The 72,089-nt window shown below is 42.7% G+C and overlaps 4 protein-coding genes across 6 annotated transcripts in view; all 4 read right to left on the minus strand.

Moving 5' to 3' along the window:
- Positions 1-3,404: 3,404 nt before the first annotated feature.
- On the minus strand, positions 3,405-14,415 carry LOC109896085 (rho GTPase-activating protein 25-like). Of its 2 annotated transcripts, none has more exons than XM_020490313.2 (11): positions 13,965-14,415; positions 9,198-9,400; positions 8,896-8,983; positions 8,596-8,709; positions 7,933-8,140; positions 7,222-7,354; positions 6,711-6,784; positions 6,366-6,487; positions 5,877-6,034; positions 5,044-5,618; positions 3,405-4,782 (listed from the first exon to the last, which is right to left on the minus strand). In XM_020490313.2, the coding sequence occupies exons 1-11, from the start codon at positions 14,026-14,028 to the stop codon at positions 4,581-4,583; spliced, it is 1,941 nt and encodes a 646-aa protein (XP_020345902.1). In that variant the 5' UTR covers positions 14,029-14,415; the 3' UTR covers positions 3,405-4,580. The 2 variants fall into 2 exon arrangements, with proteins under 2 accessions (XP_020345902.1, XP_031685639.1); XM_031829779.1 differs by having other exon boundaries at positions 5,030-5,618; positions 13,965-14,385.
- Positions 14,416-14,684: 269 nt separating this feature from the next.
- On the minus strand, positions 14,685-43,593 carry LOC109895141 (phosphatidate cytidylyltransferase 2-like). The gene is made up of 13 exons (XM_020488800.2): positions 43,042-43,593; positions 37,886-38,022; positions 37,337-37,433; positions 36,638-36,735; positions 36,065-36,204; positions 33,635-33,693; positions 32,814-32,896; positions 32,192-32,279; positions 31,992-32,060; positions 31,745-31,897; positions 20,692-20,811; positions 20,405-20,508; positions 14,685-20,011 (listed from the first exon to the last, which is right to left on the minus strand). The coding sequence occupies exons 1-13, from the start codon at positions 43,102-43,104 to the stop codon at positions 19,888-19,890; spliced, it is 1,335 nt and encodes a 444-aa protein (XP_020344389.1). The 5' UTR covers positions 43,105-43,593; the 3' UTR covers positions 14,685-19,887.
- Positions 43,594-52,202: 8,609 nt separating this feature from the next.
- neff1 (neuronal intermediate filament family member 1) lies at positions 52,203-60,846 on the minus strand. The gene is made up of 4 exons (XM_020490312.2): positions 58,285-60,846; positions 55,801-56,124; positions 55,424-55,548; positions 52,203-55,004 (listed from the first exon to the last, which is right to left on the minus strand). Exons 1-4 carry the CDS (start codon positions 59,026-59,028, stop codon positions 54,620-54,622), a joined length of 1,578 nt encoding a protein of 525 aa, XP_020345901.1. The 5' UTR covers positions 59,029-60,846; the 3' UTR covers positions 52,203-54,619.
- Positions 60,847-65,298: 4,452 nt separating this feature from the next.
- The window catches only part of LOC109895139 (max dimerization protein 1-like), a 35,561-nt gene continuing 28,770 nt past the window's right edge, over positions 65,299-72,089 (minus strand). For both annotated transcript variants that reach the window (XM_031829782.1, XM_020488799.2), the window contains exons 5-6: positions 69,191-69,350; positions 65,299-68,886 (exon numbers count right to left, since the gene is read on the minus strand). In XM_031829782.1, coding sequence (XP_031685642.1) covers positions 68,681-68,886; positions 69,191-69,350 — 366 coding nt within the window. In that variant the 3' untranslated portion in view covers positions 65,299-68,680. The remainder of the gene's footprint in view (positions 68,887-69,190; positions 69,351-72,089) is intronic.

Raw genomic sequence — 72,089 nt, forward strand, 5'->3', positions numbered from 1 at the left:
TTTCCACATTTTGCTACGTTACAGCTTTATTCCAAAATTGATTCAATTGTTTTTTCCCCTGATCAATCTACACACAATACCCCATGATGACGAAGCAAAAAATGGTTTTTGAAAATAAAAAACAGAAATTCCTTATTTACATAAGTATTCACACCCTTTGTTATGAGACTCGAAATTGAGCTCAGGTGCATCCGTTTTCCATTGATCATCCTTGAAATTCTTCTACAACTTGATTTGAGTCCACTTGTGGCAAATTAAATTAATTGTACATTATTTGAAAAGGCACACCTGTCTATATAAGGTCCCACAGCGGACAGTGCATGTCAGAGCAAAAACCAAGTCATGAAGACGAAGGAATTGTCTGTAGCGCTCAGAGACAGGATAATGTCGAGACACAGACCGGGGGAAGGGTGCCAAAAAAGGGCTGCAGGATTGAAGGTCCCCAAGAACACAATGGCCTCCATCATTCTTAAATGGAAGAAGTTAGGAACCACCAAGACTCTTCCGAGAGCTGGCCACCCGGCCAAACTGAGCAATCGGGGGAGAAGGGCCTTGGTCAGAGCTCTAGAGTTACTCTGTGGAGATGGGAGAACCTTCCAGAAGGACAACCGTCTCTGCAGCACTCCACCAATCAGGCCTTTATGGTAGAGTGTCCAAACGGAAGTCACAATGGAAACAAGATGCACCTGATCTCAATTTCGAGTCTCATAGCAAAGGGAAGAATACTTATGTAGATAAGGTATTTCTGTTTTTGCTTTGTCATTATGAGGTATTATGTGTAGATTGGTGAGGAAAACATTTATTTAATCAATTTTAGAATAAGGCTGTAACGTAACAAAATGTGGAAAAATTCAAGGGGTCTGAATACTTTCCCGAAGGCACTGTAGTCTGACCAGGTGAATCTGGGTGAAAGATATGATCCCTTATTGATGTCACCTTTTAAATCCACTTCATTCAGTGTAGATGAAGGGGAGGAGACAGGTTAAAGAAGGATTTTTAAGCCTTGAGAAAATTGAGACATGGATTGTGTAGGTGTGCCGTTCAGCGGGTGAATGGGCAAGACAAAAGATTTAAGTTCCTTTGAGGAGGTATGGTAGTACGTGCCAGCTGCACTTGTTTAAGTGTGTCAAGAACTGCAACGCTGCTGGGGTTTTCACGCTCAATAGTTTCCCATGTGTATCAAGAATGGTCCACCACCCAAAGGACATCAAGCCAACTTGAAACCACTGTGGGAAGCATTGGAGTCAACATGGGCCAGCATCCCTGTGGAACGCTTTCAACACTTTTTAGAGTCAACATGGGCCAGCATCCCTGTGGAACGCTTTCAACACTTTGTAGAGTCAACATGGGCCAGCATCCCTGTGGAACGCTTTCAACACTTTGTAGAGTCAACATGGACCAGCATCCCTGTGGAACGCTTTCAACACTTTGTAGAGTCAACATGGGCCAGCATCCCTGTGGAACGCTTTCAACACTTTGTAGAGTCAACATCGACCAGCATCCCTGTGGAACGCTTTCAACACTTTGTAGAGTCAACATGGGCCAGCATCCCTGTGGAACGCTTTCAACACTTTGTAGAGTCAACATGGGCCAGCATCCCTGTGGAACGCTTTCAACACTTTGTAGAGTCAACATGGGCCAGCTACTAATGTTTTGTACACTGAGTGTATAGCATTTTGCAAAGAAACATGATTATTTGTCTATGTGAAATGAAACCATCAAGTGATAGATTTTATACAAATACGTCTGTAATTGAACAACCCCATGCCATGATCAGATAGTGAAAAAACACACCGATCTATTTCATAATTCCTTTAACCAATAACAGCTAATTTACCTATATTTCAGAAAATGTATATATAGCGTTGTTGTTTCCCCGTCTGTTGTGGAAACAGAGTAGACTACACAACAAAACACAACTTTCCCGTAATCCACTCATTACCTAATTGAGTTTGGATGTTTGCAACACTTAATGTAAGTACACTTCCTCTTTTAGTAGGCTAACATGTTGCAGAAGTCACAGCAGTTTTGGAAATGGGTTATCTCTGTCTGGATGTCTGATTAAGAGGCCTCACTGCCTATTAAATGCACAGCAGGCAGGACTTACAATTACTTCCAATGTGCCCTGTGCTGTTCCCTCACACGTCCCTCAGTTCAGTGGTTCTGAGGTCCTGAGTTTAGCTTTAGTCCAGATTCCACAGCCCAGAGTGGAGTGCAGGAGAGAGAGGGCTTTGCATGGGCAGACTGGTCTCCAAGCATTCCACTGTGATTGGGGAGACAGCATGGAGTCAAAGGTCAAACTAGAACTGCAACCTGGATGACTCAAGTTAGAACACTTCCCCACTGACCAGTGACCAGATGAGTAATCTACACTGAGTGCCCACTGTCTCTACCTCTCAATCAATCAATTAATCAAATGTATTTATAAAGCCCTTTTTACCTTCTCTCTCCGTCGATGACTGATTCCAAACGCTGTGATTCCAAACACTCAATACCTCATCACAACACTTCGTCTTCTCAGATTTGCCTTAAAGGCTAGACTGTGAGATGAATTTATGCCACCATTAGCTGCAGATCCTAAATTTAGACGTATCATTTAACTACACTTTCAAACTCTGTATGGATGCTACTGCTTGGTTCAACCACAATTCAGGGGTCCTCATTCCTGAGCTTCTGACTATGACCTGCAAAGATACACTCTTGATAGTGAGGAGAGGAGAACATGGGAAGGAACAGGCTCTTCCTTCTCCTGTTACTCATCCTCCAGGGTGACAGTTGACAGAGGTGCTTATCTCCCCTGCAGTCCCATTTATGCAGTCCCTTCTCTCTTCCTTCCCCTGTTACTCATCCTCCAGGGTGACAGTTGACAGAGGTGCTTATCTCCCCTGCAGTCCCATTTATGCAGTCCCTTCTCTCTTCCTTCCCCTGTTACTCATCCTCCAGGGTGACAGTTGACAGAGGTGCTTATCTCCCCTGCAGTCCCATTTATGCAGTCCCTTCTCCCTTCCTTCTCCTGTCATTGCTGAAGAATGCTTGATAACACCCCTGCCCCACTCTCTCTCTTTCACTCTATCACGGCCTTTCTCACAAACACACAAGCACGAACAAACGTGCTCCCACACACACAAATGAACAAACAAATGTGCACACACACACATGCACACACTTCCCAGCAGCCATTTCTCCCCTGGCCTTACACACGTTATCTACACTGACACACTATCTTTCCTCTGACCCCGTCAGAGTGAGTGACGACATTCACTTTGCCCCTCATTCATCCTTTCTATCTCTCTCTCTAGCACTCACTCTATGAAACATGATTATTATAGTAACACTTATTGCCAATCCCTCTTAAAAGGTTATAGTTCAACCCTGTAAGTCATAATAATGACAAACGGTGCAGATTATTGATCAGCAATGTCGACTTATTCTGTTCCTCCTTTATTAATGTCTGGTCAAACAAAATATTAACAGGATTCAAACCTTAACAATTGAGCCGACATGCACAGCGTTCACCGTGAATATGATCTCCGCGAATGTAGGTCAAATTCATTTCATTAAAAACTGCAAAGTTGGCTTCCAGCGCGCTGCGCTGGGAATTGAATCCTGGCCGAAATACTTATACAGACCATTATAGTCCAATTGTCCTGGACATTCTCTTAACCTGGACATTATGCGCAACCTGCTATTTCATGTACATGCTCTAATCATCTGAGAATATATATGTAACGGAGCCGGCATGGTCAACAACTATCAGCACTGTATAGGATACTGCACATCACATCCATACTACATAATCAGCTACACCGAGCAAAGGCCATTCATATACAGTCACAGTATTCCTTATTTTGTGTTTATAAAATGTGAAGTGTAGTCAACACAATGGCTACACTTGACTAAAGAGTTTACCCACTGGTTTTCTCAACAAACCAACTTACAACCTACAGATATAGGATCTTAATTTGATCACCCTGTTCTTGCAGGACAGTTCATGCACAGCAGGAAATGCAAACGTATAGTGTATTCAAGGTTTAAAAAGGCTTCTAAAGTTTGTAATGTGTACTTGAAAAGGTCAGACTTGACTTGCCCTAACGAAAAATGTATCACCCCCTATAAAAATGTCCATTAATTATAATCCACACAATAATTCACATTTCCTGTTAATGCAGGATTATTTTCCCACTGTAGGAATATTGTCAAATTAAGATTCTGCATCTGTAGCAACATGTTCCAGGTCCCAGCCAGAGTTACAGCTCTGGCCAAGACACTGACTCTCTACCTGTCGTAGAACAGCAGGTGGCCTATAGTCAGCATGAGGCTGTGATGTCCACTGTGATGGGCTTTCTTCTCTGTGTTGGAGATCTCTATATTGAGGGATCTCTATGTTATGTTACAGTTTAGAGATATCTATGTTAAAAATCTATATACTTTATTGTGGGATCTCTTTGATAACTTAAGGCTATAGGCAGTTCTATGTTCTAGGTAGGCTTCATGGTTCCCTGGTGGGGAGCTATTGGATCTAGGTTGGACCTGTGGTTTTAGGTTGGCCCCTTCGTGCTTCTAAGTTGGCCCTCATGGTTCTAAGTTGGCCCTTGTGGTTCTCTGCTGAGGAACTGCTGTATCTCTTGGTCCAGCTCCTGGTTACGTCTCTGGGCCTCGTCTCGTCTGTGTTCCGCGTTCCTCAGCCGGATCTCCAGAGCAGACACACAGCGCTTCTCTGCGTCCAGGGCTGACTGCAGTTCTGCTACTGTGGCACTCAGCTCTTTGTTCCTCTGCTGAAGGCTGCATGAGAGGGGAGAGGAAAGATATTATTTATGAATGCAGAGTAAAGTATGTATTGGTCAGTGTATGTGTGTGAGTGTGTGTGTGTATGTGTGTGTGTGTGCGTGCATTTATGTAATAATCTTACTAGTGTTGACATTTTGTCCTTTCCAATAAGATAGTGTCTGTGTCTCAAATAGCACCCAATTCCCTACAGTACATCATGTAAGGCATAGGGTGCCATTTAGGATGCAGACAGTATTCTTACCCCATTATACAGACCTAGTACTGAGGTGCTCTGAGTTTCCCTGGCTGTCCTCCTGTCGGTCAGCCTTGCTGTCTGGTTGGAGGGCTGAAGATGGAACCACAGCTGTACTGGCCTCTGTCTTCTTCTCAGGGGTCGTGGACTGAGGCTTTTGCTGGGGGTCATTGCTGGGTTTGGAAGAGATGGCTGTGATGTCATCATAGGTGACTGTGATGTCACTTCCTCTCCTGGCCATCCCTCTGTCCTCCCAGTCCTTTTGGGCACCTCCGAACAGAGACGTCTTCTGCAGGTCCAGGATCTTAAAGATGTCCTCTGAGAGAGTCTTCTCTCCATTCTCCTCACTGCTCTCCTGGATGCGGCTCCAGCGGTTCATGGCCTCCAGCTTGCGGGCCCTCCCACTCCCAGGGACAGGGCAGTTCAATGTAGGCAGGGTCTGGGTGCGTTTGCGGGGGCTTCCAGACAAGGGGTCCAAGTCTGAGGATGAGAAAGGGTAGTGGGGCTGCTGGGGGATGGAGATGGTAACTGGCTCGGCCCCCAGGGTGTCTGTGTCTTCCTCCTCCTCCTCTGGAGACTCTGACTGAAAGCCCTCACACTGCAGGGACATAGAGGATGTGGAATATAGTATAGACCACAAAACTAGAATGAGAGAATATATTTATATTGTTTAGCTCTATGCAATGCTTACTGGTATAATGTATCATAATATATTACTCACATTACCACATTCACAGTATGAAACAATAGGAGAGCCTCTTTAAGGTTACATCCTAAATTGTGCCCTATTCCCTTTATAGTGCACTACTTTCGATTAGGTCCATATGGGCTATGTTTGAAAATGTTATGTTGTTACCTCAGCAGACTCCCAGCCCACAAAGCTGCGTGGAGCACTGTTCTTCTTGCTCTCACTCTTCTTGCTGGGGGGTGAAGGAGCCACATCTTTAGACGGAGGAAACAGAGCCTCATGCTGTCTGATCATCACTGTCATCAACTTCTGGATCTGAGGAGTCCCTGGAGAAGACAGACAAGTATACAGTCTGTTAACACACAAACACTTCTGAAAGGTAAACATATAGTGAGGATAAAGAAACCATTTGTTGATATAAAATCAAATCAAGTTGTATTTGTCACATGAGCCGAATAAAACAGGTGTAAACCTTACCGTGAAATGCTTACTTACAAGCCCTTAATCAAACAGTGCATCATGGTTTGTATTTATTGTAGGTCAGTAAGGTCAGTTGGTCATGGCATCAAGCAGCAGCAGTATGTGATAAATACAAGTAGAATAAAACACTACCCTGTTACAGTATACACTAAGAGGATCCTGACAGTCTGGTCTCACCCGTCATCATAGTGATGGGGTCCTCGATCTGGGGCTTGAGCAGATTGATCCCAATGACCGTGGCCAGGTTTTCAACACTCATCTTGTTCACCTTGGAGTTTTGCTGCACCTCAAATAAGAACCTGCAAAGAGAGGTTATGCAGCAAAGTCAGTCACACCAAAAATATGTACTAATCAAACAACAAATGCTGTATGAGCAAGCTATAGATTAAATATTACAGTGTAGTTATCAAATTGCTTTTCAAATGTTTTGCAAGGAGCTTCAAACTACAGGTTCCTTGAATTGTAATTTAATCAATTACCCCCTGATCCCCCTGATCTTTGGTTGTGTGACTGTAAGCTCACCTGCACATGTAGCTGAGGAGGTTATAGTTGGGTCTAGGAAGGAGGGTGATCTGCTTCTCCAGTCTTTCACGACCCTGAGCAAAGAGAGAGTTAGTAAGGCAAAACATTGATTCAGTTGGCCTACATAGGCTGCGTTTAAACAGGCAGCCCAATTCTGATATATTTTTCACAAATTGGTCTTTTGACCAATCAGATGAGCTCTGAAAAAGATGTGACCTGAAAAGATATGGTGTGATTGGTCAAAATAACAATTATTGGAAAAAAGATATGAATTGGGCTGTCTAAACGCAGCCATATAGTAATTGTGGCACAGTTGACAGAAATAGAGCTAAATGACTAATTGTAGCCAAGAGAAAATGTTGATTTGTAAGAATATTGGCTAAAGAATTTGTTTGTATTTATTCCTTTACAAGTTGATAGAAACGGTCCTAAATCACAAATTGTAGTGCAAAGGGTTTATTTATGACAATATTTGCCTAAGGTCTTCATTTAAGTAAATATGAGTTCCTACTGCAGCACTGTTGGGGTCCAGCATGGGGCTGCAGTCTAGGAAGTCTTGGTACTGTGTCCAAGGAACCACTGGCTCAGGCAGATCCCTTAGGTACAACTTCAACAACGACGCTACTGTGTGGACATCTGTGTCACTGCAGGGCACAAATCAGTCAAACAGTGCATCCTGTACACAGGCTATACAAGTGCAGCCACACACACTACTGCACATACACATGCACGCACACGCACACACACACACACACACACACACACACACACACACACACACACACACACACACACACACACACACACACACACACACACACACACACACACACACACATACAGTCGTGCTGAGTGTATTGCTATTTTGTGTTGAATCCAGCTACAAAACAGTTTGTCCCCGTTTTCATTCATTTTGTCAATAGAGAGTTAAGCGTGAGCAGAAGGTTCTTATAAGACTGTTCACTGTGATGTTGACTAACGTTGCACTCCTCTTCTCTGTCAAGTTGGACAGGATGTGGTGTAAGCCACAGAGCACCGAGAGCAGAAGAAGTGTATCAGGCTTCTCTGCACTATCATGCTGACTGCATCTCTCTCATGTCTCTATGCAACCTTTAGAGACAGTACCCCATCTGCAATGATAATTGGTTCATTTGAGTTTGTATAAAAAGGGTGTAATAGTTATCTGTTTGTATGTTGGGGCCCTAGCTCTGAGGCATCTCACCTTGGGAAGGAAGGTCTCTCTCCGGCGTTGAAAGCGTCCCTGAACTGTTTGACGGTGTTGTCTTGTCCCGGTAGTCTAAAGATGCCCTCCTCACTCAGTCCATGTTCTCTGATGAATTCAGCACACTTCTGCACCAGGACGGGCACCATGTGGGAGCCAAACCGCTGCTCATAGGTCACAGTATCACCCAGGCTCTTGCCAAATATCGCTGAGGGGGTAAGAGAGCAGTTAGAGTAAGTCACACATTTTTTGTGGTTGAAATACTATCAACTTTTATGATGCTGATAAAGATAGCATCTCTATCTAACTGCCTATTCGCATTATCTCAATCTGGAGAATCAAAAACACAGTTTCTCAAGTTGTGGGTCGAGGCTCGAGACCCACTGGTCTGGTGGGTAGCGGTGGCAGGCTCCTCATGCTTTGCGAACATGTAGGCCTACTGACCCGTGGCTAGAAACATTTGTATGGTTTATGTCATGGGCCCGAAGACAACTCCAAAAAGAGTTCTCGAACCAAAAGTCAAGGAAATAAGTTCAGATGTTACACTAGACCATGTGATCCAACCAGGAAAAATATATCCTAGCTATACGTTGTTTTTCCTGGTCAAGTACCTTGGTCAGGGAAATCTCCTGTCTCTAAATATGTTCAGCAAGCTATCTGTACCTCCACTAGAGGGTGCTCCAACCACCCTGCGCAGCGTGCGGACCCACTCATCCATCTCACTGTGGGAGTTGGCCATGAGAATGTAGGGGCACCGCTCCCGATCACCACTGCTGCCTGGAATTCACAGAGATACAGAGAGGGTATGACCCTCCAACACACTGGGATACATCATACATAGATGGGTCTTTAGAGAGAGAGAGAGAGTGAGAGATGGTGAGACAGAGGGACAGAGAGAGGGTGAAAGAGAGATAGAGAGATCAAGGGGAAAAGGGAAAGAGAGAGACAGAGACAGAGACTTACGCGGCATGATCTCAAACAGGAATTTCCCTGGGTCGTCTTGGTTCAGTGGGAGCTCATTTACTTTGCTGAACCTCAGTTGGATCACTCCCTAGGGACAGAGGGGCAGACAGGCACTGACATCTTAGTAAATAACACATATATGCTACAGGAAACACAGGAAATGACTTCAATAAAGATGGAAACATGCTAACTGAATATTGACAGCAGTAGTGTTGTTTGGATGCTTAAAGGTCCCTGAGTTTTTCCTAACGATATGACCTGTTCAGGAAACGCCATTGGATAGCTAGTTCTCCCTCTCTCACCTGGACACTCCCCTCCTTTTCGTCTTTATGGTAGGTCAGTGTGCTCCCTCTCAGGACAAAGTAACGCTGCTGCCAGTTCTTCACGATGGACCTCTGTTTCCTCAGCCAGCCGGCCTTCAGTGGCCTCTCCATGGAGGTGGTGGTGGAGCCGGGCGAGCCTGACCCAGGTCTGCCCTCTCCAGGCATCACACTCTTAGACCGCGCTGCAGCAGAGTGGGAACAAACACACAGTCTTAAGAGACTCTTTACTAAACACAGGCAGGATGTCAACAAGGCTCTCAACATCCGTCAAGTCAGGTCTTCCTCTTTTATTGATTTGAATATGCATCAATCTGACATTTGCAGTAGATAGAAGTCAGTGTGTGTGGCTGTGTGCAGGGCTGCAGGCTGAAACTTGACAAGTGTATTTTTGTCCTCCTTGTGTGTGGTGGCCTGGCAGGATACAGCTGCCTCAATCTGACCTGCTATTGTAAATTATAGCTGTGATTGTTCAGTGGATGGAAAGTAGCAAACAACAAATACACTGGGCCTTCAACAGTAAAGTGCACTAGAGGAAAGAGCAAATCAGGAACAATAATACAGTATGGTCTCAACTCAGCCTGGTCTCATAGACTAGACGTAATATAGTACATTTTCAAATGAGTATGATATGTTATGTTTGGTATGGTTACATAGCACAGATGGTTACTGAAGGAGGGTGGTTGATCAGGGTGGATGGGTAGGCGTATAACCTGAACATCTGGCAAACCAAAAGTTGCTAACGTTAGCCTGCTAGCTTTTGCAAATTCGCAACATATATTATATATAAAATAATATGAATTGAAATTCATAACACATCATACGAAATGGGTGATGAACATCCACAAATTAATACATACCATATGAAACAAGGTTGAGTCATTTGTCCATGTTTGGGTTTTTAGACCCTTTACTAAAAGGCCATCCATTGCTCAGAAACATCCTGAGTGTCTTAGTCGTCTGTGTTTGATATCAGAGGAGAACATGAGAGAGAGAAAAATAATCGTATGAAGAAAGGATGGAAATGGAGGTAAAGTTGCAGGCTACGTGTCACACCAATAACGTTTGCCTGCCAGAGTGCTTTGCGAACCGAGTGCAAACTTATTTTATATTTAAAATCCCACGAAAATGTCAGCAAACTGCTGAAAGATCAGCAGATGAACTGGAGATCCACATTCAGTGGGATGTATGCTCTTCTGATTTCATTGCTTCCGTTTTAGTTGGAAAGCTAAGAGTTAATACTGAAGAGAAAAGAATATCCAATCAGGAATTTTCTTTGGTGGCCTCTGGGGAGAAAAATCTAGCTAGTTCAGTCACCCACTGGCTAGGCTTTCAGAAGCTGTAGAGAAGGACTCTGCCATTCAATTGTATTAGACAATGGAATAAACCAATCACATTTAGACTTGGAAAGGGTGGTGTCGTTTAAAATAAAAAAGGCCTTCTGGAAGGCCTAGACATGTCACTATTGACTGGGAGCCAATAGTGAGCAGTAGCCTAGTTTTCCCATGCTTTTGTTTGACAATGGGGTGGCTGTAGCAGGTGTTATCGAGGAGGATGTCTTGGCTAATATGTTGGCATTGCCCTTATCAAGGCTAACTTTCTATGAGAAGTTAAATGTTGTGCAGAGGGTGTGGCCAACACCAGCACTGCCCTGATTGGTACATTGTGGAAAGAGCTTTGAAAGGCATTTTCAAGCTAACAATTATGAGCGCTATGCATGGATGACCGGGTGTGAGTAAACCAGGAAACTGTTCTGCTGGGATTGTCTACTCTTCAGAACCAACAAAACATCAACCTGGGCCAGTACTGGTTTCAAAGACCTACCCAGTTTTACGAAGTCAACTCTGCACCACCAAGACTCAACTTCACACCTGCAAGCTACGGTGAGTTCAAAAACATTTGGGGGCACAAGTGTAGACATTCAGCTTAACAAACAGCTGCGTAGAGACTCTTTCTCACAACGATGAAGTCAGGCCGAACAGGGAGATTCTGGCCAAAGTAGGCTACGTGGCACAGGATGGAGAGAGAAAGCGACGGACGGAGTGACACAGACGGTGGCACCATAGGTTGCCGGAGAGATTAGACTGATTGCAATCGATAGCTACTGCATCATCACTGGATTGGAGAAACACTTCGAAGGCCCCTACCTAGAAGTCAGATCCTTTGGTCAAAAGGCTCTGAATGAACCTTGGCTCTCACACAGGGATGTATGAGACACAACACCCTCTGGAAAGATGGACACAGATCTTTGAGGAACTTGTCAACTAGACAGAGGACCTCCTAGACCCAATAGACCCATTGAACCAGAAATAAATGTTCAAATTCTCCATCAAGCCCAGCTGTTTTACGTCAAGTTGAATAATGTTAAATGAGTGAGACTTGATTGAACTGTGCAGCACTCACAGGATTATGAAGTTCCAAATGATCTCAATGACGTTCTGAAGAAAAAGTGAATGTTGAACCCTAGTTAAATAAAGGTCAAATTAAAAAATTAAAACCCTAGATACCAAGGATGCATCCCAAATGACACCCTATTCCCTATGGGGCACTACTTTTCACCAGAGCCCTATGGGCCCTGGTCAAAAGTAACGCACTGAATAGGGTAACAACTTTAGCAGTTCAAATGACAGAACACACTTGCCCCAGTCAGCTGTGTAACTGTACATTTCAATTATGTGTATATATTTCGTATGCCTAGCTATGGAATGCCATTGACTTTCATACTTTCATAGTGTACTGGTATAAGGAAAAATACAGTAGTGATGTAGAGAAGTACAACAGGCCTTCTCACATGGTCTCTCTCTTTCTCTCTCACACACGCACACGCACACATGCACACGCACACACATACACACACACACACACACACTAGTAGTGTGCAGGTCAGCTGCTTGTTCACCCACACCCGCCCGCAATTGCTGATAACCCATCTGCAAACGCCCCACTATATGTGATAAAGTGAAATTCTGAGGCCCACACCTGATCCTAACCCGTTAATATAGAAACTGTTCTCTAGGTCACAGTCAGAGACGGCAGAAACATTTTTGGACAGGGGGTCCAGATTCTTTGTTGTTGCCTGATTTAGATGTGTTTCTGCTTATAATTTCCAACATTTTGTTAGGCTATTTGTTAGTCAACTTGCCTATAATTAGATACATGCAGCTTCTCTTCTGTCATACAGTATGTTTCCCTATAAGCCTGAATAAACACTTGCTCACCAGAATAATGTCATAAATCGGTAGAATAAATTACTCACTCACTCACTCACTCTTAACCCATAGATGTGGTAAACAGGTCAATCGAACTCGACCAAAACAATGGATTTGCCAAGGAAACGCATGGGGGAAAGGTCCGTGGAGAATATATCCAGTCTCCTCATTGCCTCCCAGCCAAATTGGCCAACATTTAGGCTGTTTATATGTGTATTTCACACTATGTTGAGGTAAAAATCGGTGTATAATGCTTATATGGATGTCAACACCAGCACATGTTTATGTCATCGTTACCAATCAATTGCATTGACCACCACCGATTTCTGTATGCTAGCTATGCTAACCAGCTTATACGAACAGGGGTTAGCATTAGGCAGTCACTGCTTCTAAACCTGAAAAGGGACAAGTTCTACATGTTATAAAGTGAAAACAGCCAAATATATCCAAATCAGACTTAAGTAACCACATTGTGGGCCTGTTACGATGCATAAATCATGACAGATTTGACGAATATCTATTTTGTTAAATCCGATTTGTTGAATGAGTGCCAACTGGTCATTGTCTACGTTCCATTGACTCCTTTACCACATCTATCGGCCCAAAGCCCAAATCAGTTTTTTAGACTACTTTCATTCATCTGCCTTTACAGTCCCTCACATATGGAAATGTTACACATTTTCTTCTACAAATAGTACAAGAAGCATTTTAATACAAAGTTGCCTTCATGTCTCCATTTGACATATGTTCTATAGATATGACAACATGTTGGGATTATCTGTAGTATCTAAGTGTGTCGGAATTCAAATGAGAAAAAGATGAGTATGGCCCCTCCAACATTAGTCCACTGGTTTAATTAACTGTCCAGTTATAGTCCCTTATTAATATAAAATAAGGATTCAGGAATGTGGTATGGTGTGTAGTCAGTTATTACTGAAGCATGACACTTGATATGCATTAAAAAAAGACAGTGAATTTAGTTACTGTATTTTTTTTTATAGGATACTGTTTTAACCCACTTCATAATATCATAATTTACTCAATAAATGATTGCCAATTTATTACATTATGCTTATTATATGATGCTGAGGTGCACCCAGGATAGCCTACTAAAACTGTAAATACAAGTATCCAAGTATTTTCACTGACTCATGTTGATGACAACTGCAATATTCCACGGATAGTTATAGCATGAATTAATTTGCATGGTTATGTACTGTACTTCTGTATTCACATGGTCTCATGCACTGTTATAGGTGCACCGCCCCACCTGTAATCAGGTGTACGATCCTGCTGGAAGCCAAGGCCGTGGACCACAAACACTGCTAAACACACTAATTATAACCAAGTCTGAGAATAACATTGCCACAGTCAACCTCATGTTACACCCACAGGTCCAGTCTCTTTACCTAGAGGCCTGTGTTACACACACATTTGTACACTAGTGTACAATGCAACTGATCATAGAACAAACCTACTTACACAAATGCAATGACACCTAAGAATAGCTTTATGTTCAGTTTAACAACCAGTAACTTACCTATTTTGGCGGTTTCAGCTTTGAGGGTGCTGAAGTCCCAGTTCCGAGGTAGCTTGAGAGACATTCTCCCTCCTTCATAGGAAAGGTCAGTGTCTCACTTCACAACACAAATGCTCACACGTACTCACATACACACAGCACACACACATCCATTAAGGGTTTTGTTGTAAATCTCCTGTCTGCCAGTCACACTAAAACTGTTCTGTATCTGACTTCCTACTTCCTGTATAGATATTAATCTCTTTTTTTTTTTCAAAACATTAAAACACATTGTTTCTTGTCCCTTTCTACTTCTCTGTAGATACATGTTCTGCTATTGGAATGGTCCACTGTATGTTCTCCTATCTCCATGTAGGTAATAGCATTAGGTGCTCCATGATGGAAGGTTTCAAATGATCTAAAATTCAAAAGTGTCACTAAACCATTGGTCTCCTTGCGTTCTCTCTCAGGGGAAGTGGGTTCGTTTCATGGTTGCAGTCTCTTCAAACTGTGGCAATGATGCTTACAGGCAACATACAGCCAATGAGTTCAAAGACACACATTTACCTTTTTCCTTTTATTGTCATCTAACATATGAACAAGATATTTACTGAAAGACCAAGCACATTTTTCTGACATTATCAAAAAAAAATCCTAAAACAAATACAATTTAACACAAATCATTGCACAATATACGATAATAAACAGAAATCCTAAAATATCAATATATATCAGAGCAAAAGCAAACCAACCAGAGTAGACCCAGAGGAGAAGCGTATGCTTGAACAGCCAAACATAGCAGATCTCCATACATTCCATAATGTCCTGGATAACTTGATAAGATTCCTAACATATTTAAATAGAACTGTGTAATAGGACATTTCACAGGGGTAGCCTACTCTGCAGAAAATATGTCTGCTCAATATTATGATTAACCTATTGGTGAGGGAAATTCTCATTTCTGTAAGAGCAAATTGCTGAGGAATAATGATCCCCATTTCCCCCATAAGATGTTTCAAGTTAACCTTAGGAGATGGAATGTTGTCGAACAGCAGTGATGCAGAAGGAATAATCTTGCTGCATTTACATGTAAGTGCAATACTGGCAGAGGCTCAATTTAATAGACCAAGGAAGATAACACAAAAAATGAGCTATTTTAAACTTTAGCACACTCAAGTGGCAGCTATCCATAATACTGACATGGAACTGGCACAATACTGTTATTACCGCCAATGAAATCCAAGGAAAATGTACCACCATTCTCACTGGTTGGTTTCCAATATTCCACTTGTTGGCTTCTGACAACTTCTATCAAAGCCTCTATCATCTACACAGCATGATACATTACAATAGGTTCCCTCTCTTGAATGCAGCACAAAGTTACCACAGATAGTTTCCATAGACGACATCAGCCAATATCTGGAAATTCAAAACTAGCTAATGCACCTGATACCACAGCAATAAGAGATAAAATAGTGACAAACACATTAAATATGTCCTATATTGCCTGAATATTTCTCTGAACTTTAGCTAAGTAAATCTGTGAGTTATGTAATGTAAAAACTGAAGGATATATAGATAATATAATTTCCAAAACAGCAAGATTAGTATGATATAATAATATAATATTGAAAATCAAAGGTAAGTTTAATACCAGTATAGTATACAAGTCAACATAGTAATACAAATAAGCAAGGTAAGTTAAAGACTGACAGGATCTCAAATAATTATCACAAAACAAAATCTAGGAAAAATGTGCTTATGGAAGTAGGCATTTCAAAGAGTAGAGCTGCATGGTTTTTGGACTGTATAGAGGTTTCACTCTTATGTGGCCTTCCATATTAGGGTCATGTCTAGACAAGATACAGCTTTTGTCCCAAATTGTTTTGTTGTTGTTGTTGCTAATCGTAACCCTACACTTTTCCTAACCTTAACCTGCTAAATGATTTATCCTAATCTGCTGGGTAAATTCTTCTAACCTGCTACGAGGTCAATTTTGACAAAAGCTGTATTCTATCTTGACAAAACCCCATCTTAGTGGAGCTACATGACATGGATGGTGAGGATGTGAAGCACAGAGATGATGATAGTGGAGGTGCAGATCACCCAATCCCAAACATACCGCTATGGCTTTTTAGTGAACAGATTTCATATGAACTCTCCTCACTGTAAGTATTAGACCCTGCATGGACATTTCATATCCTACATATTGCTTTGTCTTTTTCTGTTACAGAATAGAATCACAGAATAAATGTGTTAGCGATGATACTTAATCCTACATTAAAAATGTTATTGGCAGAAACTGAGGTATCTTTTCATTATTGGGGTGGCAGGTAGCCTAGTGGTTAGAGCGTTGGACTTGTAACCAAAAGGTTGCAAGATCAAATCCCTGAGCTGACAAGTTAAAAATATGTCGTTCTGCCCCTGGACAAGGCAGTTAACCCACTGTTCCTAGGCTGTCATTGAAAATAAGAATTTGTTCTTAACTGACTTGCCTAGCAAAATAAAAATCTGTGTAGCTAATTATTGTTCAAGATCCAGTTGCATGAACCTTTGATTTCAAGCATTTAACTACACCTGCAAAAACATCTGCTAAATATGTGTATGCAAACAATAACATTTGATTTGGATTGATTAAGTAAGACATAGGCTACTCCAAAAATCTAATTTCAATAATGTACCACGTTGAACATTTATCCGTCTATGAATGGCAGTGGATTCTTTACATATACAATTTGATCCCAATCTGGAGTTACAGTAGACGTATGGCATCAATGGATGATTGAGGTGATCGATTGTAAAGTAAATCAGTATTGGGTCGTACTATATGTGATTAGGCAGAGTGAAAGAGGTGAGTTTGTAAAATATTTCAGATTTGGGCCCTATGTGATCAGGCAGAGTGCTGAGATAATCTGTATGTGGGTCAGTCACAGTTTACCACAGGCCCATCTCTTTAATTAAACACATCAATCCCTCAAATTTCCCTAAGTCATATACAGATGACCCTCTGGAGCCACATTCATAAAGCATCTAAGAGTAGGAGTGCTGATCCAGGATCAGCTCCTCCCTGTCCATATAATGTATATCCACTATGCTCTTAAAGGCTAAACTGATCCTAGATCACTTATACTGAGGCCCTGGTTTCCCCAATGTCATATCCTTACACTCAGATTGGTCTATAGATTGGTCCCTGTAAATGAACATGACAAAACTGAGATCAACCAAGGACAAGAGTTTAACCATTTATGTTGGATGTGACCACAAATTGAAAGTCACTTGGTGATCTCACAATGGCAACAAGAGGAAAAACATCAACAGCATTAAAAGTAGCTCAACAAAATCTGTGAGATTGTCAGTGATTTTGGTATTGTGTATTACTACTGGCTTATTATGAGCCGTCCTCCCCTCAGCAGCCTCCCGTTACTGATTGTTCGCAACCCACAGGGATGTGTAACGACGGCAACTATCTGTGAGCTTGGTTGCATCCTAAATGGCACTCTATTCCCTTTATAGTGCACTACTTTTGACCAGGGCACATAGTGCTCTAGTCTCAAGTAATACACTACACTGAGTATACTAAACATTAGGAACACCTTCCTAATATTGAGTCGTATCCTTCACTACAGTCCCATAGCTTTGGACACTGAACAGACAGCATGATCCCTTCACCCCACCATCCTGGTGTTTTCTATACAACACTCTAACAGTTGAACAAATCTGCCTCTTAGGAGCAGTTTACAAACATATATTATACCAGCAGGGCAGGGAACAAAATAGATAACGCCTGGTGGCCATTTGTAACTATCTATTCATCCATTACAATAGCTGATGTAAACAACATGGATGGATTGTGTCCCATCTCACATTCCTATGAGAACCTCAACAGTGGCAGTCAGAGCCAGAAATAAAGAGGGCATATAATGTATAGCATTTATAGAGATCTATATATAAACAGTGTACCAGTCAAAAGTTTGGACACACCTACTCATTCCAGGGTTTTTCTTCATTTTTTGGGATGAGTTGGACCACAGTGTGAAGGAAAAGCAGCCAACAAGTGCTCAGCATATGTGGGAACTCCTTCAAGACTTGGAAAAGCATTCCTCATGAAGCTGGTTGAGAGAATGCCAAGAGTGTGCAAAGCTGTCAAGGCAAAGGGTGGCTACTTTGAAGAATTTGCTTAACACTTTTTGGGTTACTACATGTTTCCATATGTGTTATTTCATCGTTTTGATGTCCTCACTATTATTCTACAATCTAGAAAATAGGAAAATGAAGGAAAAATCCTTGAATGAGTAAGTGTCCAAACTTTTGACTGGTCCTGTATATAAAACTCTGGTGGCTGTCATCCAGCGTGAACTGAAAGGACCCTTCACACATCGTCATCTCTGATAACGGAACTTGATAGGAAAATAAATAACCACAGCTGAAACCCTGATGTCCAACTCCCACACCAATAGGAGATCACAATCGTTTTAAATTAAGTTTAACATTCAGGCAGACCATTATGTAGTAGAATATTACATGGCAATTAAATATATTGTAAAATACATTCCTATACTATTCCTTTTGTCATTTTACACTTTCAAACATGTATTCTATTGCTCCTAGGGAATGTTTTACCCTTAACCTCCATTTTGTAGCAATAATGATAGTCAATAATCCTGTCAAATCCAGTGGTGTTTTGCTCCCAATTTAGACAGTCCACTTCCTAGAACGGTGTGGCTGGGTGTGAATGAAGCTACAGGTGAAGCATGAGTGTCTACAATGGCACCCTGTTCCCTACATCAGGGTTCCCCAACTGGCGGCTCGCTAGCCGAATTTGTCCCATGGGGGACATTTTTTGGGGAGAGGGGGGGAATAAGACTAAAAACACCAGCAAATCAGTGATTTTAATTTTGGAAATATGTGATCTTATACAAATGTAAGCAAGGTTTTAAATTATTATGTTTTAGTCAAATATTATATCTGCTTGGGCTTCTTGCAGTCTACAAATGATTTGTAATTATCTTCCGGTCCCCTGAACAGCCACGCCTGAATCTTGTTGATGATGCCTGGGCACATAGTGCACTACTTCTGACCAGAGCCCTATGTAGGAAATAGTGTACCATTTGGGACGCACACCATGGTAACAGAGACAGAAACACACCGATATGCAGCATGACGTGCCAAAAGCAGAGTGAACTTCTACCGGGTAAAATTCACATTGACTATACAAAACAGGGATACAATGGAAGATTTCAATGTAAAAACTCAACCACACATATTATATAATAGGTGGGGCGGCAGGGTAGTCTAGTGTTTAGAGCATTGGACTAGTAACCAAAAGGTTGCAAGATCGAATCCCCGAGCTGACAAGGTAAAAATCTGTCATTCTGCCACTGAACAAGGCAGTTAACCCACTGTTCCTAGGCAGTCATTGAAAATAAGAATTTGTTCTTAACTGACTTGCCTAGTTAAATAAAAGGTAAAATAAAAAAATTATAAATACAAACAATTATTACGATGAAAGAAGCAAATAAAATTGTGGCAGATGAAGAGGACGATACAGTGTGACTATTTTGAGCAGTGCATTAAAACACAAATAAAATATATGTACCATAAAATATTCACACACATGTATACCTGACCTCATTGTGGTACACAGATCAAGTGGCATCACTGTGTTGTAGATACTATAGCTGACATAAATTTACTCACAAATACAACCTGAAACACTGACAAAGGAAAACAGTTTAGGACACACTTTCTTTCATACTATATACACTCCCTCCCTCTGTCACACAGAAAATTGAATAACCCAAAGAATTGAGTTACTTTCTCAGATGTGTTCTTGCTCATACGAGCACCACACTTCTTCTCCCACACCTCCAGGGCTTTCTGGTGCCAGGCGCTGCCCTCCTCTCTGTGTGCCCAGTAGGGTGACCTGGGGCTGGCCGTGAGGGCCCTAGGCTACATCCTCCAGCAGACCCCTCTCTATCAAGTGGCTCTTTAAGGAGTTGAAGATGTTGAGCTGCTGGTCCAAGCGCAGGGCTAAAAGCTGCTGGACCACCTTGGCAGGGTTAGGGCCCCTGGAGAGAGATTACACAATGGATTACAGATATACATACAGTGTGACATTTTGACAGCACAAATACGCCATTAGTCAATTTGCTTGAGGCTGTACCTCATGTCTTTATGCAATAGGTAGAACATTGCTGCCGTTTGAGCCCATGGGACAGAGAAGATTACTAACTGAGTCGCTCTGGATAAGATTGTCTGCTAAATGACTAGAATAACATTCAAAAAAGAAAAAAATGAATCACATACTGTAAAAGCCTTCAAGAATCACTTCCTCTTTAGTAATGCATTATTTTCATCAATCAACACACTGTCAGCCAAAAGCAGTTAAGACTGTGGCTCCTCTCTCTCTATGCACCACTGGCTACTCTCTTTATAAACAACGGGGTGTTATAGAACGTTACCTGATGAAGCTGGCGATGTAGACATTAACGAACGTGGCCATGAGGTACTGGCAGTCGAAGCGGTCCATGATGCCACCGTGACCGGGGATGGTGTTGGCAAAGTCCTGGAACAATAACAAAAATAGAAATCTTGTGTTTCTCTCCGTGGGCTGATATTTCTGTTCCACGGGACTGCCGAGCAGCTTTGAGTGAACATTGATCAGGAGCACTGCCAACTGAGAGGCCACTCAATTCTAGTGAGTCCACCAGGTCCAGTGATAACAGGAGTCTCTTCTCCTCATACCCACCTTGATCTTAAAGGCCCTCTTGAAGCCGCTGGCAAAGAAGCCTCCGAAGGGTCCCATGAGGGAGGCAAAGGCAGACAGGGAGATGCTGTGAATCTGGAATGGGTAGAGGCGCACTGTGGGCTGGAGAGAGAGAGGACAAGAGGGAGAGAGAGAAGGGGAAGAGGGAGAAAGAGAGGATGACTACAGTCTCACATACGGTCAAACAGTTTCTTAACAAAGAGGAGAAACAATGACAAAAGGATTTAGGATATCAAAGCAGACTTCCAGACATAGACCAGCCAGGTCAGAAACAGAGACCAGCCAGCCAGCGGTCAGAAACAGAGACCAGCCAGCCAGAGATCAGAAACCAGCCAGCCAGCCAGAGATCACAAACAGAGACCAGCCAGCCAGAGATCAGAAACAGGGAAAGATGAACGGAGCAAAGTACAGAGTGATCCTTGATGAAAAGTGCTCAGGACCTCAGACTGGGGCGAAGGTTCATCTTCCAACAGGACAACGACCCTAAGCACACAGCCAAGACAACTCAGGAGTGACTTCGGGACATATCTCAGAATGTCCTTGAGCCAGAGCCCGGACTTGAACCCGATCGTGCTGAGGAGTATTTCCGTCTGTAATAAAGCCATTTTGTGGGGGAAAACTCCTGTTGATTGGCTGGGCCTGGCTCCCCAGTGGGTGCACCCCTGCCCAGTCATGTGAAATCCATCAATTGGGCCTAATTAATATATTTCAATTGACTGATTTCCTTATATCAACCGTAACTCAGTAAAATCTGACATTTTAGCATGTTGTGTATTTATATTTTTGTGTGAGTGACACCCCATATCACTATGGAAACAAAACAAAACACTTGACTTTTGATATGAAAAGCCACTTAAATGTATATATTTTTTTTTTAAACAGATTTTTTGGGATTGTCTGCATTTTGAAAATGCAGATTTCTGAAAGCTAATGCGACCCATGTAATAACATAATAAAAATGTCATTTTGACACACCGAGCCCGGGTGTGTCCCAGGATAAATTCACCTTTCCCCCATTCAAGGAGAACTCTCTCCATGCAGACACACTGTTGGATTTTGGTTGTGGCAGTTTTGTTTGTTTGCTTTGGCACCTTTCAACACCCCTCCTAATCACATCTACGCACGCAACCACTCACACTGACTACATATACCATTGTTAATTGTATATAGATTACTACCGTTAATAAATATATTTTTGTTATTCCTTGATCTCTAGGTTGTCTCCCATGTAGTTACGGGCTTCAAGCCGGTACGTGACAAGTGGGGGCTCGTCCGGGACCATAAGGTTGGTTCCTAGAGATTTTGGTAGATATTATTTTGTTTCATTATGATGGGTTAATGCTTTATTGGAATGCGCTTTAGTTGGTATTCACGGCATATTCTTAAAAGTGTTTTGTATAGTGCCTTAGATACGTATCAGTGATTTTGGTTGTTTGGTGATGTCATCAATGTGTTGCCTGTAAAAGTATTCCAGTAGGACTGATACTAGTGTCGTTAGGCTAACTGGTATGAGTATTGTTTTGGAGAAAATGTGGAATTATTGTTTGATAACCTCTGTAGGTAGGTGCTTTGTTTGCATCAGTTACAGCTTTTTTGAGTTGTAATGTTTGTTAGGCCCAGTTTTGGTTGCCTTTGTTTGTTTTGGTAAACTTGCCACTGTGGTGGATAGTCGGTTGTGTGCTGCGTTGAAGAAAGTAACATTGGTCAGTTTCCAGGCCCCTACCTCGGCTGGAAACTCTTGCTCTACTCGCTGTTGGGACATCGGTCTCAGGTGTATACAATCTGCTGTGTACCTCAGTGGGAGATTTGGGTAGGGTAGTGTCATTTGCTACCCGGAGCTATAACCTTTATTATCAAATCAATTTTATTTGTAAGAATAACTGTTAGAATTATGTACTAAAGAACAGCTGTTGAAGATTGTTGATCATTACCAGGTTGAAATTAATGAAAGTCCCAAAAATTCTGTTAGGTTGATATTGAAGGCCAATCTGATGGAGAGTGGTATACTAGAAGTTACCACTGGGGCAACCTCTGCCGAGGACTCGCCACCTCCCCAGACGTCTCCCCGTTTTGCTACAATGGCCGTTCCGTTTGTTAGCCCTAGTAGTCTTTATTTTGAACAACAGAATGAACTGCTTCTGTTACAACTAGAGCATGATCGTGTTAAACTGGAGCATGTTATTATTTATCAGCTGATTAATGAGCCAACCAGGGTCTGTCCTTCTACCCAAACCATCATTGACCTTGTGTTGGTGTTGGATAGATCAAGGATATCAAACAGTAGGGGCTCAGTCTGATCTTTGCAGTGTGAAAATCATAATTCCATTATTTTCTGTAGTAGGAAGGTTCAGAAAACAGTTTGGCATAAATTAATAAAAATTAGGGCTATGAATAATTATAGTGCATATATTTTTGTTAATTGTTTGAGCAAATTGGACTAGTCTTCTGTATTGAAATGCAATGAGGTGGAAAATACCTGGGGCCATTTTAAATCATTGTTTTTACATGCTAGATAAGCAGGCTCCAGTAAAAAAAAAAAAAGGATACAATTGAGGAAAGAACTGAACCATGGATAAATGATAACATTTTAAAGGCAATTAAGCTAAATTCCAGGGCAGAAGATATATTTATAGACTATAAGAAATTAAGTCAACAGGATGATACAGAAGGCCAAGGAATAATATTTTATGACAAAATAGTTGAAAATAGGAAAAATCCTAGTAAATTATGGAAGTGTCTGAAGCTGTTAGGTTATAGTAACAGATGAAAGACCAACGCTCTCAATCTTAGCTTGGACATTGGAGGAAAGGTTACATCAGACAAGACCATGGTTGCAGACAGTCTGAATAGCTATTTTACAACTATAGCTAATACATCAGTTAGCAAGTTACCTAGTCAAATCAGGTTGCTATGGGGAGAGTCATGTACAGCAGTTTTACTCACAGCAGGGGATTCAAGTAGATGATTTTTCATTTGAAAAGGTGTCCGAGTCAACTGTGCTAGAGAGGCAGAAAGAACTTGACCATTCCAAAGCAACTAGCCGTGACAACATTCCTGACAGATTTCTAAAGGATGCCCCTGTGTAAGTCACATTGTGAATCTATCTATTGAACTAGGGTATTTTTCCAGTGAACTAAAACTTGCAAGGGTCATTCCTTTATACAAAAAAGGGAATAAGTTAGATCATGGAAACTATCGGCCTGTCTCAATCCCGTGTGCTTTATCGAAGGTCATGGAAAAGATTATGTTCAATCAGATTGACAGTTATATTTCCTTGCATAACCTATTCTATGAGCTCCAATCTGGATTCAGGAAATCCCATTCCACTGACACTTGCCTACTAGATCTGACTGACCACATAAGGAATGAAGTAGACGGGGGAACATTTTGCGGTATGGTTATGTTAGATCTCCAAAAGGCGTTCGATACAGTGGATCATGAGATTCTGTTAATCAAACTAAGAGCCATGGGCTTTACAATTTAACAGTAAAATGGGTCAAAACTGCGTGGTACCCCAAGGAAGTGTGCTGGGTCCACTTTTATTTCTATTGTATATAAATGATCTGAAATCTGCCTGTACATGTGACCTTTTCCTATATGCAGATGATTCTGCACTGTTGGTTTCCAATAAAGACAAACATATGGTTGAGAAAGCCCTCAGTGCTGAACTTCTGAATGTCAGTAAATGGCTATATGACAATAAGCTGTCCCTTCACCTTAGAAAATAGAGTCCATATTGCTTGGGTCCAAAGTGAAACTGAGGAAATCCCCAGATTTTAAGGTGGTAGTAGGTGACATAGTAGTCGCAGCAAAATACTCTGTTAAGTATCTTGAATGTGTGCTAGATAACCATCTGACAGGGGAGAGCATGGCACACAATGTTATTGACAAAGTTAACCATAGAATTAGGTTCCTGGCTAGAACCTCCAAATATCTGGATGCCCCCAAGATATAAAAAAAATAAAATTGCAGACATCTCAGAACAAATTAGTCAGGATTATTCTTAAACTTCCACCTCTTACGCATCTTGACTCTTCCCACTTTGAAAGCCTTAGATGGCTTAAAGTGGAGGAGAGAGTCACTCAGGTAAAATGCTGTCATGTGCATAAGATTGTCCACAGTAAGACTGTCTCTGAAGCTGCGGTTTTGGCAGACAAGTATGTTTTGACTCACGAAAGTGTCTTTGCAGAGCCCCGTATTCAGAGTGAGTGGGGGCGTTCGGAGAGATTTGGGCCTCGCCGGGCAGAGTTTCATTCAACTAGGGTTGAGCCTGTCTCCCGTGGTAAAGCGGACTTCGGTCAAGAGTGTCAGAGTTCAGGTCATTGGAAAAACTAAATGTCCTGTTCTCAGGGCTAAGGGTAAATTCAGTACTCACACTTACATTAAACCTAAAGCCTACGGCGTTAGCAGCGCCTGTCCCATATCAGTTCACTGCTGTCCCTCTGTCTCATGCCCAGGGGCATGTGAAAGTCCATATTGACCCAGATTATTTACCTTTCATTAAGGAGGGTTTTGTGTCAATGTTAGGAAGTAACAACCTAGTGCCAGTGAAGATCCTGAGTCATTTGTGTTAGAGTTGGTGTTACCCTTCTCTGCTGAGACTGATTTTGGGGAATAGTGTTTTAATTAGGGGAATAGGTTTGAATACTCTCAGTTCCATTGCATAAACTGATGTTGGATTCTGAACTGGTGAAAGGTGAGGTTGTTTTAGGGGTGCGTCCTTTGTTTCCTATTGAGGATATCTAAGTTATCCTTGGGAATAACTTGGCTGGTGAGCGTGTATTGGCTGTCGTGTCCATCTCTAGCGGTTTACGCTAAGCCGTCATTTGTAGGGATACCCGACGAGAGCGCGCAGAGTTTCCCCAGAGGTGTTCTCTGCGTGTACGGTGACGCATTCCATGAGCCGTGACGACCTGTTCACTGCGCCAGCTAACGATGATGGCCCAAAGAAATCTGTCACTACTTTCACAGTTATCCCGTTATCTGTGCCCCGCTTCGATCTATTTAAGGAGCAATGGGCTGACCCCACATCAGAAGACTTGCATGACCAAATTGTGCCCGTGGAACAGTTGGGAGATGTTGACCATGGCTATTTTCTCCAGGATGATGTCCTGATGAGAAAGTCGGTGTCTCATGGTAGTTGTTTTGCGGGGAAGGCTATTAGTCAGGTTGTTGTGCCAGATAAGCATTGTGAGTTCGTGCTGAAAACTTTCCACAACGATGTTGCTGGACATCTGGGCTAGAGGTCGACCGATTATGATTTTTCAACGCCGATACCAATACCGATTATTGGAGGACCAAAAAAAACAGATACCGATTAATCGGCCGATTTTTAAAAAACATTTATTTGTAATAATGACAATTACAATACTAAATGAACACTTATTTTAACTTAATATAATACATCGATAAAATCAATTTAGCCTCAAATAAATAATGAAACATGTTCAATTTGGTTTAAATAATGCAAGTGTTGGAGAAGAAAGTAAAAGTGCAATATGTGCCATGCAAGAAAGTTCCTTGTTCCTTGCTCAGAACATGAAGATATTTTTTTATTTTACCTTTATTTAACTAGGCAAGTCAGTTAAGAACAAATTCTATTTTCAATGACGGCCTAGGAACAGTGGGTTAACTGCCTGTTCAGGGGCAGAACAACAGATGTGTACCTTGTCAGCTGGTTGTTCCTTTTAACATGAGTCTTCAATATTCCCAGGTAAGAAGATTTAGGTTGTAGTTATTATAGGAATTATAGGGCTATTTCTCTCTATACGATTTGTATTTCATATACCTTTGACTATTGGATGTTCTTATAGGCACTTTAGTATTGCCAGTGTAACAATATAGCTTCCGTCCCTCTCCTCGCTCCTACCTGGGCTCGAACCAGGAACACATCGACAACAGCCACCCTCTAAGCAGCGTTACCCATGCAGAACAAGGGGAACAACTACTCCAAGTCTCAGAGCGAGTGATGTTTGAAACACTATTAGCGCGCACCCCGCTAACTAGCTAGCCATTTCACATCGGTTACACCAGCCTAATCTTGGGAGTTGATAGGCTTGAAGTCATAAACAGCGCAATGCTTGAAGCACAGCTAAGAGCTGCTGGCAAAACGCAAGAAAGTGCTGTTTAAATTAATGCTTACAAGCCTGCTGGTGCCTACCATCGCTCAGTCAGACTGCTCTATCATATCATAGACTTAATTATAACATAATAACACACAGAAATACGAGCCTTTGGTCATTAATATGGTCGAATCCAGAAACTATCTCGAAAACAAAATGTTTATTCTTTCAGTGAAATATGGAACCGTTCCGTATTTTATCTAACGGGTGGCATCCCTAAGTCTAAATATTCCTGTTTACATTGCACAACCTTCAATGTTGTGTCATAATTACGTAAAATTCTGGCAAATTAGTTCGCAACGAGCCAGGCAGCCCAAGCTGTTGCATATACCCTGAATCTGCATGCAATGAACGTAAGAGAAGTGACACAATTTCACCTGGTTAATATTGCCTGTTAACCTGGATTTCTTTTAGCTAAATATACAGGTTTAAAAATATATACTTCTGTGTATTGATTTTAAGAAAGGCATTGATGTTTATGGTTAGGTAAACGTTGGAGCAATGACAGTCCTTTTTCGCCAATGTGCACCACATTGATTATATGCAAAGCAGGACACGCTAGATAAACTAGTAATATCATCAACCATGTGTAGTTAACTAGTGATTATGATTGATTGATTGTTTTTTATAAGATAAGTTTAATGCTAGCTAGCACCTTACCATGGCTTCTTACTGCATTCGCGTAACAGGCAGGCTCCTCGTGAGGCAGGTGGTTAGAGCGTTGGACTAGTTAACTGTAAGGTTGCAAGATTGAATCCCTGAGCTGACAAGGTAAAAAATCTGTCGTTCTGCCCCATGAACAAGGCAGTTGTTGAACAAGGCACTGTACCTAGGCCGTCATTGAAAATAAGAATGTGTTCTTAACTGACTTGCCTAGTTAAATAAAGGTGTAAAGTAAATAAATAAATAAAAATCGGCCAAATCGTCATCCAAAAATACCGATTTCCGATTGTTATGAAAACTTGAAATCGGCCCTAATTAATCGTCCATTCCGATTAATCGGTCGACCTCTAATCTGGGCATGAGGTAAACCTACAATCGCATAATTAGACATTTATTTTGGCCTAGGTTAAAGAGGGATGTTTCTGAGTCCATCAAAACCTGACACACCTGTCAATTAACTGGTAAACCTAATCAAGCTATTAAGCCGGTACCACCGTTTCCTATTCCTGTACTCAGCCAACCTTTTGAGTATCTGATTATTGACTGTGTTGGTCCTCTGCCACGCTCTAAGAATGGTAGTAGTTACCTGTTCACTGTGATATCAGACCACTAGATTTCCTGCTGCCTATCCTCTCCGGTCTATCACGACTAAATCTGTGCTAAAAGCTTTCACTCAGTGTCTCATTGTTTGGAATCCCTAAGGTCATTCAGAGTGACCAAGGGTCTAATCTCACCTTCTTGACGGCCACATGTGTCCTAAGCAGAGGATAATGAGATGGAATGCTTGTAAAAAAAATAAACACCATCTCGATGTGCGGCACATCAGGGGGACAGATAATGTTGTTGCAGATGCGCTCTCGTGCGCCCTGTTCCTGAAGGTCCATGTGACTGACCACTGTTTATTTTGTGTTTGGTATTGTCCTGCTCTGTCGCTCCTGTCTGTTCTCGTTTTCTCCCTTCCTCTTAAAGGTTGCTTCCTGTGCGCAAAGGTTGCTGAGGTCTGGGGAGGACGAGGTTGGCTGGGGCAGTGGGGTAACAGTGGGTTGCTCTCCATCCAACCTCACTGAGCTCAAGCTGTTTTGCAAGGAGGAATGGGAAAACATTTCAGTCTCTCGATGTGCAAAACTGATAGACATACCCCAAGCGACTTACAGCTGTAATCGCAGCAAAAGGTGGCGCTACAAAGTATTAACTTAAGGGGGCTGAATAATTTCACTCCCAATTTTTCAGTTTTTGATTTGTTAAAAAAGTTTAAAATATCCAATAAATGTTGTGTCCCACTTGTTGATTCTTCACAAAAAAATACAGTTTTATATCTTTATGTTTGAAGCCTGAAATGTGGCAAAAGGTCGCAAAGTTCAAGGGGGCCGAATACTTTCGCAAGGCACTGTATATACACATACACACACACACACACACACACTGCTCAAAAAAATAAAAGGGAACACTAAAATAACATCCTAGATCTGAATGAATGAAATATTCTTATTAAATACTTTTTTCTTTACATAGTTGAATGTGCTGACAACAAAATCACACAAAAATGATCAATGGAAATCAAATGTATCAACCCATGGAGGTCTGGATTTGGAGTCACACTCAAAATTAAAGTGGAAAACCACACTACACGCTGATCCAACGTTGATGTAATGTCCTTAAAACAAGTCAAAATGAGGCTCAGTAATGTGTGTGGCCTCCACGTGCCTGTATGACCTCCCTACAACGCCTGGGCATGCTCCTGATGAGGTGGCGGATGGTCTCCTGAGGGATCTCCTCCCAGACCTGGACTAAAGCATCCGCCAACTCCTGGACAGTCTGTGGTGCAATGTGGCGTTGGTGGATGGAGCGAGACATGTGCTCAATTGGATTCAGGTCTGGGGAACGGGCGGGCCAGTCCATTGTATCAATGCCTTCCTCTTGCAGGAACTGCTGACACACTCCAGCCACATGAGGTCTAGCATTGTCTTGCATTAGGAGGAACCCAGGGCCAACCGCACCAGCATATGGTCTCACAAGGGGTCTGAGGATCTCATCTCGGTACCTAATGGCAGTCAGGCTACCTCTGGGGAGCACATGGAGGGCTGTGCGGCCCCCCAAAGAAATGCCACCCCACACCATGACTGACCCACCGCCAAACCGGTAATGCTGGAGGATGTTGCAGGCAGCAGAACGTTCTCCACGGCGTCTCCAGACTGTCACGTCTGTCACATGTGCTCAGTGTGAACCTGCTTTCATCTGTGAAGAGCACAGGGCGCCAGTGGAGAATTTGCCAATCTTGGTGTTCTCTGGTAAATGAAAAATGTCATGCACGGTGTTGGGCTGTAAGCACAACCCCCACCTGTGGACGTCGGGCCCTCATACCACCCTCATGGAGTCTGTTTCTGACCGTTTGAGCAGACACATGCACATTTGTGGCCTGCTGGAGGTCATTTTGCAGGGCTCTGGTAGTGCTCCTCCTGCTCCTCCTTGCACAAAGGCGGAGGTAGCGGTCCTGCTGCTGGGTTGTTGCCCTCCTACGGCCTCCTCCACGTCTCCTAATGTACTGGCCTGTCTCCTGGTAGTGCCTCCATGCTCTGGACACTACGCTGACAGACACAGCAAACCTTCTTGCCACAGCTCGCATTGATGTGCCATCCTGGATGAGCTGCACTACCTGAGCCACTTGTGTGGGTTGTAGACTCCGTCTCATGCTACCACTAGAGTGAAAGCACCGCCAGCATTCAAAAGTGACCAAAACATCAGCCAGGAAGCATAGGAACTGAGAAATGGTCTGTGGTCCCCACCCCTTTATTGGGGGTGTCTTGCTAATTGCCTATAATTTCCACCTGTTGTCTATTCCATTTGCACAACAGCATTTGAAATGTATTGTCAATCAGTGTTGCTTCCTAAGTGGACAGTTTGATTCCACAGAAGTGTGATTGACTTGGAGTTACATTGTGTTGTTTAAGTGTTCCCTTTATTTTTTTGAGCAGTATATTTAAGCATTTTTTACCCCCCTTTCGCCCCCAATTTTGTGATATCCAATTACGATCTCGTCTCATCTCTGCAACTCCCCAACGGGCACGGGAGAGGCGAAGGTCGTATCATGCGTCTTCCAAAACATGACCCGCCAAACCGCGCCTCTTAACCCAGAAACCAGCCGCATCAATGTATCAGAGGAAACCCCGTTCAACTGACGACCGCAGTCAGCCTGCAGGCCACAAGGAGTCGCTAGATCGCGATGAGCCAAGTAAAGGCCCCCAGTCAAATCCTCCCCTAACCCGGACAATGCAGGGCCAATTGTGCGACGCTCTATTGGACTCCCGGTCACGGCTGGATGTGACACAACCAGGGTCTGTAGTGACACCTCAAGCACTGCGATGCTGCGCCACTTAGGTAGGCCGGCAGACTTTTTTCTAACTAGAGAATTGAACATTTGTGTAGTTAATTTAAGTGGAAAAAGTACTCGGCTGAAAATTACCGACAGCCGGCGCTAGTGGAAAATACTGTCAAAGACCAGGAACAGAGCCCCGCCAGCCAGCCAGCCAGAGATGAGAAACAGAGCCCCGCCAGCCAGCCAGCCAGAGATGAGAAACAGAGCCCCGCCAGCCAGCCAGCCAGAGATGAGAAACAGAGCCCCGCCAGCCAGCCAGCCAGAGATGAGAAACAGAGCCCCGCCAGCCAGCCAGCCAGAGATGAGAAACAGAGCCCCGCCAGCCAGCCAGAGATGAGAAACAGAGCCCCGCCAGCCAGCCAGAGATGAGAAACAGAGCCCCGCCAGCCAGCCAGAGATGAGAAACAGAGCCCCGCCAGCCAGCCAGAGATGAGAAACAGAACCCCGCCAGCCAGCCAGAGATGAGATACAGAGCCCCGCCAGCCAGCAAGATCAGAAACAGAGCCCTGCCAGCCAGCCAGCCAGAGATCAGAAACAGAGACCCACCAGCCAGAGAGATCAGAGACCCGCCAGCAGTAAGAAACAGACCCGCCAGCTAGTCAGAAAGACAGATCAGAAACCTGCCAGCGATCAATCAGAGAACTGCCAGCGATCAATCAGAAACAGACCCGCCAGCCAGCCCGCCAGAAAGAGAGATCAGAAACAGAGACCAGCCAGCCACACAATCAAATCAAAATCAAATCAAATGTATTTATATAGCCCTTCGTACATCAGCTGATATCTCAAAGTGCTGTACAGAAACCCAGCCTAAAACCCCAAACAGCAAGCAATGCAGGTGTAGTAGCACAATCAAACAGAGGGGACAGATCCGACTCACCCATCCAGTGAGGGACTCGAGGGTGGCCGGCAGGGCATAGTCCTGTAGCTGGAACAGATCAGAGGGCACACAGTCCACCTCAAAACTGTTATGGTCGCTGTTGAACTCCACTGGACACACGAAGAAGCTGTAGCCTGCCATCACATAGGACAACTGGAGAGGGAGGGACAGAAGCAGAGAATAAAATAATAGGACTTGTGGGGAATTTGAAAGGAATCTTTTGCAGTTAGCTATGGCCGTGTCTTACCAGGATCCCAAACACAACAGTAGAAAAGAATCCGCCGATGAAGCCTTCCCAGGTCTTCTTAGGAGACAGCTGTAGAGTACACAATCAGGACGTTGACACAGTACAGGGTGTTACCAATGGTATCCTTTGTACCAAATATCAAATGAACGATCCAAACTTCAGAAAATGATACATACAGTAGTGGTGTAAGTCTTGCTAACCTTAATGAGTGGAGTACGTCCAAAGAAGAAGCCAAACATGTAGGCCATGATGTCATTGCAGATCACACAGGAGATGGGCACGATGAACCTAGACCGAGAAGGAGAGAGGTACTGGTACCTGGGGTGTATTCAGTGGGGTGTATAAAGCAGACATACGTATTTACTCTGAAGAGACAGAGCAGGTCTCTTCAACATAGTACATTTCTACCTGAACGTTCTGAAATGTTGTTGACTCCTGAATAAGCTTCCGATGTAGACCACCCAAATGCACTTGTCATTTGCATCACATGGTTGTAGGACAAGTAGTAATTACATCAGATAGACTTTTCAACATGCAATAAGTCCTCCCATTGTACAGCATGGAGACACTGGGCTAAGTGAAGACACTCCCATGCACTAACTTCTGACAGAACAGATCCACTGGGTGTATCCCAAATTACACCCTATTCCCTATATAGTATACTACTTTGACCATGGTCCACAGGGCACTGCTCAAAAGTAGTGCACTGCTCAAAAGTAGTGCACTATATAGGGAATAGAGTGCCATTTAGGTCACAACCAATGTTTGACTGAATTTGCCCTCTGATTGAATTTGAGTGAGTGACAGAGAGACATTTCTTACCAGATCATTCCCTCAAACAGGTTGTGGATGATGAGGTGGGACTGGGTCACTACGATCAGCAGAGTTACATGAGTCCAGCCAAACTGACAGGAAGGAAGGAAATTCATTTTCAGAAAGCTTAAATTGTCCCAACATTTTTAATAAGTGATAAAGGAACATAGCTACCCCAAAGTGGCCAGAATACTGCAGTATATTTAAGTAATAAGACCCGAGGAGGCTTGGTATATGGCCAATATACCACAACTAAGGGCTGTTCTCAGGCACAACGCAACGCGGAGAGCCTGGATACAGCCCTTAGAGATGGAATATTGGACATATACCACAAACTCTCGAGGTGCCTTATTGCTAATATAAACTGGTTACCAACGTAAATAGAACAGTAATTTCTTGCCATACCCGTGGTATAGTCTGATATAACATGGCTTTTAGTATTCAGGGCTCGAACCACCCAGTTTATAATTACTCATAGCACACTTTGTTTGTAATTTAGCATTAATGCTGTAAATGGCATTTTGCACAGAACAATCCTTACTGATAACAGGGCAATGATGACCAAGTTCTCTTTGCAACAACACAAACATATCCTTGAGGAGTGCTGAGACCTCAGCCCAGTCAGTGTGACATTTATCCACAACACTGAGTAGATGAGTTTTACTGCAGTATGCGGTGCTCTCAGTGATATGTTACTGCAGTGTGTGTTTCCTAGCAGCGCTCAGCAATGTCACTGCCCTACATGGTCAATCCAGAGCCCAAAACAGAGCCACAGATGGTTGCTACCCAACACATGCATGCATGCATGCATGCAGGCACGCACCACACACCATATAGAACTGCAGACGATAGTGTTTCTTCACCAGGCTCAGCACGAACATGCAGAAACCTGCACGAACAGAACAGAGGAAACAAGTCAACAAAGAGTAAATCAATTTGAATTCAATCTCTTTTTCACAGCACCCCATATGATTTGAACGAAACCTTCCATACATATCTTCCCATTGCATAAGTGGTCAGAAAGTGACATTTTGGACCTGAATGCCAAAACACTACAGAGTTAAAAGGTGCTGAAAGTTGACCCATTTTGCATACCCCACCATACCAAGACACATCCATGTCTTTCCAGTCATCACTGGAAAATATAAACGGTTGAGATTGATATCATTTAAAATCTTACAAACAGGGTTGTCAAACTATTTTCTCATTTCTGGGGAAAAAATATTTTAACAAAAAGTATATCATTTAATGTTGATTATCTAATATTTATAATTTTCACATTTTGTAGCTTAGACCTTATTTGACATCATCTAAGGTTTTAGTGTTGTGCTCACCATCAGTTGAGACAACATGCTCTTGAATACAGGGGTGGGTGTCATGTTTTGGCTGATAAAATTTAAAATGTATTCCCATTTTAACTTTCAAACGATACCACAAAGATGGGTTGTGGTCCACATATCAGATAAATGTTAACTTTTTAAATAATTTACCCTACATTTTTTAAATAAAAATTATTCAAAATATATTTTTTCTTTCAAGAAATAATCAAATAGTTTATCATTTTTAAGCTTACAGTGTTGTCAAACTCAACCATTTATCTTTTCCAGTGATGAAGACATAGATGTCTCATTGTATGGTATGCAAAATGGGTGAACTTTGAGCACCGTCTATCTCCAGAATGTTTTGGCATTCAGGTCCAAACGGTCACTTTCTGACCACTTATTCCATGGGCAAACATGAATGAAAGGTTTAGTTTAAATCAAAAGGGATGCTGTTAAAACGTGATTGAATTCAAATGGATTCACACCAAAGCATTTTTGGGTCTGACAGTTTTTAGAAGCTATTATTGTCATTCTTTGTTTTAAAACTGAGGACCAGCAACTGCATCATTGTAGTCATCCAAGCCATGTTCAATCAAACTCAATCACAATCTCTAGTGACATAAATTATGATTTGGTTTTGGGTTCCGAGGTTAAAAGCCTGCTAAAGTCAGTAACAGATAAAAACACAATCACATGAATGCGCTGCATGTAACTCTTGATTTCTTACACTTCCAATAATTATATCAATCCCCAAGGCTGTATCAAAGCAGAGTAAGAAGACGCCCTTGTGAGTAAGATGCTTTTATCGAATCTAACAAATTAGATAAAGCAGTCAGGCCAATAATTCAGTTAGGACAATTTGGACACCAGAATATTTCTACATCCATCCAATCCACATCAATTTGTTACACATGCTTCATCAGAGCACAACAATGCTAGCCTGGTACCAGATCAGTTTGTGCGGTCTTGCCAACTTCTATGGTCATTGTAGTCACTGTATTATACTTCTGCTAAACTGTTTATCCTATTCTACTGAGTCACTTACTTTATGTTCGTAAACTTATCTTTCATTATTTCCTATTGTTTTTGCATTGTCAAGAAGGAACCTGCAAGTGAGCATTTTGTTGGACAGTGTATACCATATGTGCATCCCGCACATATGACGAAGAAAACTTGAAACTTGGCCTGATGAACAGATCTGGAACCAGGCTAGAACAAAGCACACAGTGTTCTGATTTATCTTTATATAACTACTTACAGATTCTGTGAAACTCCGCTCCTTCTACATTATCTGTCATTGGGGACACGGCCCCATTACCTTAAAAGAGATGGCCCTATTACCTTAAAAGAGATGGCCCTATTACCTTAAAAGCCTTTCCCTGTCAACACTTCTCCAGTAAACAACCCGGCCCTGTTTTGAAATGTACCCTAAGGGAGGTATGAACGAAGGAGGGATAGATGGGTATTACATTTCCTCTTTCACCTTGAGCCACAAAGTCGAGGTATGATCATACAGTCACACAGAAACAGCAGACGTTTAGCGAGTGCTACCTTCACCACATCCTGCTGCCATGAACTGCCACTGCTGCACTGGTTGACTGAAAGAGGGAGGGTGTGGCACAGTGGGGTTTCCTTCTGAAGCTTTTATAATTTAAAAAAAACTTGCACCAAACCCTTTGTCAGGTAAAAACTGATTAAAAATGAAGAAGCTCCAACTAAAACAACACTAAACGTTCAAAAGAGGACTCCCCTTTCTCCCTCCCTCCCTCACTCTCCCTGGCTCTGACTCGCTCTCAATACTCCAAAATGGCTTCTTTATCACCAATAGGAAAAAGCACTAGATCGGTTTCCATCTGTCCTTGCCAGGTCAGTGATCATGAAGGAAAAGACATGAAAAAAGGAAGTTAGTCAGAACTTTTGCGACAGCCTGCATCTCACCTGTGAGGTACAGAGCGAAGGAGATGAGGCGGTGGTATTTGCTGAGGATGCGCAGCGGCTCCTCCCTCTGCACCAGATTAAAGAAGTAGTCTGTCACCGTCTCTCCGTAGAAGAAGTAGTTTACACAGAGCAGGAAGTACCTGACAGCGGGAGGAGGAGAGGAGGGGAGGGAGAGGAGGAAGATGAAGGGAGGAAGAGAGGAGTAAGGGGTGAGGTCAGAACTGTTATAACAGACTGAACATTCACTAGGCAACCTTTTCTGGAAAACCTGGAGCAATGGTGAACTTTTGGAGATGCAATGTTCAAGTTATGAAGAAATGTACAAGTTATGATGTTTTATAATAACGAAAGAGTTTTTACACCAGAGCTAACATACTACAAATAGCATCACCACTACATGTAACATGATATAGTTTCTCTCTGCTAACTGGGTAAACATCACCATACCAACAAACCTCAGGAAGTCTGCAATGAAATAAAACGTGCAACTCATTATCTCGTGTCAACAAACAGTTAGTTGCAATATAACATTAAACACAGACATAAAATTGTGTGTGCGCACGCGCATCTCACCAACTCAACGTTCTGAACCAGGGCAGGTGGTAGGAGTGGTACACACTGTAACCGATGTGGATGATCTCCTGGAAGCATTTGATCTGCACACACAGCACCTGTAGAGAAAGATGTTCCATTATTACTTTGAACAGGTCTGTAATAAATGACTGAGGTTTGCCATTGACTGTCTGGGTTTTGGTATGAACTACATGGTATTCCCCTACCACACTTCACATTTGATATCACCCTGACAACAGTATCTGGATGATTCCTTGTTGCTCATCTCCATCTCATTTAATCAGACATTTTGGTTCAATGTTCTTGTGTTGTGACTCTATAAAGAGTTTTTGTGTTCTCTGTTCACTTCCTGCAGCAAGCTTTCTCCCTCCCAGCAGGTAGTAAAGCAGAGAAGAGTCGGTTATTTCCACTGAGCTACACTCTGAGCCTAAATCCATTAAGGACACAGAAAGACAGCTGGCCCCAATTCAATCCCTTACCCTCTCTTTCGTCCTAACCTTTTGTTTCTGCAGATCTGTAAGGTATGTACGCAATATGGTGGAAGCGCCATCACTGGACTGCGTATACCTATCCTGAGACTGCAGATCTGGCAAAAGAGGGGTTCGGACCAAGGGGGACGGGTAGGGAGCGATTTGGGATTGGCTAACAAACTGACTGACAGACAGAAGGCTTAGGGAAAGGAGGATGAGGATCACTCACAATCAGCATGAGCACCATGGGGCCCAGATAGATGATGATGAAGAAGAAGGAGATCATGGCCAGAGTCAGGATCCCTCGCACCCACCAGTTCTTCCATCTGAGAACACACACACAGTTAATCCCCATATACAGTGTGTAATGAAAAGGTGAACAATAAGCATCCATATCAGTTGTCTGTGTGCCCAAATCAACTGCTGGGCAACACATTCCTGAAGAATGTCAATATAGGCCTACACAGATCAATAGTTATATTGAGCATAGCAGATGGTATTTCATTAGCATTCAATAATCCATGTCTGAATAACAGGATGTTGTTAGGATGGAGGAGCAAACCGAAGATAGGAAATAAAAAAATGTAGATGTTGGTTGTGTCCCAAATGGCACTCTATTCCCTATAGGCCTAGTGGCACTACTTTTGACCAGAGACTTATGGGACACAGATATTACGTTTTGTAAATAGGTGATATTTCCCTTGTTCCAAACCGGAGGTTGTGATTACCATAAGAAAATAGTCAATGAAAAAATAATATATATGTTGGAAGTGTTTACCGTGAGGACAGTCCAGATAGGGCTTTATTGAGAACCTCAGGGGTGTCATCAGCAGGGACAGGCACCTCCGGGAGCCCTGTATCAGGCTTGGTCTCGCTTTCAGACACCCCCTCTGCTTTCCCCTCATTCTCAGATCCCTACAGAGAGAGAAAGAGAGAGCGGGTTGAGAGAGAGAGGGGGGAGATAGAGAGACAGACACATATATAGAGTTAGTCATACAATGTAAACAAACACAGCTAGCCTCCTATGAGGAATGCTCCCCCACTTCCTTTCCAGGTCTATTTTATGTCAGTGAACAACAACATTGTGAGAGCAAGCTTGTAGTGCTTTTCCGCTTTGGCGTTAGTATATTATGTCTGATAAATATACGGCTGATGGTGACAGAGTAATCAACATATTTCATGGTGTCTGCCCCCTTGATACTCTCTGAAAGCAGATGACCCTCTGCTTTTCCAAGGCAACAAAATGTGTCATTAGACATTGCAGACTGCGATGATGTCATCGTGGTCTCTCCTCCCTAGCGCTACCAGAATTGCACTGTTGTGTCTCCTAACCTCCTATTAACACAACAGATAGCTGTTAGCCTACACTCTGCCTGTCTTGGTTGTCAACACATACACTGTGTACACACATATAGCAGTAGGCCTAGCTATCAAGCTGATGGAACCCCCAGGCTTGCTGGTTCCCATTGCCTATCAGGCAGGATGCCCTGGATAAAAATAGCCCCTCCTTCCACACTCCTGTTACTACACTACCCACACCTCATTTTGTTTGTGTCTCTGGTCACATTATCAGAATCAAGAGATTCATTCAACCATGTTAAATAAGTAATGTAGGCCTATGCGATTTCCTTCTACCTTATCACCTACGCTACCACAATAATAGACATGCACATGCAGTCATACATACTATACACAACAAACAAGGGTCAGCGCTATCCGGGATCCTTGGGATGTCCCTAACCTTACCCCATTGAAATGTAAAAGGTTAGGGTAGGGGTTAACATCCAACAAACATGCCATTTCCCCTGGGTATAAATAGGCTTGGTCTATTTTCCAGTGTCCTTAGGCTGTCACAATTTGACTGATATAACCATTCTTCAAAACTTTGAGAGCAAACCGAGTCAACTTTGGCTCAAATGATTTCAACTCAAAACCATTTTGTAGGCACAAGACAGAGACACTAAGTTATCCATGGAGAATTGATGATGTACCTGCAGGCAGGGTCCTTCTACAGTGATGTCTGACAGAATCAAACCACAGAGCGCCACGGCCCTATACCACCAGCACAACACAGCTGCATGATGAAACCTGCCTAACCGAACGTAGCAGGAGTAGACAGACGCCAGAGCGGAGTCGTCAACCAGAAACATCCGCTTTCTGCCAACGTCGCTAAGGGGGGCACCAGCCTGACAATCACTGATCAAAAACCAAGACGCAAGGCCTACATTCTGAGGCGGGAATGCAAGTCTGAGTGGACTTAGAGGGGGGAACACAGCATGTCTTTTAAGGACCCTGAAACTAGTAAAGCCCAACAGTGGAGCCTGTGTGATGGATGAGGAGAGAAAAGGCAACACAACAAAGCAGCTAGACACTTTTAATTAGAGCTCATAAAATACTTTAAAATGTAGGGCTGCACAGACCGGTTTGTGTTTTTACTTGACCTTTTATAATGGTTTTTGAATGTTTGGTTTGTTAAATGTGACATGTCGTCCATTTTTATAGTTTACTCCGCTAAGTGAGTCATCTCTCTTCGCGCTCCCTCTCCATGCTGCTTTCCACACAGACCTATCCCCGAACCTGGCACTCAAAGACCGCATTTATTGTTGCTCACCACGAGACACTTGCGTTCAGTCTTCATGGTTAACGCAGCACATGAAACAATGTTGACGACTACGATGCGGTTTTCACTTTGCTTCTGTAACAGTATCGCTTCCGTCCCTCTCCTCGCCCCTACCTGGGCTCGGACCCTCTGCACACACCAATTGACACCCCCGAAACATTGTTACCTATCGCTCCACAAATGCCGCGGCCCATGCAGAGCAATAGAAACAACTACTTCAAGATCTCAGAGCCAGTGATGTCACCGGTTGAAACGCTATTAGCGCGCACCCCATTAACTAGCTAGCCATTTGACACCGGTTACACTTCTGAATATAAATGTACTAAGTGTAATTATAGAACACTAGTGTGTTTATTTTCTTAGCAAGTTATGGCTAAGTTGTGTTAGCTGGCTAAGTCGCTAGTTAGCTGTATCAACTGGAACAAAAGGAGCGACCCACAGGAGCAACCAGGGTCAAGCGCTCTGCTCAAGGGCATGTCGACAGATCTCCCACCAAGTCCCCAACCAGCGACCTATCAGCCCAAGCTCCCAGCCATCCAAGATCAGCCACAGTTCCCCGAGAACTACCACCCCCTCAATAAAAAAAAAAACTATAATAATAAAAAATTTAAAAAAACTCCCTCCACTCCCTCCTAACTCTTCTCAAACATCTCATTCCAAAATCATGGGCATTAATATGGAGTTGGTCCTACCTTTGCTGCTATAACAGCCTCCACTCTTCTGGGAATGCTTTCCACCAGATTTTGGAACATTGCTGCAGGGACTTACTTCCATTCAGCCACAAGAGCATTAGTGAGGTTGGGCACTGATGTTGGGCGATTAGGCCTGGCTCGCAGTCGGCATTCCAATTCATCCCAAAGGTGTTCGATGGGGTTGAGGTCAGGGCTCTCTGTGCAGGCCAGTAAAGTTCTTCCACACCGATAGACAAAGCATTTCTGTATGAACCTCGCTTTGTGCACGGAGACATTGTCATGCTGAAAAAGGAAAGGGCCTTCCCCAAAATGTTGCCACAAAGTTGGAAGCACAGGATCGTCTAAGACATCATTGTATGCTGTAGGACTAAGATTTCCCTTCACTGGAACTAAGGGGCCTAGCCCGAATCATGAAAAACACCCCAGACCATTATTCCTCATCCACCAAACTTTACAATTGGCACTATGCAGTCGGGCAAGTAGCGTTCTCCTGGCATCCACCAAACCCAGATTTGTCCTTCGGACTGCCAGACAGTCAGGCGTGATTAATCAATCCACTGCTCCAGAGTCCAATGGCAGCAAGCTTTACACCACTCCAACCACAGCTTGGCATTGTGCATGGTGATATTAGGCTTGTGTGCAACTGCTAGGCCATGGAAACCCATTCCATGAAGCTCCTGACGAACAGTTCTTGAGCGGACGTTGCTTTCAGCTGCAGTTTGTAAATCGGTAGTGAGTGTTGCAACCGAGGACAGACTATTTTTACGTGCTACGGCACTTAGCAGTTCCATTCTGTGAGCTTGTGTGGCCTACCACTTCGAGGCTGAGCTGTTGTTGCTCCTAGACGTTTCCACTTCACAATTACTGCACTTACAGTTGACAGGGGCAGGGCAGAAATTTGACAAACTGACATGTTGGAAAGGTGGCATCCTATGACGGCGCCACATTGAAAGTCACTGAGCTCTTCAGTAAGGCCATTCTACTGCCAATGTTTGTCTATAGAGATTGCATAGCTGTGTGTTTGATTTTATTCACCTGTCAGCAACAGGCGTGGCGGAAATAGCTGAATCCACTAATTTGAACGGATGGCTACATTATATATATAGATGGAGAGGGTACACATCTAGCTCGTGTTATTGCGAGCTTCAACTGATTCAAACCCATCCTGTGCCCAGTCAAAACCATTCTTCTCCCTTAACCAATTACCCGACTCCTTCTGAAAATATTCAACTTTTCCAAGCCAAACTCTATTTTTAGCCTCCTTAAAGAGACATGCTTAGCTCTGTAGTCCCTCCCCTCCATTTCAAACACCACTGCCATCCCGCATGAATATGTTAGCTACATGAAGTAGCTAAGTGAAAACATTTAATGTAGCCAAAGATTATAGGGTCCCCTATGAAACACTGACCAAGACTTTGGTTCCTACCCTGTCACAATAACTCCTCCCTGGAATTTTTGATTGTTGTCATATCAAAAAGCACTGTATTCAAAGTGCCCACTATTATCTTCTAACTATAGAATTAGAATAATCATATGTTTTTCCATGATTCCAACAGTTTAAACTAAATCTCAATTCAAATCGTAGTTAACATTTGGTTAAAAACAAGGCCAAGATTTTTTGCCAATATCGTGCAACCCTACGTGGCAGTGTGGAAATTATCTCAAGAGTGCAGGAAATGCAGAAATTTATCCAAATGCAGAAAATTATTTTGGGTTGAAGTTTAATTGAACATTATAAAACAATCAGGATGGAGAGACCTGTTAAAATAACTTAGAATGTATGTGTTGCCACCCACTACTCAAAGCAAATATATCACTTTTATTATCCAAAACATAAAATACCATAATTTGAAAAATACTGTGACATGATATTTTGACCATATTGCCCATCCCTAATTTAAATGTAAAGTAACTCGGCTTTTTATTCGAAACAGCCCACAACTGGCGTCATACATACTAACTATACATTTAGGCAGTGATGGTGATCTGTCTGTATTTGTATGTGGCTTGAAATGTGTATGTGGGTTGTCCTTCTTGCAGAGATGATTGGCCATGGCCATTTCAATTCATCCTACCTCATGAGTTGAAATCCAACTCATACGTTTGAAAACTAGCCAGAGTTTATGACTAATACATGATTAAGTTAATTGAATAGAAACATCTACTTAAAAAGTGTGTTGCCCTGGCCACACAAATGCACAACGCCAATTTTCAGTTCAGTTGACTGGGGAGTAGGCAGAGAGGAATAGCTATACTTCTTGTTACTTTCAATGACAAGCTAGAGACAAACGTTAGATATAGATAGCTAGTTAACCACCAATGGTATCTTGTAAATGTGTGCCATTCATGCCAGAGCGAATGTTAGCAGCAAGTCAGTATACAATTTGTTAGCGTGCTAGCTATGTTTTGCTAGCAAGCAAACTAGCGCAAATTAAACTGTAAACGTTCGACGTGGCTAGCTAACTATTCTGTCTTGTACGCTATTACAGCTAAATAATACTTATTATCCTAGTCACAATCATAATTTGTGGCATGATGTCCCATCTAGTGGGCCTTGGCTAGCTAACGGGTTTGTTCCAAATGGCAGTCCATAACCACTCCGTAGTACCGTAGGCTAGCTACCTTGTCTTCGGATTGTTGATATAGGTCGTTTTCAGTCGTTCCGCGGTGCCGTAGCTCTGTCATTTCTGCAACTCGTGTCCCAGCTACTACAGAGGGTGAGTGTATGTGACACAGGGTTGTTACAGTTTACCAGCTAGCTAGCTAAACAACAAAATACGACTGTTTCGTTCGACATAAATTATTCTTTCTTGTTAACCCCAGATGATTCACGTCCCTCTCACTGGGTTTCCACTAGATATTACACCCACAAAGTATAAATGATTGTCTATATCGTAAAAAATGTATGAAAACAAAAATGTGCAGTTTGGTCTTAGTCCAAGGTTAGGTTTAGGCATACTGTTAGCAGTGTGTTTAGGTTTAAAATACACATTAAGAAGAGCAATTGAGCACCCGATTACTCATCCTGCTGCCCACAGACATGGAATCACTGGTCACTTTAATGTTTACATACTGCTTTACTCATTTCATATGTATATACTGTATTCTACTGTATTTTAGAAAATGCCTCTCCGACATTATTTGACTTTTATATTTGTGACTTGTTGGATAATACTGCACTGTTGGAGCTAGGAACATAAGCATTTAGCATTTCGCTACACCCGCAATAAAGTCAGCTAAATATGTGTATTTGGCCAATACAATTTGATTTGATTTGATTTTGAGAAATGGGCGGGGTTATTACTTTGTGGCTGTTGTAACTAGTGACGACCCTCGGTGTTGAATCGCGACGTTATTTATAGTCTGAATTGCATTCTGTATCGCAACGTTTTGTAACGTTGGCTTACAATGGGTAACAAACACCCTTGAAAATAAATTCTCTCTAGTCTAGACATATCAAAAGTTGATGCGTTCCATAGTGGTAACCACTGGTTGTGGTTATATCTTAAATAAACATGCCCCATTTAAGAAATTTAGAACCAGGAACAGATATAGCCCTTGGTTCTCCCCAGACCTGACTGCCCTTAACCAACACAAAAACATCCTATGGCGTTCTGCATTAGCATCGAACAGCCCCCGTGATATGCAGCTGTTCAGGGAAGCTAGAAATCATTATACACAGGCAGTTAGAAAAGCCAAGGCTAGCTTTTTCAAGCAGAAATTTGCTTCCTGCAACACTAACTCAAAAAAGTTCTGGGACACTGTAAAGTCCATGGAGAATAAGAACACCTCCTCCCAGCTGCCCACTGCACTGAAGATAGGAAACACTGTCACCACTGATAAATCCACCATAATTGAGAATTTCAATAAGCATTTTTCTACGGCTGGCCATGCTTTACACCTGGCTACTCCTACCCCGGACAACAGCACTGCACCCCCAACAGCAACTCGCCCAAGCCTTCCCCATTTCTCCTTCTCCCAAATCCATTCAGCTGATGTTCTGAAAGAGCTGCAAAATCTGGACCCCTACAAATCAGCCGGGCTAGACAATCTGGACCCTTTCTTTCTAAAATTATCTGCCGAAATTGTTGCCACCCCTATTACTAGCCTGTTCAACCTCTCTTTCGTGTCGTCTGAGATTCCCAAAGATTGGAAAGCAGCTGCGGTCATCCCCCTCTTCAAAGGGGGGGACACTCTTGACCCAAACTGCTACAGACCTATATCTATCCTACCGTGCCTTTCTAAGGTCTTCGAAAGCCAAGTCAACAAACAGATTACCGACCATTTCGAATCTCACCATACCTTCTCTGCTATGCAATCCGGTTTCAGAGCTGGTCATGGGTGCACCTCAGCCACGCTCAAGGTCCTAAACGATATCTTAACCGCCATCGATAAGAAACATTACTGTGCAGCCGTATTCATTGATCTGGCCAAGGCTTTCGACTCTGTCAATCACCATATCCTCATCGGCAGACTCGACAGCCTTGGTTTCTCAAATGATTGCCTCGCCTGGTTCACCAACTACTTCTCTGATAGAGTTCAGTGTGTCAAATCGGAGGGTCTGCTGTCCGGACCTCTGGCAGTCTCTATGGGGGTGCCACAGGGTTCAATTCTTGGACCGACTCTCTTCTCTGTATACATCAATGAGGTCGCTCTTGCTGCTGGTGAGTCCCTGATCCACCTCTACGCAGACGACACCATTCTGTATACTTCCGGCCCTTCTTTGGACACTGTGTTAACAACCCTCCAGGCAAGCTTCAATGCCATACAACTCTCCTTCCGTGGCCTCCAATTGCTCTTAAATACAAGTAAAACTAAATGCATGCTCTTCAACCGATCGCTACCTGCACCTACCCGCCTGTCCAACATCACTACTCTGGACGGCTCTGACTTAGAATACGTGGACAACTACAAATACTTAGGTGTCTGGTTAGACTGTAAACTCTCCTTCCAGACCCATATCAAACATCTCCAATCCAAAGTTAAATCTAGAATTGGCTTCCTATTTCGCAACAAAGCATCCTTCACTCATGCTGCCAAACATACCCTTGTAAAACTGACCATCCTACCAATCCTCGACTTTGGCGATGTCATTTACAAAATAGCCTCCAATACCCTACTCAACAAATTGGATGCAGTCTATCACAGTGCAATCCGTTTTATCACCAAAGCCCCATATACTACCCACCATTGCGACCTGTACGCTCTCGTTGGCTGGCCCTCGCTTCATACTCGTCGCCAAACCCACTGGCTCCATGTCATCTACAAGACCCTGCTAGGTAAAGTCCCCCCTTATCTCAGCTCGCTGGTCACCATAGCATCTCCCACCTGTAGCACACGCTCCAGCAGGTATATCTCTCTAGTCACCCCCAAAACCAATTCTTTCTTTGGCCGCCTCTCCTTCCAGTTCTCTGCTGCCAATGACTGGAACGAACTACAAAAATCTCTGAAACTGGAAACACTTATCTCCCTCACTAGCTTTAAGCACCAACTGTCAGAGCAGCTCACAGATTACTGCACCTGTACATAGCCCACCTATAATTTAGCCCAAACAACTACCTCTTTCCCAACTGTATTTCATTTTAATTAATTTATTTATTTTGCTCCTTTGCACCCCATTATTTTTTTATTTCTACTTTGCACATTCTTCCATTGCAAAACTACCATTCCAGTATTTTACTTGCTATATTGTATTTACTTTGCCATCATGGCCTTTTTTGCCTTTACCTCCCTTCTCACCTCATTTGCTCACATTGTATATAGACTTGTTTATACTGCATTATTGACTGTATGTTTGTTTTTACTCCATGTGTAACTCTGTGTCGTTGTATCTGTCGAACTGCTTTGCTTTATCTTGGCCAGGTCGCAATTGTAAATGAGAACTTGTTCTCAACTTGCCTACCTGGTTAAATAAAGGTAAAATAAAAAAAATAAAAAATAAATATATATATATATATATATATATATTAGTACCAGTCAAAAGTTTGGACTCATTCAAGGGTTTTTCTTTATTTTACTATTTTCTACATTGTTCTATGAAATAACACATGGAATAATGTAGTAACCAAAAAAAGTGTTAAATCAAAATATAACCACCCTTTGCCTTGATGACAGCTTTGCACACACTTCGCATTCTCTAAACCAGCTTCACGAGGCAGTCACCTGGAATGCATTTCAATTAACAGGTGTGCCTTGTTAAAAGTTAATTTGTGCAATTTCTTTCCTTCTTAATTTGTTTGTGCCAATCAGTTGTGTTGTGACAAGGTAGGGGTGGTATACAAAAGATAGCCCTATTTGGTCAAAGACCAAGTCCCTATTATGGCAAGAACAGCTCAAATAAGCAAAGAGAAATGACAGTCCATCATTACTTGAACATTTCAATAATTTTTTTAATTTCTTCAAGTGCAGTCACAAAAAACATCAGGCGCTATGATTCAACTGGCTCTCATGAGGACCACCACAGGAAAGGAAGACCCAGAGTTACCTCTGCTGCAGAGGAGAAGTTCATTAGAGTTACCAGCCCAAATAAATGCATCAGAGTTCAAGTAACAGACATCAACATCAAATGTTCAGAGGAGACTACGTGAATCAGGCCTTCATGTTCAGTTTTCTGCACAGAAATCACTACTAAGACACCAATAAGAAGAGACTTGCTTGGGCCAAGGAACACAGGCAATGGTCATCTGATGAGTACAAGTCCAAATTTGAGTTGGTGAACAGTATGTGTTGTTCCCACCATGAAGCATGGAGGAATGATGGTGCTTTGCTGATGACACGGTCAGTGTCTGTACACCTATGTAGATATTCCCCCCAAAAATCTGCCATTTCCAGCTACAATAGTCATTAACAATGTCTACACTGTATTTCTGATCAATTTAATGTTATTAATGGACAAAAAGTGCTTTTCTTTCAGAAACAAGGACATTTCTAATGCGTCTCCTTCCTGAGCGGTATGATGGCTGCGTGGTTCCATGGTGTTTATACTTGCGTACTATTGTTTGTACAGATGAACGTGGTACCTTCAGGCATTTGGAAATTGCTCCCAAGGATGAACCAGACTTGTGGAGATCTACAATTTCCTTTCTGCGGTATTGGCTGATTTCTTTTGATTTTCCCATGATGTCAAGCAAAGAGGCACTGAGTTTGAAGGTAGGCCTTGAAATACATCCATAGGTACACATTAGTTGACTCAAATCATGTCAATCAGCCTATCAGAAGCTTCTAAAGCCATGACATCATTTTCTGGATTTTTCCAAGCTGTTTAAAGGCACAGTCAACTTAGTGAATGTAAACTTCTGACCCACTAAAATTGTGATACAGTGAACTATAAGTGAAATCATCTGTCTGTAAACAATTGTTGGAAAAATTACTTGTGTCATGCACAAAGTAGATATCCTAACCAACTTGCCAAAACTATAGTTTGTTAATAAGACATTTGTGGAGTGGTTGAAAAACAAGTTTTAATGACTCCAACCTACGTATGTGTAATGAAACTTCAGACTTAAACTGTAGGTAGATTAACAAAACAAATAAATTGATGATGGTGAGAAGCCAGCTTCAGAGAATTCCTTCACGACGGAGTGTGCCCTCTCATGGCGGAGACTGGTGCGCTAGATGATCGATGATCGATAGATGATCGATGCAGTTGGCTTGCTGATATCTCACCCTTATGGTGAAGTGGGCTAAAACGAATGTGAATTTGAAATGTTTTTGTTTTGCAATTGACAGTTTTGACCCCAAGTGGCAGCAAAGGCTGACAAATGTATTGAATGAGGACTGTTTGAGATGCTTTGTGCAGCATGCATGCATGTGTGTGTAGCAGCGTGCGTGCATTTGTGTGTGTGCCTCTCTCTCCCCAGCAGCACAGAGATGTGGTTCATCCCAGTGGCGTGACAGGGGTATGGAGAAGTGTAACTACTTAATGGCCTTCTGCAGAGTCGGAGTGAAGGGAAGGCAGCATTGCAGACAAAACACAAAAGCCAAGTTGTTATGCTTCTCAGGGCATTTCCCCTCTTTTCTCCTCTCAATATTACATTTTTCATAAGAGAGTACTAAAGGGTCATCAATAGTGGTTTAAAAAATTGTAAGGTAGGCTACGAATGAACTACAATTTATATAAAAACATCAGTGCTTATGTTAAATAGGCCTACTGTGAATTGGTTTTTAAAATTCTTTATCAGTTCTTTGAATTACTTCCTTTGATTCTTGCATAATTCCATTGAGAGCCCTCTCACCACAGTAGCCCATGCTGGAGCACAGCACATTATGACCCATCAAAAGCCATGTAGTGCTGGAAGAGATGAATCAATCAATGGAAATTAATGCATGCAGCACTTCCGTCAATCACTCCCTCGAGGTGATCTATAAGCTACATATCCATTCTCTGTCTACTTTACGATCATTGTGATTCCACATTCCCTGACCGTATCAGATCCACAGCGTATTGAGGGTGCTGCACATACTGTATCTTGTTATTGGGTGAATGTATCTAAGACCTATATTAGGGAGAGAGTTGTAAAGATCCATACATTTCTCGGTTCATAACTGTTGAATAACCTTTTTCCTAAAAATGATAACTGTTTGTTTGCTGTATTATTATTTTTTAAACACAAAGCAATCTAATAACCAATTTCACATAGTTACATTTTATCCTTGTACTGCAGTGTTGTGTCTGTGATCTGTGGTGTGGCGGTACTTCACCAGGTTCCTGCACCCGACTTTGCACAGTCATGCTATATTGCGTATGCATGAGGCAGGGTGCCCCCCTGCCCCGCTCAGTGGTGTGGTATCTTGCTGTACTGTATATCAGAGTGGCAGAATTTGGCTGGGGCTCCTCGGGGCTCTGGGACATCTGCAATGCAGAAGTCTATTTATAGCGGTGGAGAAAGGATGCCAGAGAAATGGAAAGAGAGAGAGAGAGGGAGGTGAAAGAGAGAGAGAGAGAGAGAGAGAGAGAGAGAGAGAGAGACAGACAGACAGACAGACAGAGAGTGAGAGAAAGGCTGAGAAGAGGGTGTGAAAGGGGAGCTGCTGAATGGTGGATGAGTGAAAACTCTTCTTGTACAGAAGAAGCAGGATGAGACAGATTTAGAGAAAGGGGAGAGATAGTGAGTGTCAATGACACACAGAATAATTGAGTAATTGTACCCTCAATTTGACAATTTCCTTTTTTTCTTAATCAGCAATATGTTGCTATTGACAACTGAATAAATCCCTTGGACCCTTTGAGAAGCCAAAACACAGCACTGATCATTGGATAAAACTGCCGTGAGGCCCAGACTGAAAGACTGATAACTTGGTAACTTTGCCTAGATACAATCAGCTTCCTCTGCCACATGTGCTAATGAATTATGTAATACTTATCCTTATCACAAAGGAATCTTTTCTCTGATTATCAAGATGTCTGGGTAAACTCATTCTCTTAATATAATGTATACATACATAACAGTAATAGTAGGCTATGTTATATAATTAGGTTCCTGACCCTTTCCCAAAGTCTCAGTTGACCGTACTGGAGATAAAGGGATAAGCAGTGGCAAGGTCAGAGAACTGTCTACCTGCTAGTAACCATCTTCTAATTCAGTTTCTAGTGGAAATGTCATTATTTGGCCATCAACATGGATAGAAGGAGGTGGTTGCTGATTACTGAGGCCAAGATTTCCGGCCTTATCGCAGCAGGTCTCGGCAGTGCACTGAGAAAAAGATGCAGTTCAATTATGTCTGCATCTCCAGAACAACAAATCTGCCGAACCGCAATGCCGCCAAACAAATCAAGGACGGCTCCACCACGGCACAGCCACACACCGCAGAAAGGGATTGATCACATTCCTCCGTTTTCAATAAATCTGTCTAGATACTATGCTCTGTCTTGCTGCGTTTGTGTGTGTGTCTTCTTCCATTGCAATCCTCCTGCAGAGTGATACATCCCTGGACCTTTCTCATTCACCCCACCTGGCCCTGCCAACCCATAACTCTCTCCATGGCACACAGATGACAGTGAATCAGCCATTCTGTGCCTTGGCTTGTATACCGACACAAAGGTTGAGATTCACATGGCCACACATGCACTGTATACACACACACAGAGAAGTTTTGAAGTAAATTAGACCTTGGTATCATATGAACCACCGGGTGGGGTGAATGAGAAAGGTCCAGGGATGTATCACTCTGCAGGAGGATTGCAATGGAAGAAGACACACACACAAACGCAGCAAGACAGAGCATAGTATCTAGACAGATTTATTGAAAACAGAGGAATGTGATCAATCCCTTTCTGCGGTGTGTGGCTGTGCCGTGGTGGAGCCGTCCTTGATTTGTTTGGCGGCATTGCGGTTCCGCACGATGCGGGGAGATATGACGTCGGCAGATTTGTTGTTCTGGAGAAGCAGACATAATTGAACTGCATCTTTCCTCTTGCAGGCTTTGTCTTGTTTTCTGTGTTTCATTGATTTGTCCTTAGTGCTGATGATGACCTTTTGTCAATGCACTGATACCTTTTTGTCCACACAGTATTACTGAGTGGCTGTGCAGATAGTAAAGATCCCCACTCTAAGATAAGGTGCTTGCTTCTGACAGCAGTGTTGGTGGCCACTGTGCTACTGTCATCCATCTTACCTTCTCCTTCTCTCATCCTTTACCTTTAAAGCAGGCAGGAGAGAGAGGGAGCTGATATGGGGAGATATAGCCTGCAATCCAAATGCCACCCTATTCCACGTGGGCCCTGGTCAAAATGAGTGTACTAAATAGGGAATAGGGTGTAATTTGGCACGCAACCCTCCAACTCATCTAGAGGCCTAACTGACTCCATACATCACTTTCAGTCTGGTGGAGCAGTTTGTAAAACTTTCCTCCTACTAACTACACAAACGTAAAGCATAATGTCTACTTCACATGATCATAATCTCTCAGTGAGTGATGGGACATAACTTTGATGTGTTATTATGTGGTATAGTCATTGCCGGTTGGCTAACCCAAATTGTTATGTCATATCAAATATATGATAATTTATGGTTTATTATAGGTTTGCCTATTCCTTTCAGGTCAGTGAGTTATTGAAGAATGGCATTAGTTGGTAATGGCATGACTGACAATAATATCTGCTATGTCATGCTAATGGATCAACATAGTCTGATGGGCAGACAGTTTGAATAAAGTCCATTTATTGATGTGTTCCCTTCGTGGACTATTATTCATCTCTTTGACCATGTCCATCAGTGTAGTAATACTTTGATATCACGGTTTGTTTTTCTATTTCAATCTAGAAACCTTAGTTGCTACATCCATTCTTTTTACTTTAAATGAATGATTCTTGAAGAATAGAACCATATAAATGCCTCATGAGCTTATTAGTTCCACTGTCGTACCCACCAGACCCCAAAATATAAACTTGTTTTATTCCAAAGTTTATAATCAAAGTAAACGTAAACACACACTATATAACCACAAAACATGGTTAAAACTATAATGTTGATATCATGACAGTCAGTCCTTGTATCCATAGCTCTGTCTATGAATTTGAAAGGGATTATATTTCTCTAGACCCATCCCTCAGCATTTTTACTAAAACTGAGGCGGGTGATCACTTTGTTAGTGTTCCAATTAAGTATTCTATCTTTAACATTTGTATTGTGTACTGTATGCATTTTCAATGCAAAATGCTTCAAATATTATAGCATTGTTTTTTGGTTTGTCCTTCTCGCTCTAAACCTGCGCCCAGTCATAAAATGTAGCTTATGTCGAATGGTTTTGATGATATTATTGAAGACACTGCCGATGGTTGTAAGTGTTTGGTTAATAAATGGCTTTATTTGGCTTTGGGAGGAATACCACTGCATGAGATAGCAGCACATACAGTCACAGTAGTATAGCAGAATGAACGCTCAACGCTCCTGAACCACCTCGGAAACATGTGAAATGCAAGTGAAAACTATTTTTATTGTTTTGATCATGGTTAAGGCAATTTCTTCTTTTTTTTACACTCAACAAGCGAAATCTATCCCATGCCCAGTTTTAATGCTCCAAGAATCAGGCCATGCAGTCAATGCTTGTCGATTGATTCATTTCTCAAAGAAAGGAAAAAAAGAGTGACATCTCGAACAGTTAAGGAAGGCCTTCCACAGTGTGTGGCAGTCTCAAAAAAGAACATTTAACATTCTGTCAAGCTATACATTTGTCCACGGTAAGTGTACAAAAATGTTGGAGAGGACAGGTAATTTTACTGCTGTATAGGATTCTAAAGTACATTGGCCGAATTCTTACAAAAAAATCCCTGTGCTCTCCATCCATTTGTATTTTTCCATTTATTATTCTTTCCCTGAACACACTTCCTGCAACACTATTCATTTTATCACTCTACACCATACATGTCTCTGTCTTTAACATTTACACCTATTCTTTAAGCCTTACATATCAACCCACACAGTCACTGTACCCTGACCCACAGATAGTCCTGACATGGATAGCTTGGCACCAGTCATATCAGAGCTAACTTACAATATGCTATTATGGTCCCTCTCCTGCAGCTTGGGATGTCTGCTTGGGGTATACATACTGTTGCTGTCCATCTCAGACTGCAGTGGTGGTGGTGGTAGGGGGTATATTGTGATAATAGCCCTTATCTGTGGCTCTGCACCATGTGACCAATCATGACTCCAGTGGTGTCTTAACCGGCTGCCAACTGGTCCTGCAGTCAGAGTGGAGGGCTGTCTGTCACTCACTGTCACCCCCAGCTGTCCTGTTCGAGCAGCCACAGGCCTCTTCACTGTCTGGAACAGAGCACACTGCTAAAAGGACCCACGGGCTGTGTCTCAAATGGCATCCTATTCCCTACGTAATGCATTACTTTTGGCCAGCGCCGTATGGGCCATGATCAAAAGTAGTGCACAATATAGGGAATAGGGTGCCATTTGGGATGCAAACAACACACACTCCCCGAGTAAGCAAACAAGACTCTGTGGGAAAGGAAGAGCCTAGGAAAGACATTTACCTCAGGTTTGGAGTGAGTTATCTTACTTGGAGGGCAGGGCATATCCATTCAGTGACAAATGAATCAATCAAGAGGGGGTATTTCTACATCAAATATAAGGGTATAATGTGATAAATAGTAGCATTTTAAAACTCTACATTTGTCATTCCTGAAAGGTGCCCTTCTGAAAACAGAAGAATCACTGCACAATGCACTTATCGCCTACCTTTGAAAATAGAAACCTCCCAAATAAAAGTTATGATGTTGTCATTTCGCAGAGCTCTGACCTTCGCAGTGACAGGTGAATGGTGAAATGTTTAGTTTTCTGGCGATGAAAAGAAAGTGGGTCAATGGACTGAACATTCTATATATTTCACATGTGAATGAAAAAAAGAGGAGTGAGGAGCATTCAGTGTGCCAGTTTGTGTCTGCAGCTCAAAATACATTATTGCACCTACGGGAATTATCTGGATTTCTGCGTCCCCAATATTATACACTAACATTCATGAAAAGGTTTACAAAGCATTTTCTACAATGAATTTCTCTAGACATTTGCAACTTTTCTTTGTCGAAATCAAAAGCACCTTTAAAAGTTGGACTGGTAAAAGTTGATCAAGTTTTATGCTCCAGACCTCTGTGCATATAGTAGTCTGTGTGTTACTACCAGGATCCTATTAATACTTTCAAGATTACAACGGCTCTTCACCACATTTCATATCATTAATGGCACATAAAGACAGGACGTTACTGGGCAATATTATTCCTGACCTCTTAATATGACATCATACTTGCTTTAAGGCATTCTCTTACTGACTGACTGACTGGCTTACTACCGTAATGTTGAGCACCTTCTCTCTGCTCTCTGTTCTGTGATAACCATCATCTATGGTGTAAAACTGTGACATAGGATACCGAGCACCCTATTCAGGAAATCTAGCTACAGGTTTATCTTCTGTCAGGGTAATACACCAAAAGTATGTTCCTCTCTGTGATGTGTCTTTCTGTTTTCCACCACACAGCTCATTGTTGAGACCCAGAGAAACAGAGGAGAAGGTACGTGTGTGTGAGGCATCTGGCGTGAGTACGGTAAGTGTGTCTGTGTGTCTGTGTGTTTGTGTGTGTGTCCTTGTGAAACAGAGATGAGGTGACAGGGAAGGGATAAGATCCATATGAGTGAATGAATGGACTGTAGTAGTGCGAAAGGCATTGATGATCGATGACACAAGCAGTTTAGCTCTAGGTGCTCTTGCTGGGAGCACTTCCCTTCTCTCCCTTCTTCTCATCCTTCTCATCCTTGCCATTCTTCTCATCTGTCTTCTTCTGATCCTCCTCCTCCTCTTCCTCCTCTTCCTCCTCATCACCGTTTCCATTCTCCTCTGCATTCTCATCTCCCTCCTCTCCTTCCTCTCCTTCCTCCTCATTCTCCTCTTCCTCTTCCTCCTTCTCTTCCTCATCCTCCTCCTCCTCTGGTTCCTCAGGCTTGGCTCCCCTCATCCTGTAGGGGGCAGAGGAACCCAGGGCGTAGGAGCGGCCGGACGAATAGGAGAAGCCAGAGTAGCCTGACTGCAGGATATTTCCGCCCACTGTACTCAGACGGCACTCTTCACCTTCCAGCAGCTTCCTGAAGAGGGAATGGAGATGGAGACATAGAGAGGTTGAGGAAGAGAGAGTCAGTTTACACGTGTCAAATTCCACTGGTGTGCTGACTAAGTATTCACATTTTTTTAAAGGGGGAAAAGATGTTCATAAATCTTTCCAAGACACACTGTGGTGCATCAACATTGTGATGACTGCTGAGCTGACTGAACTACTGACTAAATCAGAGAAAGAGGGAGTCAGCTTACAAATGTACAAAACGCCGACCATTCATAATTGTCAAAGCAGTCATGTGAATGTTGTCAGTCACTCTGCTGACTTGGAATTCAAATGTGAAAAAGGTGTTTAGTATACAGGAAAGGCACTGTGGTTTGGATCAATGATATGCTGCTGATTTAACATTATCAGACATAACTCTTAGACTCAGATCAAGTGATGACTGACCTGTAAGCAGCGATCTCAATGTCCAGGGCCATTTTGACGTTCAACAGGTCCTGGTACTCACGCAAATGACGGGACATCTCACCCTTGGTGCTGCGGAGGGCAGACTCAAGCTGCTGGATGGTCTCCTGCAGGAAGATTAACATCAGGATGTATTACTAATGATAAAGACCTCACTATTCTACCTCACAATGTGCATGACCTAATACCTTTTTACGTGTGTTGTGCTACAGTCTAATTACAATTCCATCACACATACCATCTGTGATATGCAACTGTTACTTAGGAGGACATGATTCTATAGAATCCACAGGGTAAAGCCTGTAATGTAGCAATTACTGTGGTATACAAAAATATTCACCCTGTCCTACTCCACGTACCTGCATCTCTCCCATCTCGTTGCTGTGGCGGTCTTCCATCTCAGCCATCTGCCTCTCCAGGGCCTCATTGTGGCCCCTGAGGGCCTCGATCTCCAGGGTACGGGCCTGCACCTGCCTGCGGTACTCATTTAGCTCCTCCCTGCTATGCTTAACTTGATCCTGGTTGCGGGCAGCCGCCTCATTCACACTGGCAAACTTGGAGCGGTACCACTCCTCCGCCTGGTTCTGGTTCTTGGCTGACAGGACCTCGTACTGGGCACGGATGTCCTTCAGGGCCACGGCCAGGTCGGGTTTACCCTCCCTCATATCCATCTCCACTGACACCTGGGACCAGGTAGGGACAGAGGGGTAAGTTAAAGGGTTGGGATTGATTACCAGGTGTTAGCACGGGGGAAAAGAATGCTTCACTGGCTGAATAGATACATCTCTAAGTTGCAGTGGAGATTTGAATATGAGAATGTTTGCTTTATTATTCGTTATTATATTAGTATTTTCGCAAAAATCCAAATGAAAATGTGAAATATCATAGTAAATCAAAACCAAAATACTTGCAACATCTAGTTTTTCTAAAAAATAACCAAAATATAGGTAATGTTTTGATAATCACTATTGAAAATGTGAAATCTTTGTCAAACAACATAGACCATTATGTGCTTGCAGTAGACACCTGGGAGCTGTGAGCCTTGTGCTAATGTGACTTTTACAGTCACGTTTACCCTTACCTTCCTACCTATCTACCTGTTCATATTACCTCACCTACCTTGTACCTCTGCACATTGACTTGGTACCAGTACTCTCCTTGTGTATACAGCCTCGTTACTGTTATTTTATTGTGTCACTATTTCCTTTTTTATTTTATTTTTTACTTGCTAAACTTTTCTTCCTTTTTAACTCTGCATTGCTGGGAAATGGCTCGTAAGGAAGCATTTCACAGTCAAATCTACACCTGTTGTATTCAGCACATGTGACAAATAAAATTTGATTTGATTTGAATACATTTGAATTGATTATCTATCCAGTGAAGTAGAATGGCGAGGGCTGATGTATCGAGCACTGACTCAGGGCTCTGTGCACCACTATGGTGGTGCTATCAATCATTTATCACTTACATGGCAATTATACTGTATGTCCTGCATCGCAAAAGAAAAGCCCCATAGAGGAAACAAACAATTAATGCTCTTTCCAATGATGAAGATTCTATGCTGCATTGATTGACATGAAATTGTACATCATACTTTTTTGTTTGGTTTTAAGTCTTTAGAGTTATCGCCTTATCCAATGATGCATCCAAAATGCCACTGGCTTCTGGGACACTGTATAAAGCTACAATAATGCTGTTTAACTGTGACCTTGATTAATGATTATATTATTCCAACTAATCTTGTGTGGGACAACATGAATCAACACCATGTTGACAACATCTATGCTATGTGGCAGTAGTAACCTATATATAAAAAAAGTAATTTCTCCCAATCCTGTCAAATGAATTGACAAAGTGGGATAGTTGATCATCATGAGATTGTCTAGGTAAAATGCAACAAGGGCATGCACTGATCTATCTGTATTGAGTTTTCTGATGTTCTGAATTGACCCTGCCCTATCCCGTATCCCCCCTGCGTGATGGGACGACCACACCTAGATATTGCGCTACTATTTCTCTGCATCATCAGTGCCAGCGCCAGCACTGCTATCAACCCCAATGCTCCCCCTCTCTCCCTCCCCCTCTCTCCCGCTCTCACTTTACCTCTCTCTTTTTTAGCACACTCTCTGGCGCTTTACACTGTATATCACTTTCTCACTATACAGACTCAATTTTCAGTAGCCATATAAACCATTTCAATTATATTTTAGAGTTACAAAACTTCCCTCATAGTTTCTATAGTTAGTGTCCTATGCCAGCGCTGGGTTTGGGGCACTGCAAATGAATTGGCAGACAGGGAAAGGAGTACTGCATGGTGCAGTTTTACACAGAACCGCAGTGCCGTACATTTTACTGCCACTAATCGCAGTGCGCAATGTTCACTGGCTTCAGCACCAAGGACAGAGCATGTGCTGTGACTGAACAAAGGCTGCGTTTTCACAGGCAGCCCAATTCTGATATTTTTTTCCCCAGTAATTGGTCTTTTGACCAATCACATCAGATATTTTCACATCAGCGCTTTTTCAGAGCTGATCTGATTGTTCAAAAAGGCCAATTATAGAAACAATTGTCAGAATTGGGTTGCCAGTGTAAATGCAGCCTTATTTGACTTAGTGAATGTGGATCCATAGTGTGAATGATAAGATAGCCATATGATAACACGCTATGAACATTATTAGGTATTTGGCACTGGCTATCACCATGTCACATAAAAGTTATCAGCAATTCATAAGCTACATAGCCTAACTTTTCCCTTGGTGTGTATTTGGTGTGATATGTGCGGAGATGGGGAGATGTGGGTGACATCTGATGGGGGGTCATGAGGGGTGATGTAATGTCCCCACCTGTGTGGCTTGCAGGGAAGCCTGCAGCTCCTGCAGCTCCTCCTCGTGCACTTTCCTGAGGAAGGCGATCTCATCCAACAGCGACTCGACTTTCTTCTCCAGCTCGAGCCGGGACATCGTAGCATCATCCACGTCCTTGCGGTAGCTTATCAGGGTGCCCTCCGCCTCCTCGCGGAGCCTCGTCTCCTCGTCCAGCTTCTGCTTAACGCGGTCCAGCGTCTCGTTCATCTGCACGCAGTCCAGGTGCATCTGGCTCTTCTCGTGCGTCAGTTCCTCGACGCGCGCCCTCAGCTCGCGGATCTCTTGCTCGTACAGGTCGTGCAGTCGGGAGGGCTCAGTGTGGCGCTGGCGCAGCATGGTCACCTCGGCTTCCAGCACCTTGTTCTGCTGTTCCAGGTTGTGGACCTTCTCGATGAAGGAGACGAAGCGGTCGTTCAGGCCCTGGAGCTGCTCCTTCTCGTTGGTGCGGATGATTTTCATCTCGTTGGTGACGGCCGTGGACTGGTTCAGGTCCATAGAGTCGGACATGGAGGAGTGGAAGTTGCGCCCGGCGCCCACCTTGCGGTAGCCGGAGGATGTGAGCATGGATGGGGAGCCATAGTTACGGTTTGCGCTGCTGGAGCGGAATCCGCTGGACAGGCGAGAGGGGCTGCTGCCTACGGTCATGCGGCCGGAGTTCCGGGGCGCATCCCCGAAGATCTTCCGATAGGAACTGCTGGAGTAGACGTCGCCGGAGTAGCTCATGTTTGCAGTTGGAGAAGTGGAATGCTAGTTATACCTTTGTTGCTTGCGAAGTCCTTTTGTGCGATTGTGTGTGGAGTGTGGGAGTGTGGGTGGGAGAGAAAGAGAGACGCAATTCATGTCTGGCCAAGACAGGTGCTTTTATAGTGATGGAGCTCCAGCATCATTTGACGCACGGGCGGCAGTAGAGACAGGGAAACCTGCAAGCTCCTGCAAAAAGAGATATTCTCAGGGGAACACGAATTAACTCATGCTGCTCCTTGCCTTGTATTTTGGCAACTCATTCCTTTCTTGAAAAAAATGTAATCCGCGCTGTACAGATAAGACCGTATAGACGTATGGTCAAGGAAAGCACATCAAACTACGACTTATATAGGGGACGGATAAACTGTAAATAATAATGAGGTCAATAAATAAGAATACTAACAACAATAGTAGGCCTACTAATATCCTAATGATAATGATGATCTATAGTGATAGAAGTAAAACACGACTTCACTCTTATATGGTGATATTGAGGCCAACATGGCACATAATTTGCCTAATTAACACATCCTAGTCAATTTTGTATATTGTTTTGTGAAACTAGTTACATGTGCAGGTTATCCCATCCCACTAAACAATGTCATTGCAGTTTTGCACTGCGGTTGCAACAGTTCAGGCAGCATGGGATCGGTGCATGTGAAGTGTGGGCCTAGAGTCCGGAGTGAGGGTGTCTAAACAAGATTGCTGTATTGCAGCTTGGAGCCATGCACCCCTCACGCCCAACCACCGCAGTGTCTGTGTCGGAGTACAGGCAGGATGAGGCACAGAGACACAAAGGCCAATTTACATGACCCCACATGCGCACGTCTCAAATAAAATCAGTGCATGTCTCTTACTAGCCTAACACCTATACACAAGTTTAGCCTTCATTGAAAACATAAGCCTGTGAAATAGGCCCAGCATATATTTTTCAGCGTCCCAGACCGCTTTGGGGTGATGATTCAGCATATTGGTGGTGCTGCGCTGTCTTCTCCTCTCGCCTCGCGCAGCTGGAGCTGGCCTTGGTCCTGATCCAGGACACCGACCACGCCCCTATGGAGGACACCCACGCGCGCTCCTGCGCCCAGAGCTGTCAGGGGACTGCAGCTTTTCTACGGTTCGATCAGCACTTCTAAACACCAGTGTAGATGTAGATCAGAACAAGCATCGTAATGCTCTGTACACAGCCGCAGTCTAGCCTATAATTGTAATTTGATCAGGCACCAAGCCTTGCAGTCGTATTTTTGTCTACTCGAGGAATTGTCTCATCATGATTTGAGACCATTTGGACTCGTGTACAGCCGTGGTAGGCAAATGCACATTACAAGCTCACCTTTGAAAACAGCTAGACCTATAGCTATTTTACCCCATATAGTAAACATTCAACGCATTTTGAATATGCATTCACAATCACTAAACTAGTTGTTTAGTAAATTTTACTGTTGATGGGTCAGCCTTGCCCTTGAAGATTCATGAGATATTGATCTCTTGATCTAGTCCTATATGCTTTTCTAAGATTGCAGCAGATAGTAATTTGGGGTATGTCTGACCAAGGGCATGTCATGATGGTCAAGGTATTCCCTAATCACATTTTATCCATGTCACTGTGGCTTTACATATGTTTCAAGTTTTATTGTCACATGCACAGGATACAGCAGGTGTAAACAGTGGCAACCTGTCATTCAAGGCAGGTGGGGCAGGCTTGCCTGTCTTGCCAGTTATTTTGGCATTAATATGTGTCACATATCAGTTTGCAAACAATTTAAATAAAATATATATCATTAAGTTAATAAAGCTGCATACAAATATGGTCTCTTTTTTGTTTTCTTGAGTTAGGCAGCTCCAAAGTGGTGGTGGTGGTGGAAAATACGGAGCTTTGCGTTGTGATTGGCTCAGTGTTCTGCCACTCATGGGGACACTATGTCACCGTCAAGTCTAAGGGTAGAGCTAGATAATTCTAGCCCCTTGGGTGCGGCCATAGAGTTACACTAGAAGTGCCCAGCCAAGAAGGCTCAAGGTCATTGGCCACAGATAAAATGACGTCAAATCACATTATATGTACAGTAGTTATGACTGGAATGATCATGTCAACATCATACTTTCAAAATCTTAGCTAGCAGTGATCATCATGAATCAAGTCGACAATCTACTGGCAAATATTTTTTTATCCTTGTCATAGGAAGATAAATAATGAATAGAAATTAAAGGTAAAATATATCGATGCTCATCGGCCATTGGACATAAACATTACACAACATGTTGGAAATCACGAATTCAACAATGAGTGGTTTGGGAAATACGTTTTGAACGGTCATCAAACTCGGAATTGTAAATCCGGCCTCTTTCTAGAACTAGATCAATGACATCATCATGATTCAACCTATTTTTTTGTGAGTTCTCAGTTGTTTTGAAAGCACCATAAATACAGAGAATGCCAGACTTTGATGACACAATTTGCCTACGAAGGACCGCCGTGCCACCTTCCTGTTCAAGTGAGCACAGCACAACAAGGTGAGTCCAAAAATTATTTGTGTGCCGCTGCATAAACGATGTAACATGCCAGAGAGACATGTATACTATAACTAAGAAAGTAATACCAAGGGTATGTTGTGTAGTAAGATGTTTGTAGCCCATGTGCCTCACCCTGATAATTTGGTCTATTTACCCCTCTTAATTTTGCCTACTGTTCTGACTTGGTGGTGCACATGTAGCCTATGACCTGTTTTAGAGAAATGTAATCATAGAATATTGTAAGAGCTTTCATTGTCTGCTTATATGCCCCATTTATGTATACTACAGTTCTGACTTGGTGTACAGGGAGAACACTGTAAGAATGGCCCATGTTCTGAATTCTGTCGCTGTACATTTTAAAAGTGCTAAACAAATAGTTATATTGACCATGTCCACCCTAGCTCGCTCATTAATGTCTTAATCAAATTTATGGATTGCCTCTTATCCGCTTCCGTCCCCTTAAGCCATAGTTTGTACATCTCAATTGTCATTAGAAACCACAGTTGTTTAAGCAAGTCAGCCATATGAGCTATGTTTTTTTAAAAGGCAGTAAATGAGGCTGAATGAACTGTTTCGCTGCCAGACAAGGCTCTGCTGATAGCCAGGTGTAGCAGTGGTAAGATGTTGGGACTCTGCTGTTGGGACTCTGCTGTTGGGACATCTTTATGTAGGCCCTAACAGTTTGGGCACCATTTCTCACCATTATAGTGCAATTACTGTATTGTTTAGCGTTATGTTGTGTAGTGGCTTTGCTGGCATGCATCCCACATTAATAAAAAAATTCCCTCCCAAGATTTATTTACATGCTAAAATCGCCACTGGGTGTAAAACAGCACAGTGAAACACTTAACTTGCAAGCCACAAATGGAACCACAAATTCAAATTGCACCAGCAAATCACGGTTATTATCTGAACAGAAAATAAAATACCATTGAAAAAAGTGACAAATATTTACACTATAGATGCTTTGTTTACCGTGATGTAATACATTAATGGTAAAGTAAGTTAATGCCATTCATTTCCCAGATTCCCATTTGAACCACAAGGGGGCAGAACATGCTCAGTAATGTCCAACATTTCCACTTTGCCTTGAGAGATACAGGCCAAGTAAATAATGTGCTAACCTTCTCATCTCTAGTTCTACACTGATCCAAAACCATCAGCGTCCAGACAGACTTTTTTTTCTGAGATCTTACAATATTGTATTTTGCATAATCATAGCCTATACCTCCTCTATCCAAAACACCTCATCATTAGTGTGTGAGACATACACACATCCCACAAACCCTTACCTATACACACCCTGCAGCACTTCACCTGCTGGCTCAGGCCAGCCATATCCAGCAACTCCAACAGCAGGCAGAAACAAAAGCCCCATTGAGACCCGAGAGACAGGAGATCCCTCGGTGTGAAGCAGCAGGACAATTACAAGTATAGGTGTCACCTCTTTCTAGGCCAACGCTGGTATCATACGGCCTCCTTTTCCCCTTCTCCAGTTCAGCAAGTTGCTGAACCTCTAAATGGAACTTGTTGTACTGAAAGAGAGATACTGAAAACAACTCACTGCTGTAACTGTGGAGGGTTTTTCCTTTCTTCATTAGATCTATTGAGAAATGACATTTTTGATTCACATACATTCACTTTGCTGTCTGCATCAGTTCATTTTCTGTTGGGATAAATGCCTTATTTGAAAAGCTGTACTACTTTGAGATACATTTCCTTTGAATGCTGCACTACTGATCTATGTCTATAGGATACCATGCTTAGGCTCTCACTCAAAGGGCTTGCTTGAAACATCCCTATCCCAGGTGCATATGTTGCAGTAGCTATACCCAGACCCACTGTCTGTTGCTGGCCAGTATCCATTCTGTTCATATTTGTTTCTTCCTGTGTCCCTCTGGTCCCTTGTGACCCTCCTTCTCCTCATGCAAACTATCAGCTCTATCTGTCAACAAGCCCACTCATAATACGGCCCCTACCTTAGGTCCATTTTGTCTCAGTTGGGGGATGGGATGATCAGTCACGTCCCATCTCTCTTAACAGTTCCATTATACAGTATTCTACTACACGTAATCACTATGAGACAGAATTCTGCATTTTGTGCTGTAAATTAGGCAATTTATCTTACAGAGAGAATACTTAGAACACAGCTTCAGTTAGTTTCATATGCCCGTTTGTATGTTTTAATAAGAGCGTGACTGTTGTGAATGTGAGTCTCTAAACATTTAGGTAGAATATCAATAGCAAGCATGTGCAGTGGTCAATGATTTGAACACTCTGTATATGTTTTCTCCTATGCACAAGCCACCTTGCTTTCTAGCCTGAGCGCCAACCCTCTTAGTGGCTGTCCTGGTGAGTCCATGCCCATAAATGTTGTGTACTCAATGTTTATTTCCCAAGGGCATGGTGTGTGTTGTAATTGTTTCAATGTGTCATTCAAGCAGAGGTGTGTGTGTGTGTGTGTGTGTGTCTGTGTGTGCTGCCTGCATGTCATGGCTGTGTGCGTGGTCAGTGTGGTGGTAAAGGTTGTGGTAAATTGGGTCTGCAGGGTTGAAATAAACTGATAGATTTGCCTAATTTGACTTTAACGGGGAGAGAGATGGGTCTCTGAACCCACTGACGGAATGTAAACACGACACACAAACACACTCATTATGGCATAGATGCACACATGAAAAAGAAATTCATTGATAAAGCCCCCCTTTGTACACTCGTCATCAAGTAGATAGTCGCAAGTAGACAGTAGCAATGACAAAGACAGTACTATATCAGGTAGAGAAGGGTTGTGGGAAAGGATTTAGGGACAGCACTGCAATGCAAAACATTTAAGCCCCATGTGATGTCACTGATGGCATTCAGACTGTCCATTGATGTATTTTGCGTTGAGTCTGTGTTATGTTCAAGGTTTTCCTTGACAGTTGTTGCTCCCCTACCCCATCTACTACCACCACCTGGGAGGGTAGACAGACTCACTCACATTACCTCTTTAAGAATATATCTTGAGGAAAGTGCTGGGGGATCCAACAGGTGAGGTCAAAATACTTTAAAAAGTCAATGCCTCTTCTGCCCTGCTGGAGTCTATCAAAACACTAGTTCAGAACAGAATACGGCTTCAGATTTCCTTTGGCCAGTAGGCTAGAAGCACATAGCATCTCATACAGACTGATCTGGAGATATTATTCCAGTCTGAATTAGATACTGGAAGAATACCTCATCTCAGTCACCAGGGAAGGGTCAGAAGCCTGCTGGAATGCTTTCATCGAGTGTTAGACAGCAACCCACACTAGAATATCCACACCGCACTCTCCTCTATCTCTGTCCCTCTGCGGGCAACCAGACAAGGACGGACTGTCACAAAGGTGCCAAGATAATGAAATTGTATTTCTGTGTTATTCGGGACTGTATGTTTTCTGTTTATTCTGCTTGCCAGAGAGCTAGCTTTGATAACCTCCCAAGATGGTAGCTTTTGTTTTCCCATCTGGCATTCCTCCACAGGGTCTCCAAGCAAAGCTGAAGATCCCCTATATCGTCAATTTGGATTTTTACTACTATAGTATATAGGGATGTTCTGCATTAGATTGACATTACGGTCGTTTAGCAAACACCCTTTCCAGAGCAACTTACAGTCAGTGCATTCAATTAAGGTAAGCAAGACAGCCACATATCAGCATAAGCAGAAATATATACATATTTCAAATCATCAGAATGAGCCATGAACATAAAGACAAGGAAAGTGGCTAGGTAAACAAGGCTTTCAAATGGTTTTATTCCTTTTATATCACTGGCAAATAGAAATGACTGCACCACACTTCCCAAAGATTGTTTTCACAATGTTTAAAATCCCTCATTCTAAAAAATGTGTGCAGAAAATGTCCACCTTTTTATAGTTTGACATTAACCCTTCCTTCAAAAGGCAAAGTCTGTTCTGATGTGTGTATGACAACGTGTGTATGTCTGTGTGTGTGTGTGTGTGAGAGGGAGAGCAACACCTGAGACACAGTTACAATGAAAATAATGACCTTTTGTGATAACATGTCTACACCTATATTATATATGAACGTGTATAATATATACTTTACTATGGTTCTCTTACATTTGTCTGTTTTAAGGCTTAAGCCACTTCGTACGAACGTAACCGAAATATGCACAACAAAACAAAAAAGAGAATTCCCAGGATGATATCCTATATAGCTTACACTGGACTACACAGAAGCCAACTGCATTGATCTCTTGTTCTTTTTAAGAATCTACACCTGCTCTTAAGGCAGAGGCTGAAGCACCGAGGGTGTTAACAGAGTGTTATACAGGGAGGGAGGACAGCTGCAGCTATACTACACAGCCCAGTCTGCTCCCTCAGGCTCCCTCTGCACCATGGTGGCTGGTCCACAGCATGTGGAGGATGGGGGGGAACCACCATAGAAATGAATCAGGATCTCTTCTCTATGGAAGTCACATTCACACACAGGTAGGAGTGGAAGACGTATAAAACAGGCCATGGACAGGGAGAGAGGGAAGGAGAGGAGTGTGTGGCTCCCCAATAACAGACAATGCTTAACTTTAATAATACATGAGGTTTTCTTTGAAAAGCCATACTGTTTTTCACCTTTTTAATAGTAAACCAATAAAAACATCCATACAAATGCGACAGTGTTTTCCCATTAAAAACAACCCTCCCTCTCCCAAACCATTATATTTTCTCTCTGAAGACAGTGACAAGACATACATACACCTGCCCCATAGCACCAGTCTGAGTCGTGTACTCAATTCACAACATTCCCCTTCTAGCATGGCTACATGGTTCTCTTTTCGGATAGGGTTTTAAAATGACATAGAAGTGCAGCATTCCACACAAATAGACTAAACAATCATACTCCTATTTTTGAAGGATTTTTTTGGTGTGTACCAACAGTCTTCCCGTTCTAACGAGATTCTGCAGTGACACAGTTTGAGGTTCCTTTGGCATTGTGCTGCAACAGTGCAGGGGGAGATATATTATAGGCTAGTCGACTACATTCAAATGCTGCTGCAAACCTCCCCATCTTATCCCCTGGTTATTGAACCCACCAATTCCTCCTCTTTCTACAATGTGTTATAATCTCTTGGGTGGAGAAGCCATTTTGTTTAAGGCCCCCAGGCACAAAGGGAGAAAGCCCACTGTAGCTTCCCACCATCCCAGCAATGCCAAAGCACAAATACACACGCCAGCTCCTCTTTTCAATGTAATACATTTTTATATTAATATATATATTTTTGCATTATTTACCTGTTGACAAAGAGGATAGATTTGAAATAGATAAATATAATCAACCACAAATAAAACCATTTCAATTCTAGGAGCACTGTGCCAATTTTGAAAGGACACACAAGCCTATAGGCACAAATTACAGATCTAAAAAGCTCTGGATCGACTATGCTGTGCAAACCAACTATACATTGAAACCCTCACAACAAAAACTAGTAAAGCGACAAGCAATTAAATAGATATATCTATATATTTACATCGAATATAAATACCTTTTTTTTGATAAACAGATCTTTCTGCATAAACTATTTACATAAACACAACATTTTGCATAAACAATATCTAAGTATATAGACAAGGCAGAGGAGTGTATCTTTAGTGTACAGTAGCCTTTCTGCTCTTTTCTTTCCAGAGGTGAACAAACTCACAAGACATTGATCTTGCTTGTACTGTGCTCTGACCCAAAGGCAAAGCAAGTCAGCACATCTGTTGTGTTCTGCTTGTGGGTAACCTGAAGCAGATAGCTAGAACCTTCCTGGCTTTAAAAACTGAAAACACTCCCTCATAAATATGGATGAAGGTAATGCTCCATCTGGCCTACTTTCTCTCGAACATGGAATGTGCTTTAATCCCTCCACTGGTCTACTTTCAACAATTACCGGTAACTTACTGTCTGTCTGTATAACTTCAACACATATTCAAGTGACTACCACTGGCTACAGGACATGACTAGCAGCAACACAGACCATCACATTAAAAGATGAGTTAGACGCCACCGCCATCAGCGAGAGGAAGATAAAAGATACCCCATAACAATCTCACCGCCATCAGAGAGAGGAAGATAAAAGATACCTCATAACAATCTCATGCTGCACATTCTTCATAACAAGTTTTTGTCCTCAATTTATTTTTCCTCATAAAAATTCAGAATGGCAGGTGAGGATTTGAAAGTACAGGGTATGCCAAAATAAAAACTAAAATGTAATAGCCCCCCATTATAAGAGCCAAAAACATGGAGGTATCTATCCAACCGCTAAGCCAGGTTGAGGAGAGAGGGATGGATGTATTGCTGCCGATCGCTGCCGATTGTTTGTACCACCACCTATAGATATGGGTGAGATGGGAGCTAGAGCTGGGGGTCGAAGGGAGGGGGGGCAGTGAGGTGTAGGTGTAGTGTTGTAATAACATTCTCTAGCTGAAGTCTTTCGTTCTCAGACGCTGGGAGCTGGAAGGGGGAAACAGCATGGATATGTGAAAACAGTCAAGTCACCTCTCTGCTCTTACACTGAAACTGACAGCAGAGCAGGTCGAGACGGAGGTGGTGGACACAGAAAGGGATGGACGGAGGGGTGTCTTCCAAATACTACTCATCTTATTGAGCCAGAGGCTCTGAATGGGCAGATCTTCCATTTTGGTTGGCCGATGGACGGTTGAAATGGGATGATGGGTGTCTCAGGTGTTGGAGGTCTGAGGGGGAAAGTGAGGTGGAATACAGCTGGAGGAGAGGGCTTTGTCAGAAGGCCAGTCCTGCTGGAGGAGCGGGCTTTGTCAGACGGCCAGTCCTGCTGGAGGAGAGGGCTTTGTCAGAAGGCCAGTCCTGCTGGAGGAGAGGGCTTTGTCAGAAGGCCAGTCCTGCTGGAGGAGAGGGCTTTGTCAGAAGGCCAGTCCTGCTGGAGGAGAGGGCTTTGTCAGAAGGCCAGTCCTGCTGGAGGAGAGGGCTTTGTCAGAAGGCCAGTCCTGCTGGAGGAGAGGGCTTTGTCAGAAGGCCAGTCCTGCTGGAGGTGAGGTCTGATTGGCAGAGACTGGTTGGTGGGCGCGAGTTAACTTGACGATAGAGGGACGCCGTTGCACATGGGCCAGAGGTTGAGGGCTGTGCTCTTATAGGCTACAGCCCAAATGCTTGGCGTTCTCCTGAGTTTTCTGGTTCTGCAGGCGCAGGCTGGCGCTTGAGTAGCCCTCATCACTGCAGCTGCTGCGCAGGCTTCCCCTCTCGTCAGAGTCACTCACACTGCTGGTGCTCCACTCCAGATCCCCCAGCAGATAGTCAGTCCCCTCCACGTCCACGTCCACATCCAGCTCCTCCTCTGTTACACACACTACAGATTAATACTATCACCCTAAAACACACGGCAGCTCCAATGTAATCTCTACCGTGCCCACAACAGAACTACCTTGGATTACCAATGTGGGATGCACCATATTTCTCATATGTAACATTTATTTAAACTAGGCAAGTCAGTTAAGAACACATTCTTATTTACAATGATGGCCTACATCATTGAACAGTGTCTTTACATCTATACATTGGTGAACATAACAGCCATGGCCATCAACAAAAAAGATTTACAGTGCCAGCTAATTTTGGTCATGTCTGGCGTGTGTGCTCACCCTGGTCTGCATCTGGATAGTCAGAGGAGACGGTGGATCCTGTGCTGTCCATACGTGTTCTCTCCACCCCTAGCTGCTCCAGACGTCGTTGGAGGTGCCTCTGCTCCCTCTGCAGCTGGTCTAAGGTATGCTGGGCTCTCCGCTCGCTCTCCTCCAACCTCTACAGCAGACACACACATTCAGTCAGACAGCATTACACAGTCAGACAACATCCTCACTTTGTGTGTGTGCGCGCGTTGTGGCAGCTACTTTAAAACATGCTAACATCTCCTCTTGCCCTCCTGCAACCTCTGACCTCAGTACTGTATGTAACAGTGATACAGTAAAGTAACTGTCCAGTGAAAATCTAACTTTTAAACGTTCATATTCTGTTAACTCAAATAAATGTTGACTCATCCATTCCAACAGAAAAGCTGCTTTTTAACAAACTAGTGCTGAGTGATTAGTGCTTTTTGGTCTGTTCGGTTTCGGTTCAATTATTAAAAGATTATCACGGTCCTTCGATTTCGATTATTTGGGTGGAATGCTCTAACACAGAATAAACCTATTAATAAAAATCCCATGATGGTAGTGACTTCCCATTACCACTTATTAATCATCATTTACTCACATTATTTTAATAAAATATTTCAGATGTTGTGTGTATTATATTTGTTTTATTTGATGACTTTATTATTTCATTCTAAGTCCTCATCTCATTTCTATAGAGCAGCTGCCTATGCTGTCTGACAAAAATCACTATTTTAGTAGTTCTTCAAAGTAAATAAGGCATATTTTTTGACTGCTGAATACCAACTCTCAATCACTTAGATCATGAAAGAATCAGAGAATGAACAAGTAAATGTAAAATGGATATTGGTCATTTTAGTGAATTACCACGATTTATGCACGAAACTATGTAGATTATTGGCCTGTTGAAAACTACAAATCCCTACTACTTTGCACAGTTCAGACTGGATCTGATTATCTCTAGAGAAGCTGTGCAATGTGTGCATTGAGCTCAGAAAAAAATGTACAAAATGGAATTCAAATAATTGTACCGACGTCGGTCAATTAGTTGTTTAAAAACTGAAAAATAACCTACATTTTGGTTAATTGCTCAGCACTATAACATACTTAATTACAATTTTAGACATCTGGACACACTGGAGAGTTAACTTTAATATACTGTACTGGCCTCATCCACACATAGTTAACCATGGACTGGTTCCTCTACAGTAGTGGTTCCCAAACTTGTTATAGTCCCGTACCTCTTCAAACATTCAACCTCCAGCTAAGTACCCCCTCTAGCACCAGCGCACTCTCAAATGGCGTTTTTTGCCATCATTGTAAGCCTGCCACACACACTATACGATACATTTATTAAACATAAGAATGAGTGTGAGTTTTTGTCATAACCCGGTGTGACAAAAGAACAGGATGCACATAACTCTGCATTGGAGAGTCTCACTCTTAAATCATTTCCCAGTCTGTCCCTGTATTTAGTTTTCATCCTAGTGAGGGCCGAGAATCCGCTCTCACATAGGTACGTGGTTGCAAAGGACATCAGTGTCTTAACAGTACGATTTGCCACGGCAAGATACTCTGGGCGCAGCCCAATCCAGTAATCTGGCAGTGGCTTCTGATTAAATTCAATTTTCACAGAACCGCTTGTTTTAATTTTGATGAGGCTCTCTTGTTCAGATATCGGTAAGTGGACTGGAGACAGGGCATGAAAGGGATAACGAACCCAGTGGTTTGTCTCATCCGTTTCGGGAAAGTACCTGTGTAATTGAGCACCCACCTCACTCAGGTGCTTCGCTATGTCACATTTGACATTGTCCGTAAACTTGAGTTCATTTGCACACAAAAAAATCATACAATGATGGAAAGACCTGTGTTGTCCTTGTTAATGCAGACAGAAAAGAGCTCCAACTTCTTAATCATAGCCTCAATTTTGTCCCGCACACTAAATGTAGTTGCCGAGTCCCTGTAATCCTAGATTCAGATCATTCAGGTGAGAAAAAACATCACCCAGATAGGCCAGTCATGTGAGAAACTCATCATCATGCAAGAGGTCAGACAAGTGAAAATTATGGTCAGTAAAGGAAATTTTAAGCTGGTCTCTCTATAAAAAAAACATGTCAATACTTTGTCCCTTGATAACCACCGCACTTCTGTATGTTGTAAAAGTGTTACATGGTCGCTGCCCATATCATTGCATAGTGCAAAAAATACACAAGTTCAGGGGCCTTGCTTTAACAAAGTTAACCATTTTTACTGTAGTGTCCGAAACGTCTTTCAAGCTGTCAGGCATTCCCTTGGCAGCAAGAGCCTTTCGTGGATGCTGCAGTGTACCCAAGTGGCATCGGGAGCAACTGCTTGCACGCGCGTTACCACTCCACTATGTCTCCCTCTCATGGCTTTTGCGCCATCAGTACAGATACCAACATTAGCAGCAGCTATGTTTGGCAACATACGGACCGTTAGTGGAATTCCCGCGAGAGAGTAACGGTTAAAGTGATTGGATGTTAATTATTTGACTAGGCTACCTGTATTTGACATTGTGTTGTTATTTCTCTGAACACTAGATGGTTTAATTGTATTTTTGGCAGTGAAATGAGACTACTCAGGCAAGAAAAAATAAAATGTTTAAAAAAAATCCCTGCTCTACAGGGTAGGTAACCCTGGTCCTTGAGTGATGCAGGATTGACTTTTTAACAAGTTGCCACTTCACTCCACCTTAATCACCTAACCAACTAAGCTGTGTACACTACAACAAACCTAGCTGTACACCAGTCACTCACCAGAGTTAATGCTATACTCATTACCCTCTAGCTAGCCAGGCTAACTGTTGCTGTAACCATGCAAAGGGGTTAGTTGAGGCAGAAACAGACAAGCCCCCTCTTCTGACCTCTAC

This window comes from Oncorhynchus kisutch, linkage group LG8 (genome assembly GCF_002021735.2).
Source record: "Oncorhynchus kisutch isolate 150728-3 linkage group LG8, Okis_V2, whole genome shotgun sequence".
NCBI lineage: Eukaryota > Metazoa > Chordata > Actinopteri > Salmoniformes > Salmonidae > Oncorhynchus > Oncorhynchus kisutch.

Bases quoted from the DNA above. Each gene is read 5' to 3' on its own strand.
- LOC109895141 (XM_020488800.2), bottom strand. From the start codon at position 43,104: ATGACAGAGCTACGGCACCGCGGAACGACTGAAAACGACCTATATCAA. The intron at 37,434-37,885 runs GTAAACACTTCC...GTGTGTTCTCAG, and splicing joins CTATCTGGACTGTCCTCACG to ATGGAAGAACTGGTGGGTGC. The intron at 36,205-36,637 runs GTGAGATGCGCG...TCCCGCTGTCAG, and splicing joins TGGTTCAGAACGTTGAGTTG to GTACTTCCTGCTCTGTGTAA.
- LOC109896085 (XM_020490313.2), bottom strand. From the start codon at position 14,028: ATGTCTCTCAAGCTACCTCGGAACTGGGACTTCAGCACCCTCAAAGCT. The intron at 7,355-7,932 runs GTGAGATGCCTC...TGTGCCCTGCAG, and splicing joins GAGAGACCTTCCTTCCCAAG to TGACACAGATGTCCACACAG. The intron at 6,785-7,221 runs GTAGGAACTCAT...CTCTTTGCTCAG, and splicing joins TGGACCCCAACAGTGCTGCA to GGTCGTGAAAGACTGGAGAA.
- neff1 (XM_020490312.2), bottom strand. From the start codon at position 59,028: ATGAGCTACTCCGGCGACGTCTACTCCAGCAGTTCCTATCGGAAGATC. The intron at 55,549-55,800 runs GTACGTGGAGTA...ATCTTCCTGCAG, and splicing joins ACGAGATGGGAGAGATGCAG to GAGACCATCCAGCAGCTTGA. The intron at 55,005-55,423 runs GTCAGTCATCAC...TTCCCTCTTCAG, and splicing joins ATTGAGATCGCTGCTTACAG to GAAGCTGCTGGAAGGTGAAG.